Source organism: Aulonocara sp. 'chitande type north' Nkhata Bay, linkage group LG7, assembly GCF_057382095.1.
Source record: "Aulonocara sp. 'chitande type north' Nkhata Bay isolate Kocher_YH1m ecotype deep benthic linkage group LG7, A_spYH_male_GT1.1, whole genome shotgun sequence".
NCBI classification, from domain to species: Eukaryota; Metazoa; Chordata; class Actinopteri; order Cichliformes; family Cichlidae; genus Aulonocara; species Aulonocara sp. 'chitande type north' Nkhata Bay.
This window is the reverse complement of record NC_141350.1, coordinates 42,959,167-43,029,574: the sequence shown is the minus strand read 5'-3', so window position 1 is coordinate 43,029,574 and position 70,408 is coordinate 42,959,167. Positions and strand designations below refer to the sequence as shown.

The window sequence follows — 70,408 nt, the reverse complement described above, 5'->3', positions numbered from 1 at the left end:
TCAATCTATACATCTAAAAACCACAAACCAGGCGAGAAATTTGGGTGTAGTGATGGATGCAGACCTAAACTTAGAAAAACACATTAAGACAATAACAAAGTCAGCTTACTATCACCTCAAGAATATTTAAAGGATAAAAGATCTGATGTCTCAACAGGACCTGGAAAAACTAGTCCATGCATTCATCTTTAGTAGGCTTGATTACTGTAACAGCATCTTTACAGGTCTACCTAAAAAAAATCAGTCAGACAACTACAGCTCATTCAGAACTCTGCTGCTCGAGTCCTCACTAAGACCAAAAAAGTGGACCACATCAGTCCAGCTCTGAGGTCCTTACACTGGCTGCCTGTCCGTCAGAGGATAGACTTTAAAGTTCTGATGCTGGCCTATAAAGCTCTGAATGGTTTAGGACCAAAATACATCAGTGACCTCCTGACCCAGTATCATCTGGATCCGGTCTTTTATCAGTTCCCAGAGTCAGAACCAGACACGGAGAAGCTGCATTCAGCTTTTATGCTCCTTATATCTGGAACAAACTCCCAGAAAGCCTCAGATCAGCTGAAACACTCAGTTTATTTAAATCCAGGTTGAAGACTCACCTATTCTCAGCTGCATTTGAATAAAGCACCAAATCCACACTTTAAGCTTAAATTTCAAAACTTACATTAACTACTGATTTTATCTACTGTTCTGATTTTATGTGTTTTGATTTTATATACTGTTTTGTTTGTTTGTTAATTAGTTAGTTTGTTTGTTTGCTTGTTTTAATCAATTTTAAATCATGCTTTTTATTTGTTTTTGTTTCTAATGTCTCTGTAAAGCACTTTAAATAGAGAGTATTTTAAATTCAGGGAATTTAAAATAGAAAGTAGCTCGTCCGCAGAGGGACTGGTAGCTCCCCTTACGATAAGGGTTCAGAACGCGCGAACAGGTATGAATGTGAATGTGTGAGAGAATGGTCGAGTTCCGTCTCGTAAAGTTCACACCGCTTTTGGAAGTAGAGCTCTGGGTAGCTCCCCAGCTGGGTCTAGACTGGGTCTAGAGAGTATTTTAAATTCAGGGAATTTAATATAGAAAGTAGCTCGTTCGCAGAGGGACTGGTAGCTCCCCTTACGATAAGGGTTCAGATCGCGCGAACAGGTGTGAATGTGAATGTGTGTGTTTATATACTGTTTTGTTTGTTTGTTTGTTAATTAGTTAGTTTGTTTGTTTGCTTGTTTTAATCAATTTTAAATCATGCTTTTTATTTGTTTTTGTTTCTAATGTCTCTGTAAAGCACTTTGAATCACCTTGTTGTTGAATTGTGCTATACAAATAAATTTGCCTTGCCTTGCCTAATGAACACTTATAACAACAATAATAATGATAATGTGTCATCTACATTAAAGACTTCAGGGTCTTTGTATAACATTCTTTACCATTTTCTGTTTGTATGGGATAGCTACGAACCCATAAGTGATAAATTAGCCCTATTAGTGTAGATGTGCAATTCAAAACTAGACAAACATATCTGCTGGTGGGAATATCAAAAGGAAAAGATTTGGTTTTGGCAAGCTCAGACAAGCAGCAGACTGTGACTCTGGGACAGGACTGGAAAAAGCAGAAATGAACCGATCCACTCTGAGGGTGACATTTGTGAAGGGTGCAAGTATGAACACAAAGCAGGACACTAACTTGAAAACAGATGCACACAAATCATCATGATCTACACATTGGAAGAAGGAAAAGAAACAGATGTAACATGTGAGAAAGAAAAGCAGAGCAAATACATGCGGAAAATATGTGCAGCAGGTATTCCTGATGAATACAAAATATTTCATGTTAGGGTTTTTTTTTTTACATGTTTGCAAACTTTGACTTTTGGGCACTCTGTATGCTCTCATGCTTTTAAAAATGATTTGTCCAAAATTGGATATGGAGTAATGTTCCTGAATGCACTAGTAAATCCACAAAGAAAGGACTCAAGGAGAAGACCTGAGGCGCCTAACCAATGCTAAGATTTCAATTCTATTGAAATATTGCCAGGGGATTGAAAATAGGCATTTAAAAAAAGCATTGTACAGTTACAGGAATTTGGAAAGATTTCAGAAAGCTTTGACCCTCTTTGACTCCATCTTTCCAAAGAAAGTTCCTCCTGCTTAAGACAGCAATATGAACATCTGAGCCCAGTGGTGTATTTCCACAGAAGAATTTCTTTCTTTTGTGACTAAAAATGCCCCCCCACCCCTTTCCCCCCCCCCCCCCCCCATTTGTCGGTGTTTGGGTTTTTCAATTTCACATAAATAAGATCTACTTTCTTTTCTTTTTTATGGAAGTCACTATAATGCTCTGATGTCAGTAGATATTTGCATCAGTTTTTTTCCTTGAAAGAAAACAAACCCCCCTACTATAAATCCATTTTGATGGCACCAATTCCTCATTCCTAGGAAGTCCATTCTCAAAATATGTGTACCGTACATATGAGCAGCCACAGGAGATTTTTGAAACTGTGTATCAGGCACCGAACTAGACCACATGTTAGAATATGTATCCCCGCCTTCCAGAACTGCTTTACAGACTTGGATCCACATCTTACTAACACACTATAAGAGCTAGAAAAGTGACAAGAGTGAGGTTAAAGCTGAGTGTATGCTCACCCCAGTCCAGAAGCCATAGCATGATCTTCACCAGGGTGACAAACTTTTCTTCTACCTGTGCAAGTTTCCTCTTTAAGTAGAATCACAGTGGTACCTGCTGTGAAATCACTTTGGGCTGGTTTTTGACTTTGGTGTGTAGTAATACTTAAACACTAAAAGAAAGATGGTATGCGTGTCGTCATTAGGACAGGGGTTTGTGTCAGTGTGTGGGACAAAGGAAGTAACGCACAGTGATCACACTACTCAGACAATGAGCAGTGTAGTTAATTACCTCCTCCAGAGAGTAGTGGGAAAGTAGTGGGTCTAAATGGATTTGGTTGTAGTCATAGAGATTAAAAATGTTTGCAGACCTACAGTTGCTGTGGATGTCTCCTGTACTCATGGAGCTGATACAAAAATAATGCAAATAAACAAGTGCACAATTTAAACTTAGTCCGACATCATTTCAGCATCTGCAACTAGTACAATTTCAAAGTATGAAGGTAAAACCTTTTGGTGGGAAGGTTTGGGGCAATTTTATGTGTTAAAAAATAATTTAAAATCTGCTTCTTCTTTTTTTTTGCTTTTTCACTTTCACCATCTTTCACTAGTGAAAGATGTCACAGCAGAGGTCAGAGGTGATGTGCGAGTGGGTGCACTTTCACTCACCTGCAGCCGTGCATTCGTTAGCATGAATTCTTGTTGCTTTTTTAAATTGTCATCCATGGATTTGGACAGCAGGACACCCATGGCTGCGTTGGCGTTTCTGTGAATTAAACACGCAGTCATTCAAACGTGCTGCTCTGCTCTCATCACAACAGCAAACAAAATTCCAGAGTCGGGCTTAGAAAAGCCACCTGCTTCAAACTGGATTTGTTTCAGCATGTAGTGACCTCTTCAGTCCTTCAGTGTCTCTTCACTTCAGCTTTAGCTTTAAGCCTCAACTCATTTTAAGCTTTCCCGTTAAGTTAGCGAATAACAACACGACTACTGTCTACACAGAGGAAGTATTTGCAACCCACCAAAAAGGTTTTACCAGAGAAAAAGAGGGGAAAGTGTTTTTTTGTTTTTTTACTTTTACACCAATTCAGGATTTTTAATAATGTCAACTCTAAGAAGCATATTTGTTTACAAAATGGTCACAAATAACAGGAAAAGGCGTTGATTTTTGTCAGATAAGACGATGAATTCGCCTCCTTCAAAAATACTGTAAATGCTTCAGCTAGAACCACAGTTACTGCCAAATGCAATAAATACGAGCTTTATCTTATGATTGCCTATCAGGTATGCTTTTAGACTTGTGCTATGTTTGAAATGATAAATGTTACAAGGTCAACAGTAGTAACATTGCTAGCTCCAGTTTTTTTTAAATGAAAGTGACAGATGTTAATGTGTGAAAAGCTTTAACCTTCCCATTGTGATGAATTGACCTGATTTCAAGTTTTAAAATGTAAAAAGAAAATTGTTAAAAGGACCTTTCTTATACAAAATTTCTGCTTGGATTAAAAAGTGTAACCAGCATATAAAATGAAAATGGTTTGACCTGGCAGCCAAAGTGGAGGCTGAAAGGGTCTAAAACTACATCTGTCTTTGCAACTGTGAGACATATTTCCCCAACACACACACACACACACACACACACACACACTCCGTATTCTATTGACCTGACGTGTAAAGTGCAAGAACGCAGGTGTTGTGAACTGTCCTGTTCCTGTGGGCAGTAATGGAGTTGATAATAAGATATCAGCAAAGTTTACTGGAAGTTTTTGGGTTCTGACACTTCTGGATGGCTAAACAAACTGACTCAGGGATATCCTTGCTGTACCACAGAAACAACACAACAGGAGGGTTAAAAACTGAGACCACAGTGAAATTAAGCATTCTTTGGTCAACACTGCCACCTACTGGACTCTACATTAAGGCCTAAGATTTTCAACTTTGGTTTAAATCATCTAGCCACGCAATGTGAGGAAAAGTTCACTCCAAACACAGTGAGGTTCATTCAAAGGAACTTTTATGTAGATGATGGACTTGTACGTGTTATATCAGAAGCTGAAGCAATAAAACTAGTGAAAGAGGCAAGAGAATTGTGTAGCAAGGGTAAACTAAGATTAGACAAAGTTCATATCAAACTGTGAAAATCTGATAAAGTCACTGTCGGGAGAAGAGAGTGCTGAAAGTATTAAGGACTTAGATCTATTGATGGAAAGACCACTTGGTGTTCAGTGGTGCATTTCTTCTGATGAGTTTTAGTTCAGAGTAACTGTAAAAGAGCGCCCAATGACAAGAAGAGGAATTCTGTGCACAATAGCATCAGTGTACGACCCACTGGGATTTGTGGCACCCTTCATCCTAAGAGGAAAACAAATCCTGCAACAGTTATGCCAAGAGAAAGTAGAATGGGACGAGCCACTCTCAGATCAACACTGTCACTGTGGGAATCCTAGATCTTCAAAACTTGTCAAAGGTGAAAGTTCAAAGACGTGTCTTACCTGCAAACACAGGCAGTGTGAACTACACCATTTTTCAGACGCTGGTGTGACAGGCTACGGAAAATGTAGTTATTTAAGAACAGAACAGAACAAAGAAATCAAGGACTTGACTCGAGGGAAGGACATTCAACTGAAGGATAAGACACACAAGCTCTACAGCCTAAGTCCATTTGTTGATGAGCAGGGAGTACTTAGGGTGGGAGGACAAGAGCAACTCTACACCCATATATCAAACATCCTGCCATTATCCCCAAATCAAGTCATGTTGTGTTTACTTATTAAACAGTACCACGAAAAGGTGCAGCATCAAGGAAGAGGAATAACTGTCACTGAGCTGCGCTCCAATAGAGTATGCATTACAGGATGCAGCGATTCAGTTGCTTCTCACATCTACAAGTGCACAACCTGCACAAAGTACAGGAGACATAGTCAAGATCATGGGAGGTCAGATTTACCAGAGGATAGAATGGAAACAACACCCCCATTCTCCTACTGTGGCATTGACTGTTTTGGACCTTTTTATGTAAAAGAGGGTAGAAAAGAACTTAAAAGGTATGGTCTTCTTTGTACATGTATGTGTTCTAGAGCAATACATAATGAAATGTTGGATGACCTTACAACTGATCATTTTATGAATGCATCATGTTGTTTTATTTCTATTTGTGGACATGTAATCAGGTGTGACCAAGGTACTAAATTATTTTGGTGCTAAGGGAGAGCTTTTGAGGGCAGCATGGTGGCACGGTGGTTAGCACTGTTGCCTCACAGCAAGAAGGTCCTGAGTTCAATTCCAACCGTGTTTGCATGGGTTATCTCCGGGTACTCCGGCTTCCTCCCACTGTCCAAAGACATGCAGTTTGTAGGGATAGGTTAATTGAAAAATCTAAATTGCCCGTAGGTGCAAATGGTTGTCCATCCCTGTGTGTTAGACTGGCGACCTGTCCAGGGTGTACCCCACCTCTCGCCCTATGACAGCTGGGATAGGCTCCAGCGCCCCCCGCGACCCTGAAAAAAAAGGAGAAATGGATGGAGAGCTTTTAAATGCACTGAATGATTTTGACAAAGAACAGTTGAAACAATGCAGATGTAAGTTTGTTCTGAGCACCCCTCTTCAAGCCACATGAGAGGTTTTTGGGGAAGGCAAATTAGGACTATTAGATGCGTTTTAACGACTATTCTAGATCACACTTCTAAGAGACTTGACACTTCCTCACTCAGAACGTGTCTTTATGAAGTTATGGTTATTGTGAATAGCACCTAGTAGTAGTAGAGAACCTAAATGACCCAAATTTAGAGCCTCGTACACCAAATCATATTCTCATGATGAAGGCCAGCATTATTCTACCCGCTCCTGGCAAATTTGTGAGCAGGGACCTGTACTTGAGAAGGAGATGGCGCCAAGTTTAGTTTTTAGCCAATTAATTCTGGACAAGGTGGAAGAAGGAATATCTTCTCACTCTTCAACAGAGACAGATCTGGCAAAAAGATAAAAGGAGTGCAAAGGTGAAAGATATTGTTATTCTTCAAGAAGACAATTCTCCAAGGAAAAAGTGGAAACTGGCAAGAGTAACAGAGGTATATCCAAGCGTAGATGGAAGTATTAGAATGGTTAAGCTTTTTCTCTGTGATTCAATTTTGGATAGGGATGGGAAAAGGACTGTCAAACCAGCGTATCTTGATAGGCCAGTACACAAAACTGTGCTATTGCTAGAAGCAGAATAAATGCTAAAATGTAAGCATGTTCCTACTATAATGTGTTTAGGCAGAAATCACAATAGGTTTGTCATTTGGTGGGAGTTTTACTGCCATACTTTTAGTTAACATATTTTGTTTTGCACTATGCATATTTTATATGTCATTAGGACATTTATTGTGGAAATTCTCATGTAGGAACTATTGTACTGCATGTTGGTTCCACTGGTGCACCTGAGGAAGATGCATGCCCATGCTGAGGTATGACCATGGCAAGCTGAAGCTGGAGAGACAAATTTAAGTCAGAAGAAGTTCAAATGTTCTTAAAAATATCTGTAAGGTGTTTATTTCTGCCTCAAAGCATGGGCCAGTATGTTTTGCATATTATATCGATGACTTTATGTCTCTGTTTCACCCGTCTTTCTATTTCATTGAATTTACATTGTGTTTTAGTTCAACGGTTGTGAGTTTGTGATCAAGTTGATGCTGTAACAATATCAACCCCGAGACCTTACAACTCACTTTAAAGCCAACTTCATGCCATCAATAAAAATAACTCTTTGACTTAAAGAAGAGGTGGAAGTGATAAATATGTTTTCCAATAAATCTGATGGCCTACTAATAAAAGCACTCAGTGTAATTTAGACTAAATTAAGTGAAATATATGTCTACTATCAGACTAGAAGACGGAAAACACATCATAAGATGTTTACTTGAATTCTCAGCAACTTTGGTCCTCAGCCAATAAAAAAATATGAAACTTTTACTGTGACGTCATAGAAAAACTCACCAAGGTCAAATCTTATTATGTTTACACGCAAACACATATCATCATTCTCGGGTTGAGCAACGCTACGGCTTCACTACATCTGTTTGTTCTGTACAAAAAGACGTGCAGGTCACTTAAAAATATCTCACCCTGTGTTTCTCTGCCTGTGGTAGAGGTGGAACCAGATCAAGTGGAGCTGATTCTTGAACAGCCTCAAGTCAGAGCTGGATTGACCTTCTGTCACCAGGTACTGATGAGCCCGCTGTGGAGAAACATCACTGATGATGTTCATGAATCCCCAGCTGACTCTGGTAACCTTAATACAGCACAGAAAAAATGTCACAATATTCATTTATGTTGTGATTATTGTGATAATAACAGAAACAGATGCATCTATGTCATCATCTTTGAGCTTTTACACTTAACATAATTATAAAAACATGAGTATAAAAGGTGTTAAAACTCTGATGCCATCTTGGAATACTGCACTTTGTTCATGTCATTACAACATTTCTCTCTTTCTAATCATATATCTAGATGTTATGTCAACACACATTTAATCTACATTATAAGAGTGCCTTTGTGATAAATGTGTCTTTCATTCTTGAATTAACTGGTTAAATATTTAATCTAACTAAACCCTAAAGATGGAGTCAGAAGACAACAGTCACCTGAAGGGGCTGAAAATTGTAAAGACCCTACAGAACAATCAGTAAATGTGAGTAAATCTGTGATTCTGCGAGTAACACACTGGGTTCAGTTTGGAGGTTGAACTCTCACTCACCAGGATTGACAGCTGTCTGTGCCACAGTTAAACTCATGCAGTGCTAATTTAAAAACTCTCAAATATTTTGGACAATTTATATTTTTCTATCACAAAAAATACACGTCTTCATTGAAGTAAACACACAGAGCAATTAATATATATTTTTAAATATAATTTTTCTTTATTTTAATTATCAAATTACAAATAAAAAAAACAACCCACCTAACGAGCCCTGGTCAACCCCTCACTTGAATTTTTGATTTTCAGTTTAAGGCAATTAAATTCAATCCAAAGATTCAACCCCAACAATCAAGTGATTCCCTATGAGCAACGGTGGACAGGAAAAACTCCCTTTTAACAGGAAGAAACCTGTGACAGAACCAGGCTCAGTGTGGGGCAGTCTTCTGTCATGACTGGTTGGGAGGTGAGGGCAAAATAAAACTGAACATAAATGAGAGCACAGTATAGTTATTATGTTATAATTAGCCAATCAAGGTGGGCAGGTAATAAATAGCGCCCGTTATGGCAAGACCTAGACCTAGACCTAGACCTACGTTACTTGCGAAGTTGGCAAAAGCACTCTGTGGTGCTTTCTCACGCCTCACATTCTCAGTCTCTTTCTTTCGTACACTCAACTGCCTTTCAATGTTGTCCATCCTTGCATTAATCATTCTATTTTGCTCTATGAGAGCCTCTAAACGCTGAGCTATTCTCTCCATTGACTAACTTTGTAACTGCTGCAGGGACAAGTGTCAAAAGAAAAAAAATGTTCCCTGAATTATTTAAATGTAAAGGTATTACCTTTGTCAAAGACTCCTGCTTTGCAAAAACAAGTCGCTGTTACCGAAGACGCACCAAGGTAAACTGTGTTAAAGCACCTCTATTTATAAACTCATGTGGCAGAGATGGTGACGTCAACCGTCACGGGAGACTGTGACGTGCGGTCGACCGTCACGTCACAGTCTCCCCTTTGAGAAGATCAAAGGATCAAAGAATAGCTCCGTGTCATTCCGCGCATGCTCAGATCATGCGTATTGAAACGAACGGGATATTTATTTATTCATTTTAAATACCTTGCTATATAACAAAGGCGACTGCGCACTCAAAGGACGAGGAGAGTTCAAAATAGGGCTGTTCGATATAACGACACATATGGATGACGATATGAAAAAGTCTATCGCTTCATATTACGGCAATATTTTTTCATGGCTGTATCCCAATTCAGGGTCTGCAGCCTTAAAGTACGCAGCCTCAATGGTCCTCAAGGGCCGTGTACTCAAAGACCGCTAAGGCCGGAAGTGCGAGGCTTGTGAAATGGGACGGTCTAGCCTCCGTCGCGCTGCCCAGGTTGCCTAGCAACCATGATAGCTGGAAACGTGTGGTTGACAGAAATTAAGGAGAACATATTTTGTTCGTTTGTTTGTTTCTACATGAGCTTTGTGTGATTTAATAAGCATCTGAGGCTGAGACCACAGGACTGTAAAACATGATTGTTGCATGCTTGCATATTTCTGAAAACATCTTAGTGGTGTGGCAGCCATGGGTTGAGCCAGCCCTGCAAACCCTGTGGATGGACGATGCAGTGGACAGTGGGAGGAAGCATCCTAAAGCTCTCTTTGCAGACCAGCCTGTGTGATTCTCCACTCGCCGACCAGAAAAGACAAACGGCGGGTCTCAGTTGCAGCACCTCATCCATTCTGTATGCATGAAGCTGCACGCATGTATCACCTTCATTCAAAAAAAAGGAGCCAGCTATTTTATTACTGTTGACCTTGTAACATTTATCACTTTAAACATAGCACAAGTCAAAAAGCATACCTGATAGGCAATCATAAGATAAAGCTCGTAAGCACTTACCTGTGGAAGTGCTTCAGTATTTATTGCATTTGGCAGTAACTGTGGTTCTAGCTGAAGCATTTACAGTATTTTTGAAGGAGGCGAATTCATCGTCTTATCTGACAAAAATCAACGCCTTTTCCTGTTATTTGTGACCATTTTGTAAACAAATATGCTTCTTAGAGTTGACATTATTAAAAATCCTGAATTGGTGTAAAAGTTAAAAAAACAAAACACTTTCCCCTCTTTTTCTCTGGTAAAACCTTTTGGTGGGCTGCAAATACTTCCTCTGTGTAGACAGTAGTCGTGTTGTTATTCGCTAACTTAACGGGAAAGCTTAAAATGAGTTGAGGCTTAAAGCTAAAGCTGAAGTGAAGAGACACTGAAGGACTGAAGAGGTCACTACATGCTGAAACAAATCCAGTTTGAAGCAGGTGGCTTTTCTAAGCCCGACTCTGGAATTTTGTTTGCTGTTGTGATGAGAGCAGAGCAGCACGTTTGAATGACTGCGTGTTTAATTCACAGAAACGCCAACGCAGCCATGGGTGTCCTGCTGTCCAAATCCATGGATGACAATTTAAAAAAGCAACAAGAATTCATGCTAACGAATGCACGGCTGCAGGTGAGTGAAAGTGCACCCACTCGCACATCACCTCTGACCTCTGCTGTGACATCTTTCACTAGTGAAAGATGGTGAAAGTGAAAAAGCAAAAAAAAAAAAAGCAGATTTTTAATTATTTTTTAACACATAAAATTGCCCCAAACCTTCCCACCAAAAGGTTTTACCTTCATACTTTGGAATTGTACTAGTTGCAGATGCTGAAATGATGTCGGACTAAGTTTAAATTGTGCACTTGTTTATTTGCATTATTTTTGTATCAGCTCCATGAGTACAGGAGACATCCACAGCAACTGTAGGTCTGCAAACATTTTTAATCTCTATGACTACAACCAAATCCATTTAGACCCACTACTTTCCCACTACTCTCTGGAGGAGGTAATTAACTACACTGCTCATTGTCTGAGTAGTGTGATCACTGTGCGTTACTTCCTTTGTCCCACACACTGACACAAACCCCTGTCCTAATGACGACACGCATACCATCTTTCTTTTAGTGTTTAAGTATTACTACACACCAAAGTCAAAAACCAGCCCAAAGTGATTTCACAGCAGGTACCACTGTGATTCTACTTAAAGAGGAAACTTGCACAGGTAGAAAAAAAGTTTGTTACCCTGGTGAAGATCATGCTATGGCTTCTGGACTGGGGTGAGCATACACTCAGCTTTAACCTCACTCTTCCTCAATTTTTAGTCACAAAAAGAAATTCTTCTGTGGAAATACGCCACTGGGCTCAGATGTTCATATTGCTGTCTTAAGCAGGAGGAACTTTCTTTGGAAAGATGGAGTCAAAGAGGGTCAAAGCTTTCTGAAATCTTTCCAAATTACTGTAACTGTAAGATGCTTTTTTAAATGCCTATTTTCAATCCCCTGGCAATATTTCAATAGAATTGAAATCTTAGCATTGGTTAGGCACCTCAGGTCCTTGAGTCCTTTCTTTGTGGATTTACTAGTGCATTTAGGAACATTACTCCATATCCAATTTTGGACAAATCATTTTTAAAAGCATGAGAGCATACAGAGTGCCCAAAAGTCAAAGTTTGCAAACATGCAAAAAAAAAAAAACCTTAATCCACAAAAAAAACCCTAACATGAAATATTTTGTATTCATCAGGAATACCTGCTGCACATATTTTCCGCATGTATTTGCTCTGCTTTTCTTTCTCACATGTTACATCTGTTTCTTTTCCTTCTTCCAATGTGTAGATCATGATGATTTGTGTGCATCTGTTTTCAAGTTAGTGTCCCGCTTTGTGTTCATACTTGCACCCTTCACAAATGTCACCCTCAGACTGCGTTGGTTCATTTCTGCTTTTTCCAGTCCTGTCCCAGAGTCACAGTCTGCTGCTTGTCTGAGCTTGCCAAAACCAAATCTTTTCCTTTTGATATTCCCACCAGCAGATATGTTTGTCTAGTTTTGAATTGCACATCTACACTAATAGGGCTAATTTATCACTTATGGGTTCGTAGCTATCCCATACAAACAGCCTGTAGAAACAGAAAATGGTAAAGAATGTTATACAAAGACCCTGAAGTCTTTATTGTAGATGACACATTATCATTATTATTGTTGTTATAAGTGTTCATTATTATAAACACTCATGAGTCATTTGGCATCAGCACAAAAATGAGAGGGAGATGGGCAGAATATTGAAGGAGCAGAGGCAGTGAAAGTGGATGAGTTTAAATAGCATCCAACCATCCAAAGTAACAGTGGGTGGAGACGAGTGTCAGCGGTAATTTGTGATGGATAGTTACAGACTGAAAGGAAAGGTTTTTAAGATGCTATGATGTGTGGTTTGGAAAACTGGAGGTGACAGAGTTGAAGATGTTAAGATTTTTTTGTTTGGAGTGACCATGAAGGACATGATTAGGAATGAGTACATCAGAGGGCCATTTCAGGTTGAGCGCTTTGGAGACAAACTAACTAATAATGTGAAACTGGTGGCTGAGCAAAGATGTGCAGTGATCTTTACTTATGTTACGTATTTGTGTATATGGGCATATTGAACTGCTTCATTTTTATAAGATGGAGACCCTGCAGCATCTATGTACTTAGATGCTGGAGTGAGTTTCAGGATAGTTTATTCAAATTTAACATCCTCTATCTTCCATTTACTTCCTTTTTTGTGACCCAGATGAAGCCGTCATGAAAGCTGACCTTTCAGCGAACGTGTCACCCCATTTCCCGTTCCTGCAGCTCATACACATGGTGTGGAGGAGCGGGAAATGCTTTCTTTTCATAATTGCATTCTTCACTCATTCACAACATGGGCCGTTAAAGGGGGACACCCTTAAGTGTGCTCAGACTACTCACTAGTTTGTTTCAGCGGATGCTGGCTTTAAAAGAACAAACACTGTCAATTACAGAAGTCATTCCTGTAATTTCCATTGAACCTAAAGAGTGTACAGCCAAGAGTCGATGTCAGGAGTACGAAACACCCAGATTGTGGAGATGAAAAGTTTGTCACTTCCTCCTTCCCTAGAGCGTAGTGTTTGTAGTTGGCATGTTTACAGCAGTGGATTCCAGGGTTTAGTTTCATGACTTAAAAAAAATTCCAAAGAAACTTCTCAAGCATACATAGAAGTTCAGTCTGTGCTCCCAACTAATCACATCTCTGTTCACGTAATGTACACTTCCTAAAAGTTTTTAGGGGCTTTTTTTTAAAAAGTACTAAGCCTTTGGTGCTTATGGAGATCTCTTTAAACTGTCTGTACTCTCATAAAACAATTAACTGATGAATCAGATGATTATTACAGCTCTGATCAACAGTAATTGACTGAAATTGATTATAACTGAAAATGAAATCTTACCAAGCAGGGAAAATTTTATTTCATCATTTCTTCTTAATTTATTTTTGTGTGTCTGTGTGCGCGCGTGCATGTGCCCAGATGGAGCGCCAGATTCTGATGCAGAACCAGATGAGAGAGCGGCAGATGGCGATGCAGATCGCCTGGTCCAGAGAGTTTCTGAAATACTTTGGCAGTTTCTTTGCGGTGGCCACAGTGGGACTAACTGCAGGGTGAGATTCTAACACCTCACAAAGATCTGACACAAACACACACAGACTCATCTCTGTGTTGTGCTTTTATCTTTGCAGTTAAATATTGTCTTCTGTTTATCATCATTTTTCTTTAGAGCTATTAAAAGAAAGAACCCAGGCATGCTGGCTCCCATCATACCTCTCAGTTTCATATTTGCCTACCAGATGGACAGCGCCTATGGAACGCTTATTAATCGTATGAGAGGTAAAGCTACACACTTACAGGCATCATCATCTTAAGGAAACCTGTTTAACATTAAAAAGAGGGTGCACAGACGGGTAAATAAATCCTTATCAAGCATTATATAGTGATTCTTTGCTTTGGTTTTCGAGGATTATTTTACTTTGAACAGCAGAACACAGACTCACTATATCCAGAAAACACAGGCTCTAATATACAGTTAGGTCCATATATATATTTAAATACGTGAATAGTGTCTGTTTACCAAAACAATTTCCACTTTCCGCTATGATGGGCATCTATATAATGTGTAGACGCCCAGCTTTCATATGAGAAAATCCACATTCAAATCGGATGAAGGTTTTGGAGTTCCGGCCCCTTAACGTGTGCCCCCCGCTTTTTAAAGGGACAAAAAGTAATTGGACATTTGACTGAAAGGCTATTTCATGGGCAGGTGTGGGCACTTCCTTTGTTATGTCATTATCAATTAAGCAGATAGAAGCCCTGGAGTTGATTTGAGGTGTGGCGCTTGCATTAGCACGATTCAAATGAATACATTTTATTTTATTTGTCCAGTTACTTTTGATGTCCTGAAATGATGGGATTGCATTTTAGTTCTCACATTTTTGTGCAATCTTTTTGTTCAACCCACTGAATTAAGGCTGACAGTCGGCAGTTCAACTGGATCTGAGTTAATTATATTTAAAGTTGTTATATTTAAAATTAATTGTGGTAATGAACAGAACCAAAATGCTAAAAAAGAAAAAGTCTCTGTCCAAATGGACCTTACTGTTTACCAAATAATGCATCTAAATGTTTAACAAATATTGTGTTTAGTTATTCATTAATGACATTTTTAAAAAAGATTGCAGTCACTAATTATACCCATTAAATGTGTTTTTCATGATGTCTTTAGGGGAAGCTGAGAATATCATGGAGACTGAAAATGACCGTCTACAGTTACCTCAAGGGACTCCAACCTTTGAGAGCATAGAGAAGGCCCGCCGTGCTAAAAGCAGCCTCAGCGCCTTCTTGGAGAAATAATGTAATTAGTTATTGTCTAACAGCGTGGTTCCAGAGAGGAGCTGCAGCCACTGTACATTTCGTTTTCAACAAACCACAAAGACGGGGAAGTGGCTCACAAAGAAACCTCAGGTTTAGCTGTCCAAAACATACCCACTCCCTAAACGATACACAACTATACTTTATGTAGCATTAAGGTAAAAGCGGCCTCAGCTCCTTCTTGGAGAAATAATGTAATAATTTATAGAACAAACGTCCTCTATCATGGAAAATTTTAAGGCTCTGCTATTTCTCTCTGTCAGGTTGACCTTTATTGAACGAAAGGCTCCTTATTCTGTCTCATTTCAGTCTTTCAGATACACCAATCGGGCATTACATTATGACTACCTAACTAACACTGTGTTGGTCGCCCTTTTGCTGCCAAAGCGGCCCTGACCCATCACATGATATCTGGCACCAAGATGCCAGGTGTGGCCTCCGTGTTGAATAGTCTGAATCAGTGTTACTCACTTTGCTAGTGGTCATAATGTTATGCCTGATTGGTGTATGCCACATGTTGATCCATGAGTTAAGTTTTATTACAGTGTTATAAGAGCATTGTGTGACCACAGCAGATAACTTGTCTCTAAATATTGCACAATTGCAGTTATATCATCAGTGTTTTCTTTAGGTTGTTATTTTCCAGGGTTTGCTTTGATTATGTATGATGGACTTGAAGGGAAATTGATAGTAATATTAATCAGTTTATGTTATCTCTCTGGGGGGTTTTGTTGTATTTAGATGAACAAGAATACCAGCTGCTATAAGCCTGGTTCATGAATGTAATGATGATGATTGAACAAAGTGGTAAGACAATGATTGTTGACTTTGGTCAAAGCTGCAATTAGACCAGTGCAGAGCAGAAATTCTCTTAAACACTCTTCATAACAGCTCATTTTATCTGGCTCTTATGTGTAATACGTCGCCTTTAAAAAGCTCCTGAAACACTGATGATTGTTGCAGGTCACTTGCCTCTCTGTTTAGATGATAGACTGTATGCAAAAGATGGACGTAGCATCCAAACCCTCCACTTTTTCTCCTTTACATTCAGCTCCTGCTGTCCTGGAACAGCAAAGGCTTGCCCTTTCTTTCTCATTTCAGTGGCTACAATCCATCCTTTGTATTCAGTCTGTGGTTCTTTTCTATCCAGGTCATAGACGTGTTACTTTCTAAGAAGCTTTGTTTTGATGAAATGCCCTCTGCCAGGCTGGTAACTTTTGCAGTTGCCGATAACCAACAGCTGAAGTGATCAAAATGTAATGGTGCATTATTGGTAAAGATTCTCAGACATTTGTATTGACAGATAAAATGTATTATTTTCAACACTAAAATTTTAATTGTAGGTGTGAGGGAGCTTCAATACAAAGCTGTTGGACCTCCAACTTTTTTAAGCCATCACAGTAGATTCCAAGGTGCTGATATCTATACTTTGTGTTTGACATCTGGAAAAAATTTTAAATTAATAAAAAAAGAAAATTGAAAAGATTTCAGTGTCTGAATTGATCTTTGTGACAAGGACACCCCCTGAATGCAAAGCTGTAGAGCAGGGATGTCAGTGTTTCTGTTAATGTAATGAGATCTTTTAATCTCAAAGAGCAGCAACTTAAGCAGTATGTGGGGTTTGTTTGTTTTTTAACGTGATAATGAAATGCTGCATATTAAATGACATTTCTCAGGATGACTCTTTGGGCTTAAATTGTTAGAAGTTAATGTGTAAAGTTATGTCCTCTTTCATATTTTCCACAGCCATTCAGTGGACTGGAGTGGAGCATATTTCACAGTTTGAGTGTGAGAGGATTCCCCAACAGAGAAACAGTGAAACTAGCAGAGCCAGAGCTCAGCAAAGGCCAGAAATATTAAAGATCCTACTTTGTGCATCCTCAAAACACGCTGGCACTCCATCTTCTTGTGAGCCCTTGAGGGTCGGCCTCTGTTTCCTCCCAAAGTTGTGGGGGCCTGCTGCATCCTCCACATAATATCTGTGTGGCAACACTTGATGTCTACCAAGAAGAAGGAGAGGAGGCGGCACAAGCAGGACAAGCCGAAACAGTTGAAGGCACAGGTGCAGACGGGGAGCTTTCAGGAACCTGTGTCTGAGCCAGGCTTGCTGCACAAGTGTCTCCTGAACAGCTACCTGCATGATGTAGTAACGCACAGTGATCACACTACTCAGACAATGAGCAGTGTAGTTAATTACCTCCTCCAGAGAGTAGTGGGAAAGTAGTGGGTCTAAATGGATTTGGTTGTAGTCATAGAGATTAAAAATGTTTGCAGACCTACAGTTGCTGTGGATGTCTCCTGTACTCATGGAGCTGATACAAAAATAATGCAAATAAACAAGTGCACAATTTAAACTTAGTCCGACATCATTTCAGCATCTGCAACTAGTACAATTTCAAAGTATGAAGGTAAAACCTTTTGGTGGGAAGGTTTGGGGCAATTTTATGTGTTAAAAAATAATTAAAAATCTGCTTTTTTTTTTTTGCTTTTTCACTTTCACCATCTTTCACTAGTGAAAGATGTCACAGCAGAGGTCAGAGGTGATGTGCGAGTGGGTGCACTTTCACTCACCTGCAGCCGTGCATTCGTTAGCATGAATTCTTGTTGCTTTTTTAAATTGTCATCCATGGATTTGGACAGCAGGACACCCATGGCTGCGTTGGCGTTTCTGTGAATTAAACACGCAGTCATTCAAACGTGCTGCTCTGCTCTCATCACAACAGCAAACAAAATTCCAGAGTCGGGCTTAGAAAAGCCACCTGCTTCAAACTGGATTTGTTTCAGCATGTAGTGACCTCTTCAGTCCTTCAGTGTCTCTTCACTTCAGCTTTAGCTTTAAGCCTCAACTCATTTTAAGCTTTCCCGTTAAGTTAGCGAATAACAACACGACTACTGTCTACACAGAGGAAGTATTTGCAGCCCACCAAAAGGTTTTACCAGAGAAAAAGAGGGGAAAGTGTTTTTTTTTTTTTAACTTTTACACCAATTCAGGATTTTTAATAATGTCAACTCTAAGAAGCATATTTGTTTACAAAATGGTCACAAATAACAGGAAAAGGCGTTGATTTTTGTCAGATAAGACGATGAATTCGCCTCCTTCAAAAATACTGTAAATGCTTCAGCTAGAACCACAGTTACTGCCAAATGCAATAAATACTGAAGCACTTCCACAGGTAAGTGCTTACGAGCTTTATCTTATGATTGCCTATCAGGTATGCTTTTTGACTTGTGCTATGTTTAAAGTGATAAATGTTACAAGGTCAACAGTAATAAAATAGCTGGCTCCTTTTTTTTGAATGAAGGTGATACATGCGTGCAGATTCATGCATACAGAATGGATGAGGTGCTGCAACTGAGACCCGCCGTTCGTCTTTTCTGGTCGGCGAGTGGAGAATCACACAGGCTGGTCTGCAAAGAGAGCTTTAGGATGCTTCCTCCCACTGTCCACTGCATCGTCCATCCACAGGGTTTGCAGGGCTGGCTCAACCCATGGCTGCCACACCACTAAGATGTTTTCAGAAATATGCAAGCATGCAACAATCATGTTTTACAGTCCTGTGGTCTCAGCCTCAGATGCTTATTAAATCACACAAAGCTCATGTAGAAACAAAACAAACGAACAAAATATGTTCTCCTTAATTTCTGTCAACCACACGTTTCCAGCTATCATGGTTGCTAGGCAACCTGGGCAGCGCGACGGAGGCTAGACCGTCCCATTTCACAAGCCTCGCACTTCCGGCCTTAGCGGTCTTTGAGTACACGGCCCTTGAGGACCATTGAAGCTGCGTACTTTAAGGCTGCAGACCCTGAATTGGGATACAGCCATAAAAACCATGAAAAAATATTGCCGTAATATGAAGCGATAGACTTTTTCATATCGTCATCCATATGTGTCGTTATATCGAACAGCCCTATTTTGAACTCTCCTCGTCCTTTGAGTGCGCAGTCCCCTTTGTTATATAGCAAGGTATTTAAAATGAATAAATAAATATCCCGTTCATTTCAATACACATGATCTGAGCATGCGCGGAATGACACGGAGCTATTCTTTGATCTTCTCAAAGGGGAGACTGTGACGTGACGGTCGACCGCACGTCACAGTCTCCCGTGACGGTTGACGTCACCATCTCTGCCACATGAGTCTATAAATAGAGGTGCTTCAACACAGTTTACCTTTAGGACGGCCGCACGTAGAAAACAGCCTTCATTAATCTTGCGCGTGTAGTTAGCAAATATAAACAAATCACGTCTTTCAATCGTACAATACTGCAAGAATCAAGGAAAGCAATAGAGAACTCGTCATCTGTAAACATGTCAAACTCCGCTTGGGGCGCGATTTGCACTGTGGGCACTTATGCTCACAAAATTATGAGAAAAACGTTGGGATTTGATGACCAACGTTCACCCACTGCTGACCAAACTGTATGCGAGGCACCTGAAGTTCGCTGTGCTAACCAAATTTTACACGCGGAACATGAGGTACCATTGCCAGATCATCATATACCTGAACCCCGCTTCAGCAGCTGCAGAGGACAGCATAATCAGAATAGCGGTTTAAACCAAGTGTGTGAAATTCTTCACCCTGAACATATACAGCAGCAGCCTTCTGTGATTCAAAGACATCAGCTATGGGAAAATTCAAATCGAGATGCATCAGACCCTGCTGAATCCACGATCCCAGACCTAAGACCTAGTCCCTTGGAAGGGAGAGAAGAACATAATGGGATTCTTCATAGAGGGGTTTCTATCATCAGGAGAGGAACTGGATTTTTAGGACAATCCATTACCACAGTGTCCAACATGTGCAAGTCAGCAATTGTGGCTATTCGTCCCATGTTCTGGAAAATGGTCGAAGAGGTCAGACATTATGTGGCACACCTGATGTCACGTGCTGTAGGATGTATTTGCGTTTGCCTTTACATTTTATTGTTCTTGGTCAACAAAATTGGAGCTATATTAATTTATTTACTTTCATTTTTATCACAATACCTTTAATTTTCCTCTATGGAAATGGAAAAGGTGAAGACAAACCTAATGTCAGTGCCAACTTTATTTGGCTCTAACTGGACTATGACGATTTTAATAGGGAAATAACTAATAATTGGGGTATAATGGGGTTAATTAGGCTCTTACCATCTCAGTCATGCAAACAACAGTTGAGAACCCAGCCAGTCACGGCAGAAGGCTACTCCTTCCTGAGCCTGGTTCTGCTGGAGGTTTCTTCCCAACGGGGAGTTTTTCCTCCCCACAGTTGCCAAGTGCTTGCTCATAGGGGATCATCAGATTGCTGGCCTTGTCTCTAATACTGTAGGGACTACCTTACAGTTGTCTCTAATACTGTAGGGACCACCCTACAGTTGTCTCTAATACTGTAGGGACCACCCTACAGTTGTCTCTAATACTGTAGGGACCACCCTACAGCATTAGAGACAGGCCAGCAATCTGATGAACCCCCATGAGCAAGCACTTGGCAACTGTGGGGAGGAAAAACTCCCCGTTGGGAAGAAACCTCCAGCAGAACCAGGCTCAGGAAGGAGCAGCCTTCGGCCGTGACTGGCTGGGTTTTCAACTGTTGTTTGCATGACTGTATTTGCGTTTGCCTTTGCATTTTATTGTTCTTGGTCAACAAAATTCAAGCTATATTAATTTATTTACTTTCATTTTTAGCACAATACCTTTAATTTTCCTCTATGGAAATGGAAAAGGTGAAGACAACCTAATGTCAGTGCCAACTTTATTTGGCTCTAACTGGACTATGACGATCTTAATAGGGAAATAACTAATAATTGGGGTATAATGGGGTTAATTAGGCTCTTACCATCTCAGTCATGCAAACAACAGTTGAGAACCCAGCCAGTCACGGCAGAAGGCTGCTCCTTCCTGAGCCTGGTTCTGCTGGAGGTTTCTTCCCAACGGGGAGTTTTTCCTCCCCACAGTTGCCAAGTGCTTGCTCATAGGGGATCATCAGATTGCTGGCCTGTCTCTAATACTGTAGGGACTACCTTACAGTATTAGAGACAGGCAGCTGTTGTTTGCATTCAAAGCCACATAAATAAATTTGAATTCTCAATGAAATGAATGGATTTGATTTGATTCCTTTACCTTCACAGAATCCTTTTACTTCAGTTTTGTCTTCTGCTTCTTGGTAGCAATAATTAAGCTTCTTGCCCCATTCATCCTTATGCTCTCCTGTTTTTTCCTAACTGGCATGTCTGACCCGTGGGAGTGCAGACACCACACAGAGAAAGCCTCAGACTTTAAAGCCGGAAACATTTTCAGTGACGTCACAGAACAACGCACCTGCAGTCCACACAGTAGGTGACGTATCATTTAGTTAATCTTATGATTGCCGATCAGGTATGCTTTTAGACTTGTGCTATGTTTGAAATGATAAATGTTACAAGGTCAACAGTAGTAACATTGCTAGCTCCAGTTTTTTTTAAATGAAAGTGACAGATCTTAATGTGGGAAAAGCTTTAACCTTCCCATTGTGATGAATTGACCTGATTTCAAGTTTTAAAATGTAAAAAGAAAATTGTTAAAAGGACCTTTCTTATACAAAATTTCTGCTTGGATTAAAAAGTGTAACCAGCATATAAAATGAAAATGGTTTGACCTGGCAGCCAAAGTGGAGGCTGAAAGGGTCTTAAACTACATCTGTCTTTGCAACTGTGAGACATATTTCCCCAACACACACACACACACACACACACACACACACACACACACACACACACACACACACACACACACACACTCACTCCGTATTCTATTGACCTGACGTGTAAAGTGCAAGAACGCAGGTGTTGTGAACTGTCCTGTTCCTGTGGGCAGTAATGGAGTTGATAATAAGATATCAGCAAAGTTTACTGGAATTTTTTGGGTTCTGACACTTCTGGATGGCTAAACAAACTGACTCAGGGATATCCTTGCTGTACCACAGAAACAACACAACAGGAGGGTTAAAAACTGAGACCACAGTGAAATTAAGCATTCTTTGGTCAACACTGCCACCTACTGGACTCTACATTAAGGCCTAAGATTTTCAACTTTGGTTTAAATCATCTAGCCACGCAATGTGAGGAAAAGTTCACTCCAAACACAGTGAGGTTCATTCAAAGGAACTTTTATGTAGATGATGGACTTGTACGTGTTATATCAGAAGCTGAAGCAATAAAACTAGTGAAAGAGGCAAGAGAATTGTGTAGCAAGGGTAAACTAAGATTAGACAAAGTTCATACCAAACTGTGAAAATCTGATAAAGTCACTGTCGGGAGAAGAGAGTGCTGAAAGTATTAAGGACTTAGATCTATTGATGGAAAGACCACTTGGTGTTCAGTGGTGCATTTCTTCTGATGAGTTTTAGTTCAGAGTAACTGTAAAAGAGCGCCCAATGACAAGAAGAGGAATTCTGTGCACAATAGCATCAGTGTACGACCCACTGGGATTTGTGGCACCCTTCATCCTAAGAGGAAAACAAATCCTGCAACAGTTATGCCAAGAGAAAGTAGAATGGGACGAGCCACTCTCAGATCAACACTGTCACTGTGGGAATCCTAGATCTTCAAAACTTGTCAAAGGTGAAAGTTCAAAGACGTGTCTTACCTGCAAACACAGGCAGTGTGAACTACACCATTTTTCAGACGCTGGTGTGACAGGCTACGGAAAATGTAGTTATTTAAGAACAGAACAGAACAAAGAAATCAAGGACTTGACTCGAGGGAAGGACATTCAACTGAAGGATAAGACACACAAGCTCTACAGCCTAAGTCCATTTGTTGATGAGCAGGGAGTACTTAGGGTGGGAGGACAAGAGCAACTCTACACCCATATATCAAACATCCTGCCATTATCCCCAAATCAAGTCATGTTGTGTTTACTTATTAAACAGTACCACGAAAAGGTGCAGCATCAAGGAAGAGGAATAACTGTCACTGAGCTGCGCTCCAATAGAGTATGCATTACAGGATGCAGCGATTCAGTTGCTTCTCACATCTACAAGTGCACAACCTGCACAAAGTACAGGAGACATAGTCAAGATCATGGGAGGTCAGATTTACCAGAGGATAGAATGGAAACAACACCCCCATTCTCCTACTGTGGCATTGACTGTTTTGGACCTTTTTATGTAAAAGAGGGTAGAAAAGAACTTAAAAGGTATGGTCTTCTTTGTACATGTATGTGTTCTAGAGCAATACATAATGAAATGTTGGATGACCTTACAACTGATCATTTTATGAATGCATCATGTTGTTTTATTTCTATTTGTGGACATGTAATCAGGTGTGACCAAGGTACTAAATTATTTTGGTGCTAAGGGAGAGCTTTTGAGGGCAGCATGGTGGCACGGTGGTTAGCACTGTTGCCTCACAGCAAGAAGGTCCTGAGTTCAATTCCAACCGTGTTTGCATGGGTTATCTCCGGGTACTCCGGCTTCCTCCCACTGTCCAAAGACATGCAGTTTGTAGGGATAGGTTAATTGAAAAATCTAAATTTCCCGTAGGTGCGAATGGTTGTCCATCCCTGTGTGTTAGACTGGCGACCTGTCCAGGGTGTACCCCACCTCTCGCCCTATGACAGCTGGGATAGCCTCCAGCGCCCCCCGCGACCCTGAAAAAAAAGGAGAAATGGATGGAGAGCTTTTAAATGCACTGAATGATTTTGACAAAGAACAGTTGAAACAATGCAGATGTAAGTTTGTTCTGAGCACCCCTCTTCAAGCCACATGAGAGGTTTTTGGGGAAGGCAAATTAGGACTATTAGATGCGTTTTAACGACTATTCTAGATCACACTTCTAAGAGACTTGACACTTCCTCACTCAGAACGTGTCTTTATGAAGTTATGGTTATTGTGAATAGCACCTAGTAGTAGTAGAGAACCTAAATGACCCAAATTTAGAGCCTCGTACACCAAATCATATTCTCATGATGAAGGCCAGCATTATTCTACCCGCTCCTGGCAAATTTGTGAGCAGGGACCTGTACTTGAGAAGGAGATGGCGCCAAGTTTAGTTTTTAGCCAATTAATTCTGGACAAGGTGGAAGAAGGAATATCTTCTCACTCTTCAACAGAGACAGATCTGGCAAAAAGATAAAAGGAGTGCAAAGGTGAAAGATATTGTTATTCTTCAAGAAGACAATTCTCCAAGGAAAAAGTGGAAACTGGCAAGAGTAACAGAGGTATATCCAAGCGTAGATGGAAGTATTAGAATGGTTAAGCTTTTTCTCTGTGATTCAATTTTGGATAGGGATGGGAAAAGGACTGTCAAACCAGCGTATCTTGATAGGCCAGTACACAAAACTGTGCTATTGCTAGAAGCAGAATAAATGCTAAAATGTAAGCATGTTCCTACTATAATGTGTTTAGGCAGAAATCACAATAGGTTTGTCATTTGGTGGGAGTTTTACTGCCATACTTTTAGTTAACATATTTTGTTTTGCACTATGCATATTTTATATGTCATTAGGACATTTATTGTGGAAATTCTCATGTAGGAACTATTGTACTGCATGTTGGTTCCACTGGTGCACCTGAGGAAGATGCATGCCCATGCTGAGGTATGACCATGGCAAGCTGAAGCTGGAGAGACAAATTTAAGTCAGAAGAAGTTCAAATGTTCTTAAAAATATCTGTAAGGTGTTTATTTCTGCCTCAAAGCATGGGCCAGTATGTTTTGCATATTATATCGATGACTTTATGTCTCTGTTTCACCCGTCTTTCTATTTCATTGAATTTACATTGTGTTTTAGTTCAACGGTTGTGAGTTTGTGATCAAGTTGATGCTGTAACAATATCAACCCCGAGACCTTACAACTCACTTTAAAGCCAACTTCATGCCATCAATAAAAATAACTCTTTGACTTAAAGAAGAGGTGGAAGTGATAAATATGTTTTCCAATAAATCTAATGGCCTACTAATAAAAGCACTCAGTGTAATTTAGACTAAATTAAGTGAAATATATGTCTACTATCAGACTAGAAGACGGAAAACACATCATAAGATGTTTACTTGAATTCTCAGCAACTTTGGTCCTCAGCCAATAAAAAAATATGAAACTTTTACTGTGACGTCATAGAAAAACTCACCAAGGTCAAATCTTATTATGTTTACACGCAAACACATATCATCATTCTCGGGTTGAGCAACGCTACGGCTTCACTACATCTGTTTGTTCTGTACAAAAAGACGTGCAGGTCACTTAAAAATATCTCACCCTGTGTTTCTCTGCCTGTGGTAGAGGTGGAACCAGATCAAGTGGAGCTGATTCTTGAACAGCCTCAAGTCAGAGCTGGATTGACCTTCTGTCACCAGGTACTGATGAGCCCGCTGTGGAGAAACATCACTGATGATGTTCATGAATCCCCAGCTGACTCTGGTAACCTTAATACAGCACAGAAAAAATGTCACAATATTCATTTATGTTGTGATTATTGTGATAATAACAGAAACAGATGCATCTATGTCATCATCTTTGAGCTTTTACACTTAACATAATTATAAAAACATGAGTATAAAAGGTGTTAAAACTCTGATGCCATCTTGGAATACTGCACTTTGTTCATGTCATTACAACATTTCTCTCTTTCTAATCATATATCTAGATGTTATGTCAACACACATTTAATCTACATTATAAGAGTGCCTTTGTGATAAATGTGTCTTTCATTCTTGAATTAACTGGTTAAATATTTAATCTAACTAAACCCTAAAGATGGAGTCAGAAGACAACAGTCACCTGAAGGGGCTGAAAATTGTAAAGACCCTACAGAACAATCAGTAAATGTGAGTAAATCTGTGATTCTGCGAGTAACACACTGGGTTCAGTTTGGAGGTTGAACTCTCACTCACCAGGATTGACAGCTGTCTGTGCCACAGTTAAACTCATGCAGTGCTAATTTAAAAACTCTCAAATATTTTGGACAATTTATATTTTTCTATCACAAAAAATACACGTCTTCATTGAAGTAAACACACAGAGCAATTAATATATATTTTTAAATATAATTTTTCTTTATTTTAATTATCAAATTACAAATAAAAAAAACAACCCACCTAACGAGCCCTGGTCAACCCCTCACTTGAATTTTTGATTTTCAGTTTAAGGCAATTAAATTCAATCCAAAGATTCAACCCCAACAATCAAGTGATTCCCTATGAGCAACGGTGGACAGGAAAAACTCCCTTTTAACAGGAAGAAACCTGTGACAGAACCAGGCTCAGTGTGGGGCAGTCTTCTGTCATGACTGGTTGGGAGGTGAGGGCAAAATAAAACTGAACATAAATGAGAGCACAGTATAGTTATTATGTTATAATTAGCCAATCAAGGTGGGCAGGTAATAAATAGCGCCCGTTATGGCAAGACCTAGACCTAGACCTAGACCTACGTTACTTGCGAAGTTGGCAAAAGCACTCTGTGGTGCTTTCTCACGCCTCACATTCTCAGTCTCTTTCTTTCGTACACTCAACTGCCTTTCAATGTTGTCCATCCTTGCATTAATCATTCTATTTTGCTCTATGAGAGCCTCTAAACGCTGAGCTATTCTCTCCATTGACTAACTTTGTAACTGCTGCAGGGACAAGTGTCAAAAGAAAAAAAATGTTCCCTGAATTATTTAAATGTAAAGGTATTACCTTTGTCAAAGACTCCTGCTTTGCAAAAACAAGTCGCTGTTACCGAAGACGCACCAAGGTAAACTGTGTTAAAGCACCTCTATTTAAGGACTCATGTGGCAGAGATGGTGACGTCAACCGTCACGGGAGACTGTGACGTGCGGTCGACCGTCACGTCACAGTCTCCCCTTTGAGAAGATCAAAGGATCAAAGAATAGCTCCGTGTCATTCCGCGCATGCTCAGATCATGTGTATTGAAATGAACGGGATATTTATTTATTCATTTTAAATACCTTGCTATATAACAAAGGCGACTGCGCACTCAAAGGACGAGGAGAGTTCAAAATAGGGCTGTTCGATATAACGACACATATGGATGACGATATGAAAAAGTCTATCGCTTCATATTACGGCAATATTTTTTCATGGCTGTATCCCAATTCAGGGTCTGCAGCCTTAAAGTACGCAGCCTCAATGGTCCTCAAGGGCCATGTACTCAAAGACCGCTAAGGCCGGAAGTGCGAGGCTTGTGAAATGGGACGGTCTAGCCTCCGTCGCGCTGCCCAGGTTGCCTAGCAACCATGATAGCTGGAAACGTGTGGTTGACAGAAATTAAGGAGAACATATTTTGTTCGTTTGTTTGTTTCTACATGAGCTTTGTGTGATTTAATAAGCATCTGAGGCTGAGACCACAGGACTGTAAAACATGATTGTTGCATGCTTGCATATTTCTGAAAACATCTTAGTGGTGTGGCAGCCATGGGTTGAGCCAGCCCTGCAAACCCTGTGGATGGACGATGCAGTGGACAGTGGGAGGAAGCATCCTAAAGCTCTCTTTGCAGACCAGCCTGTGTGATTCTCCACTCGCCGACCAGAAAAGACAAACGGCGGGTCTCAGTTGCAGCACCTCATCCATTCTGTATGCATGAAGCTGCACGCATGTATCACCTTCATTCAAAAAAAAGGAGCCAGCTATTTTATTACTGTTGACCTTGTAACATTTATCACTTTAAACATAGCACAAGTCAAAAAGCATACCTGATAGGCAATCATAAGATAAAGCTCGTAAGCACTTACCTGTGGAAGTGCTTCAGTATTTATTGCATTTGGCAGTAACTGTGGTTCTAGCTGAAGCATTTACAGTATTTTTGAAGGAGGCGAATTCATCGTCTTATCTGACAAAAATCAACGCCTTTTCCTGTTATTTGTGACCATTTTGTAAACAAATATGCTTCTTAGAGTTGACATTATTAAAAATCCTGAATTGGTGTAAAAGTAAAAAAAAAAAAAAACACTTTCCCCTCTTTTTCTCTGGTAAAACCTTTTGGTGGGCTGCAAATACTTCCTCTGTGTAGACAGTAGTCGTGTTGTTATTCGCTAACTTAACGGGAAAGCTTAAAATGAGTTGAGGCTTAAAGCTAAAGCTGAAGTGAAGAGACACTGAAGGACTGAAGAGGTCACTACATGCTGAAACAAATCCAGTTTGAAGCAGGTGGCTTTTCTAAGCCCGACTCTGGAATTTTGTTTGCTGTTGTGATGAGAGCAGAGCAGCACGTTTGAATGACTGCGTGTTTAATTCACAGAAACGCCAACGCAGCCATGGGTGTCCTGCTGTCCAAATCCATGGATGACAATTTAAAAAAGCAACAAGAATTCATGCTAACGAATGCACGGCTGCAGGTGAGTGAAAGTGCACCCACTCGCACATCACCTCTGACCTCTGCTGTGACATCTTTCACTAGTGAAACATGGTGAAAGTGAAAAAGCAAAAAAAAAAAAAGCAGATTTTTAATTATTTTTTAACACATAAAATTGCCCCAAACCTTCCCACCAAAAGGTTTTACCTTCATACTTTGAAATTGTACTAGTTGCAGATGCTGAAATGATGTCGGACTAAGTTTAAATTGTGCACTTGTTTATTTGCATTATTTTTGTATCAGCTCCATGAGTACAGGAGACATCCACAGCAACTGTAGGTCTGCAAACATTTTTAATCTCTATGACTACAACCAAATCCATTTAGACCCACTACTTTCCCACTACTCTCTGGAGGAGGTAATTAACTACACTGCTCATTGTCTGAGTAGTGTGATCACTGTGCGTTACTTCCTTTGTCCCACACACTGACACAAACCCCTGTCCTAATGACGACACGCATACCATCTTTCTTTTAGTGTTTAAGTATTACTACACACCAAAGTCAAAAACCAGCCCAAAGTGATTTCACAGCAGGTACCACTGTGATTCTACTTAAAGAGGAAACTTGCACAGGTAGAAAAAAAGTTTGTTACCCTGGTGAAGATCATGCTATGGCTTCTGGACTGGGGTGAGCATACACTCAGCTTTAACCTCACTCTTCCTCAATTTTTAGTCACAAAAAGAAATTCTTCTGTGGAAATACGCCACTGGGCTCAGATGTTCATATTGCTGTCTTAAGCAGGAGGAACTTTCTTTGGAAAGATGGAGTCAAAGAGGGTCAAAGCTTTCTGAAATCTTTCCAAATTACTGTAACTGTAAGATGCTTTTTTAAATGCCTATTTTCAATCCCCTGGCAATATTTCAATAGAATTGAAATCTTAGCATTGGTTAGGCACCTCAGGTCCTTGAGTCCTTTCTTTGTGGATTTACTAGTGCATTTAGGAACATTACTCCATATCCAATTTTGGACAAATCATTTTTAAAAGCATGAGAGCATACAGAGTGCCCAAAAGTCAAAGTTTGCAAACATGCAAAAAAAAAAAACCTTAATCCACAAAAAAACCCTAACATGAAATATTTTGTATTCATCAGGAATACCTGCTGCACATATTTTCCGCATGTATTTGCTCTGCTTTTCTTTCTCACATGTTACATCTGTTTCTTTTCCTTCTTCCAATGTGTAGATCATGATGATTTGTGTGCATCTGTTTTCAAGTTAGTGTCCCGCTTTGTGTTCATACTTGCACCCTTCACAAATGTCACCCTCAGACTGCGTTGGTTCATTTCTGCTTTTTCCAGTCCTGTCCCAGAGTCACAGTCTGCTGCTTGTCTGAGCTTGCCAAAACCAAATCTTTTCCTTTTGATATTCCCACCAGCAGATATGTTTGTCTAGTTTTGAATTGCACATCTACACTAATAGGGCTAATTTATCACTTATGGGTTCGTAGCTATCCCATACAAACAGCCTGTAGAAACAGAAAATGGTAAAGAATGTTATACAAAGACCCTGAAGTCTTTATTGTAGATGACACATTATCATTATTATTGTTGTTATAAGTGTTCATTATTATAAACACTCATGAGTCATTTGGCATCAGCACAAAAATGAGAGGGAGATGGGCAGAATATTGAAGGAGCAGAGGCAGTGAAAGTGGATGAGTTTAAATAGCATCCAACCATCCAAAGTAACAGTGGGTGGAGACGAGTGTCAGCGGTAATTTGTGATGGATAGTTACAGACTGAAAGGAAAGGTTTTTAAGATGCTATGATGTGTGGTTTGGAAAACTGGAGGTGACAGAGTTGAAGATGTTAAGATTTTTTTGTTTGGAGTGACCATGAAGGACATGATTAGGAATGAGTACATCAGAGGGCCATTTCAGGTTGAGCGCTTTGGAGACAAACTAACTAATAATGTGAAACTGGTGGCTGAGCAAAGATGTGCAGTGATCTTTACTTATGTTACGTATTTGTGTATATGGGCATATTGAACTGCTTCATTTTTATAAGATGGAGACCCTGCAGCATCTATGTACTTAGATGCTGGAGTGAGTTTCAGGATAGTTTATTCAAATTTAACATCCTCTATCTTCCATTTACTTCCTTTTTTGTGACCCAGATGAAGCCGTCATGAAAGCTGACCTTTCAGCGAACGTGTCACCCCATTTCCCGTTCCTGCAGCTCATACACATGGTGTGGAGGAGCGGGAAATGCTTTCTTTTCATAATTGCATTCTTCACTCATTCACAACATGGGCCGTTAAAGGGGGACACCCTTAAGTGTGCTCAGACTACTCACTAGTTTGTTTCAGCGGATGCTGGCTTTAAAAGAACAAACACTGTCAATTACAGAAGTCATTCCTGTAATTTCCATTGAACCTAAAGAGTGTACAGCCAAGAGTCGATGTCAGGAGTACGAAACACCCAGATTGTGGAGATGAAAAGTTTGTCACTTCCTCCTTCCCTAGAGCGTAGTGTTTGTAGTTGGCATGTTTACAGCAGTGGATTCCAGGGTTTAGTTTCATGACTTAAAAAAAATTCCAAAGAAACTTCTCAAGCATACATAGAAGTTCAGTCTGTGCTCCCAACTAATCACATCTCTGTTCACGTAATGTACACTTCCTACAAGTTTTTAGGGGCTTTTTTTTAAAAAGTACTAAGCCTTTGGTGCTTATGGAGATCTCTTTAAACTGTCTGTACTCTCATAAAACAATTAACTGATGAATCAGATGATTATTACAGCTCTGATCAACAGTAATTGACTGAAATTGATTATAACTGAAAATGAAATCTTACCAAGCAGGGAAAATTTTATTTCATCATTTCTTCTTAATTTATTTTTGTGTGTCTGTGTGCGCGCGTGCATGTGCCCAGATGGAGCGCCAGATTCTGATGCAGAACCAGATGAGAGAGCGGCAGATGGCGATGCAGATCGCCTGGTCCAGAGAGTTTCTGAAATACTTTGGCAGTTTCTTTGCGGTGGCCACAGTGGGACTAACTGCAGGGTGAGATTCTAACACCTCACAAAGATCTGACACAAACACACACAGACTCATCTCTGTGTTGTGCTTTTATCTTTGCAGTTAAATATTGTCTTCTGTTTATCATCATTTTTCTTTAGAGCTATTAAAAGAAAGAACCCAGGCATGCTGGCTCCCATCATACCTCTCAGTTTCATATTTGCCTACCAGATGGACAGCGCCTATGGAACGCTTATTAATCGTATGAGAGGTAAAGCTACACACTTACAGGCATCATCATCTTAAGGAAACCTGTTTAACATTAAAAAGAGGGTGCACAGACGGGTAAATAAATCCTTATCAAGCATTATATAGTGATTCTTTGCTTTGGTTTTCGAGGATTATTTTACTTTGAACAGCAGAACACAGACTCACTATATCCAGAAAACACAGGCTCTAATATACAGTTAGGTCCATATATATATTTAAATACGTGAATAGTGTCTGTTTACCAAAACAATTTCCACTTTCCGCTATGATGGGCATCTATATAATGTGTAGACGCCCAGCTTTCATATGAGAAAATCCACATTCAAATCGGATGAAGGTTTTGGAGTTCCGGCCCCTTAACGTGTGCCCCCCGCTTTTTAAAGGGACAAAAAGTAATTGGACATTTGACTGAAAGGCTATTTCATGGGCAGGTGTGGGCACTTCCTTTGTTATGTCATTATCAATTAAGCAGATAGAAGCCCTGGAGTTGATTTGAGGTGTGGCGCTTGCATTAGCACGATTCAAATGAATACATTTTATTTTATTTGTCCAGTTACTTTTGATGTCCTGAAATGATGGGATTGCATTTTAGTTCTCACATTTTTGTGCAATCTTTTTGTTCAACCCACTGAATTAAGGCTGACAGTCGGCAGTTCAACTGGATCTGAGTTAATTATATTTAAAGTTGTTATATTTAAAATTAATTGTGGTAATGAACAGAACCAAAATGCTAAAAAAGAAAAAGTCTCTGTCCAAATGGACCTTACTGTTTACCAAATAATGCATCTAAATGTTTAACAAATATTGTGTTTAGTTATTCATTAATGACATTTTTAAAAAAGATTGCAGTCACTAATTATACCCATTAAATGTGTTTTTCATGATGTCTTTAGGGGAAGCTGAGAATATCATGGAGACTGAAAATGACCGTCTACAGTTACCTCAAGGGACTCCAACCTTTGAGAGCATAGAGAAGGCCCGCCGTGCTAAAAGCAGCCTCAGCGCCTTCTTGGAGAAATAATGTAATTAGTTATTGTCTAACAGCGTGGTTCCAGAGAGGAGCTGCAGCCACTGTACATTTCGTTTTCAACAAACCACAAAGACGGGGAAGTGGCTCACAAAGAAACCTCAGGTTTAGCTGTCCAAAACATACCCACTCCCTAAACGATACACAACTATACTTTATGTAGCATTAAGGTAAAAGCGGCCTCAGCTCCTTCTTGGAGAAATAATGTAATAATTTATAGAACAAACGTCCTCTATCATGGAAAATTTTAAGGCTCTGCTATTTCTCTCTGTCAGGTTGACCTTTATTGAACGAAAGGCTCCTTATTCTGTCTCATTTCAGTCTTTCAGATACACCAATTGGGCATTACATTATGACTACCTAACTAACACTGTGTTGGTCGCCCTTTTGCTGCCAAAGCGGCCCTGACCCATCACATGATATCTGGCACCAAGATGCCAGGTGTGGCCTCCGTGTTGAATAGTCTGAATCAGTGTTACTCACTTTGCTAGTGGTCATAATGTTATGCCTGATTGGTGTATGCCACATGTTGATCCATGAGTTAAGTTTTATTACAGTGTTATAAGAGCATTGTGTGACCACAGCAGATAACTTGTCTCTAAATATTGCACAATTGCAGTTATATCATCAGTGTTTTCTTTAGGTTGTTATTTTCCAGGGTTTGCTTTGATTATGTATGATGGACTTGAAGGGAAATTGATAGTAATATTAATCAGTTTATGTTATCTCTCTGGGGGGTTTTGTTGTATTTAGATGAACAAGAATACCAGCTGCTATAAGCCTGGTTCATGAATGTAATGATGATGATTGAACAAAGTGGTAAGACAATGATTGTTGACTTTGGTCAAAGCTGCAATTAGACCAGTGCAGAGCAGAAATTCTCTTAAACACTCTTCATAACAGCTCATTTTATCTGGCTCTTATGTGTAATACGTCGCCTTTAAAAAGCTCCTGAAACACTGATGACTGTTGCAGGTCACTTGCCTCTCTGTTTAGATGATAGACTGTATGCAAAAGATGGACGTAGCATCCAAACCCTCCACTTTTTCTCCTTTACATTCAGCTCCTGCTGTCCTGGAACAGCAAAGGCTTGCCCTTTCTTTCTCATTTCAGTGGCTACAATCCATCCTTTGTATTCAGTCTGTGGTTCTTTTCTATCCAGGTCATAGACGTGTTACTTTCTAAGAAGCTTTGTTTTGATGAAATGCCCTCTGCCAGGCTGGTAACTTTTGCAGTTGCCGATAACCAACAGCTGAAGTGATCAAAATGTAATGGTGCATTATTGGTAAAGATTCTCAGACATTTGTATTGACAGATAAAATGTATTATTTTCAACACTAAAATTTTAATTGTAGGTGTGAGGGAGCTTCAATACAAAGCTGTTGGACCTCCAACTTTTTTAAGCCATCACAGTAGATTCCAAGGTGCTGATATCTATACTTTGTGTTTGACATCTGGAAAAAATTTTAAATTAATAAAAAAAGAAAATTGAAAAGATTTCAGTGTCTGAATTGATCTTTGTGACAAGGACACCCCCTGAATGCAAAGCTGTAGAGCAGGGATGTCAGTGTTTCTGTTAATGTAATGAGATCTTTTAATCTCAAAGAGCAGCAACTTAAGCAGTATGTGGGGTTTGTTTGTTTTTTAACGTGATAATGAAATGCTGCATATTAAATGACATTTCTCAGGATGACTCTTTGGGCTTAAATTGTTAGAAGTTAATGTGTAAAGTTATGTCCTCTTTCATATTTTCCACAGCCATTCAGTGGACTGGAGTGGAGCATATTTCACAGTTTGAGTGTGAGAGGATTCCCCAACAGAGAAACAGTGAAACTAGCAGAGCCAGAGCTCAGCAAAGGCCAGAAATATTAAAGATCCTACTTTGTGCATCCTCAAAACACGCTGGCACTCCATCTTCTTGTGAGCCCTTGAGGGTCGGCCTCTGTTTCCTCCCAAAGTTGTGGGGGCCTGCTGCATCCTCCACATAATATCTGTGTGGCAACACTTGATGTCTACCAAGAAGAAGGAGAGGAGGCGGCACAAGCAGGACAAGCCGAAACAGTTGAAGGCACAGGTGCAGACGGGGAGCTTTCAGGAACCTGTGTCTGAGCCAGGCTTGCTGCACAAGTGTCTCCTGAACAGCTACCTGCACGATGTAGTGCTGCAACTGAGACCCGCCGTTTGTCTTTTCTGGTCGGCGAGTGGAGAATCACACAGGCTGGTCTGCAAAGAGAGCTTTAGGATGCTTCCTCCCACTGTCCACTGCATCGTCCATCCACAGGGTTTGCAGGGCTGGCTCAACCCATGGCTGCCACACCACTAAGATGTTTTCAGAAATATGCAAGCATGCAACAATCATGTTTTACAGTCCTGTGGTCTCAGCCTCAGATACTTATTAAATCACACAAAGCTCATGTAGAAACAAACGAACAAAATATGTTCTCCTTAATTTCTGTCAACCACACGTTTCCAGCTATCATGGTTGCTAGGCAACCTGGGCAGCGCGACGGAGGCTAGACCGTCCCATTTCACAAGCCTCGCACTTCCGGCCTTAGCGGTCTTTGAGTACACGGCCCTTGAGGACCATTGAGGCTGCGTACTTTAAGGCTGCAGACCCTGAATTGGGATACAGCCATAAAAACCATGAAAAAAATATTGCCGTAATATGAAGCGATAGACTTTTTCATATCGTCATCCATATGTGTCGTTATATCGAACAGCCCTATTTTGAACTCTCCTCGTCCTTTGAGTGCGCGCTTTGTTATATAGCAAGGTATTTAAAATGAATAAATAAATATCCCGTTCATTTCAATACGCATGATCTGAGCATGCGCGAAATGACACGGAGCTATTCTTTGATCTTCTCAAAGGGGAGACTGTGACGTGACGGTCGACCGCACGTCACAGTCTCCCGTGACGGTTGACGTCACCATCTCTGCCACATGAGTCCTTAAATAGAGGTGCTTTAACACAGTTTACCTTTAGGACGGCCGCACCTAGAAAATAGTTTTCATTAATCTTGCGCTTGTAGTTAGCAAATATAAATAAATCACGTCTTTCAATCGTACAATACTGCAAGAATTAAGGAAAGCAATAGAGAACTCGTCATCTGTAAACATGTCAAACTCCGTTTGGGGAGCGATTTGCACTGTGGGCACTTATGCTCACAAAATTATGAGAAAAACGTTGGGATTTGATGACCAACGTTCACCCACTGCTGACCAAATTGTATGCGAGGCACCTGAAGTTCGCTGTGCTAACCAAATTTTACACGCGGAACATGAGGTACCATTGCCAGATCAGCATATACCTGAACCCCGCTTCAGCAGCTGCAGAGGACAGCATAATCAGAATAGCGGTTTAAACCAAGTGTGTGAAATTCTTCACCCTGAACATATACAGCAGCAGCCTTCTGTGATTCAAAGACATCAGCTATGGGAAAATTCAAATCGAGATGCAGCAGACCCTGCTGAATCCAGGATCTCAGACCTAAGACCTAGTCAAAGAGTCTCAGAACACCATGATGAAATTCTTGGTAGCAATAATAGTTTTGTCAATTAAGCTTTCTTTCCCCACCTGCAGCATGCACCTATTTTCCACTTTTCTGGATTTGACAGCACTAATTAGAGCATCTGAGTGCTCACCCATCATTTGGTTCAGTCCAAGCCATAGCTAATTGTTTGCTGGTGGTTTGAGTTGGTTGTCAGTCCACGCAGGAGTCTGATTGCTCCGTAAGGTGAGAAACATCATTTCATTTTATTTTAAAATTTCATCAAAATACTAAATTCATTAGTTCACTTTGGCAGCCCCCAGTTTTATCCAAACCACAGAAGCCACAGGTGTGCTTAGTCATTGCATTAAGCCTGTACATAATTCAGGCAGTTTTAGAATATTGGACCTCCTTTTTAATCATAAATTTAAAAACAAATCCTTCAAAATCTGTCTCATCATAATAAATATACATTCAAGTGAACATTAAATTCTCTTACTTTAGGCTTAATTACGCAGAACGTTTGATCAGGAGGACATCAGGTGTTTTAGGAAAGTGATTTGGAGGTATTCATGCCATTTAGGGTCCAGTAGGTGGCAGCATTGACCAAAAATTCTCGTCGCAGTCTCACAATTTTTAATCTCCTTTTCACACATTTTTCACACATATCCTGTTAGTCAGACAGCATCTCTGTATGCATGAAGCTGCACGCATGTATCACCTTCATTTAAAAAAAAAAAAGGAGCCAGCTATTTTATTACTGTTGACCTTGTAACATTTATCATTTCAAACATAGCACAAGTCTAAAAGCATACCTGATCGGCAATCATAAGATTAACTAAATGATACGTCACCTACTGTGTGGACTGCAGGTGCGTTGTTCTGTGACGTCACTGAAAATGTTTCCAGCTTTAAAGTCTGAGGCTTTCTCTGTGTGGTGTCTGCACTCCCACGGGTCAGACATGCCAGTTAGGAGAAAACAGGAGAGCATAGGGATGAATGGGGCAAGAAGCTTAATTATTGCTACCAAGAAGCAGAAGACAAAACTGAAGTAAAAGGATTCTGTGAAGTTAAAGGAATCAAATGAAATCCATTCATTTCATTGAGAATTCAAGTTTATTTATGTGGCTTTGAATGCAAACAACAGCTGCCTGTCTCTAATACTGTAACATGTAACATGACAGAAATTCCTCCAATTAGTAGTAATACTTTAACATAACACAAATGTTATGATTTGGCACAAAAATCATGATTTGGCAAAAATACTATGATTTAGCAGAAATACTATGATTGAGCAGAAGTACTAAGATGTAGTAAAAGTACTTTGATTTAACAGAAATACAATTATGGAGGAGTAATACTTTAAAATGGGAGAAATATTGATACACACACACACATACACAGAGCCTAAAGGGAAGAGTATTTGTGCCATGGAGTGTTAACAAGAATGTGAGGTCCATATTAGAAAAGCTGGTAAAATCATAAAAGTTTGCAGAATTGTAATAAATGATGAATATGAATTACTGGTCTGTGACAGTGTATTAATTTGTAGGGAAAAAAACATGTTGACCAAGGTGGAATCGAACCCACGATCTTTGGCTTGCAGACCTGTGTCATTACCAACTGCGCCACTGGGAAAGAGAAGAGCCGCTTTGAAAAACAGGGTGATGAGGAGTCAGAATTAGATCGCGGTGAGAGGCGAAAAACGCCGTTTTTTGGAGTTACAAAATGTTGTGTAACTCAAAAACTAGGTGGACTAGAAGCTTAATTTTTGTACTGGCTGAATCAGCTTTGGTGTACTTTGACTGCGATTTTCATTGCTCTTTGTACAACCGTCACTGAGATATGACGAAAGAGGAAACGGAAGACCTCAGATATGATTGGCTGGCTGGGGACCTGGCAGAAATATATAGAAATAGTATGATTAAGCATAAATACTACATTTACCAGAAATACTATATTAAGCACAAATCCTATAAAAAGCAGAAATACTATATTAAGCACAAATCTTATGAAATAGCAGAAATAGTATGATTTAGCACAATAGTAATAAGTTAAACAGAAAAATTGGAAAAGCAAAATGGACAGCTGAAAAAATGCTGAACATGCTGAGGGTCCCTCAAATATACTTGTTAAATGAAAAAAAAAGTTTATTTATGTGGCTTTGAATGCAAACAACAGCTGCCTGTCTCTAATACTGTAAGGTAGTCCCTACAGTATTAGAGACAAGGCCAGCAATCTGATGAAAACTCCCCGTTGGGAAGAAACCTCCAGCAGAACCAGGCTCAGGAAGGAGCAGCCTTCTGCCGTGACTGGCTGGGTTCTCAACTGTTGTTTGCATGACTGAGATGGTAAGAGCCTAATTAACCCCATTATACCCCAATTATTAGTTATTTCCCTATTAAAATCGTCATAGTCCAGTTAGAGCCAAATAAAGTTGGCACTGACATTAGGTTTGTCTTCACCTTTTCCATTTCCATAGAGGAAAATTAAAGGTATTGTGCTAAAAATGAAAGTAAATAAATTAATATAGCTCGAATTTTGTTGACCAAGAACAATAAAATGCAAAGGCAAACGCAAGTACATCCTACAGCATGTGACATCAGGTGTGCCACATAATGTCTGACCTCTTCGACCATTTTCCAGAACATGTGATGAATAGCCACAATTGCTAACTTGCACATGTTAGACACTGTGGTAATGGATTGTCCTAAAAATCCAGTTCCTCTCCTGATGATAGAAACCCCTCTATGAAGAATCCCATTATGTTCTTCTCTCCCTTCCAAAGGAGGCCTGTCTCTGTTCACAATTTCATCATGGTGTTCTGAGACTCTTTGACTAGGTCTTAGGTCTGAGATCCTGGATTCAGCAGGGTCTGATGCATCTCGATTTGAATTTTCCCATAGCTGATGTCTTTGAATCACAGAAGGCTGCTGCTGTATATGTTCAGGGTGAAGAATTTCACACACTTGGTTTAAACCGCTATTCTGATTATGCTGTCCTCTGCAGCTGCTGAAGCGGGGTTCAGGTATATGCTGATCTGGCAAAGGTACCTCATGTTCCGCGTGTAAAATTTGGTTACCACAGCGAACTTCAGGTGCCTCGCATACAGTTTGGTCAGCAGTGGGTGAACGTTGGTCATCAAATCCCAACGTTTTTCTCATAATTTTGTGAGCATAAGTGCCCACAGTGCAAATCGCGCCCCAAACGGAGTTTGACATGTTTACAGATGACGAGTTCTCTATTGCTTTCCTTAATTCTTGCAGTATTGTACGATTGAAAGACGTGATTTGTTTATATTTGCTAACTACACGCGCAAGATTAATGAAAACTGTTTTCTACGTGCGGCCGTCCTAAAGGTAAACTGTGTTAAAGCACCTCTATTTATAGACTCATGTGGCAGAGATGGTGACGTCAACCGTCACGGGAGACTGTGACGTGCGGTCGACCGTCACGTCACAGTCTCCCCTTTGAGAAGATCAAAGGATCAAAGAATAGCTCCGTGTCATTCCGCGCATGCTCAGATCATGCGCATTGAAATGAACGGGATATTTATTTATTCATTCTAGATACCTTGCTATATAACAAAGGCGACTGCGCACTCAAAGGACGAGGAGAGTTCAAAATAGGGCTGTTCGATATAACGACACATATGGATGACGATATGAAAAAGTCTATCGCTTCATATTACGGCAATATTTTTTTCATGGTTTTTATGGCTGTATCCCAATTCAGGGTCTGCAGCCTTAAAGTACGCAGCCTCAATGGTCCTCAAGGGCCGTGTACTCAAAGACCGCTAAGGCCGGAAGTGCGAGGCTTGTGAAATGGGACGGTCTAGCCTCCGTTGCGCTGCCCAGGTTGCCTAGCAACCATGATAGCTGGAAACGTGTGGTTGACAGAAATTAAGGAGAACATATTTTGTTCGTTTGTTTGTTTCTACATGAGCTTTGTGTGATTTAATAAGTATCTGAGGCTGAGACCACAGGACTGTAAAACATGATTATTGCAAGAACATTTTGAAGAACAGCAGTGAAGTTTTCGCTAAAGCGGCGACAGATGTTGTCTTGGCAGGGATGCATTAAATCAACCTCATCACACAACTGGAAATGAAAAGAGCAGAATAGACAAAAGAATGACATTTTACATTGAGGATTTAAACTTTTGACATGTTTAAAGACACAGACTGGAGATAAATGTAAAGTGCTTTAACCCTTGAACAAAAATTCTAAAGATAATGAACAGATTGATTAATCAGTTAGTACAGAAAATAATAATCAGATTTAGAGACAAAAAAATCATTAGCTGTTTCCCCAATCATCTTAACAATTCTTACCCCTGCAGATGTCCCCAGGAATGGATCTCTCTTTAATAGGTCCACAGTACACATTCCTTCAGCTACCTCTCGACGTCTCCATGCAAAGTTTTTTGTCATGCGGTCTTTCACCAGTGCTGTGTCAGGATGTAGCTTCTTGTGCTGATCATTTAGCACCTTGATATGAGCATCAACGGAGGCTGCATCTTCCCCCACAAAGCACGAATCCTTTGTCAAAGCAGATATCAGTATTATCATAAGTAAAATCTGATAAGTTAATGTTACTCGAAATGCGGTAATTTGTACACCAAATGCTTTGAAAAAAATGCAAAAATGTTGAATAGGAATTGCAAGTTGAGCTGACTTTTGTTAAATCAACTGTGAAGTTCCTTTTTCTATGTTAATGTTATCTGTTAACATGTTTCTTTCAATTAATGTTTACTTTTAGCTTTACAGTGAACATAATAAGACTATATGTTACCTTAGCTCTTAGAGGCTGAGGGTGTGAGGACTTACGAGAGAGGGCTTCAGTCTCTTCAGACAGGAGCTGCTCGATTCCTCTGTGGTCCGATGTTTCTGCGTGCATACAAACTTTTCTTTAACCCGGTTCACTTCTTCGTTGCTGATTAGGGGAGCCCGTTCTGCTTTGAACTTTCTCTTGAGTTGGCTGTGCCAGGTGTCCTAGTTGTTTCAAATGTATATAAGTAGTTAATTATGCTTACTTTATATTAATATAATCTATAAAAGAAACAAAAAAGGAGAGGTACTCACATAACCATTTCCGTGTACATCTCTTAAGAAAGGATACTTCACAATCAGGGCTTTGATGACCTGGATGTAGTCTGAGTGGGTTGGGTACCTGTTTCAAACATAAGAAAAACAACCGACAGTACACTGATTACTCTTATCCTTTCCTGGGGGCTTTTCTGTTCTTCAATTCTTCTAATCATATTGTTATTACCGTAAATAGTATGTTGTAGACCAATGTCAAATCAATGTAGCTAAAGTTGATTTTAATTTTTTAAAAATGGGCGTGGACAAACAGCCACACCTCTCCCAAACTTCATTAATTAATTGACTGCAGTCCTGAATTATTAATTTACTCTTGAGCAAATTCGAAAATGAACACTTTGGATATCATAGTCCAGACAAGGTCTGGAGACACAGGATGTATGGTTTTACCACTATTGCCAGTTCATTGGAACCGTGTGTCACGCCAGACTCGAACGCTGGTCTCCAGATTGGGAGGCAGATGGGCTAAGCATTTGTTCTCTGCCTCTCTTACAACAGCAATATTAATATTAAGAAATTAATGTAATTATTCAGAAAGGAACCCTTACATTGTGTACTATGACAGCATTTCATAAAGAGTCCCAATTATTTTGTTTCAGTACTTCTGTTCTTTCTAGACTGGTTCTTTGAGATCCAAGCGACTCTGGACATCTTGTGGGAATTTTGGAATGGAAATAACTGCAGGCAGTCTACGGCAAGAAGGTATAGAACTGCAATACAGTAGGAAAACAGCATTAACTAGCCATTTTGCAAGCACTTAAATGCATATGCAAATTTAGACATTTATCGCAACTTACCTCTGGTTTGCTTGGGACACTGGACCTTCAACTGTACCTTCAAATGGGTCGACCGGTTGTAAAGTGATGATGACTTCCTTGTAGCGGTTTGTGAAGTCTCTGAACTTCAGCTGCTTTTTGAAAGACTTGTCAAAAAGATATGCAACCATGGTCTCAGTGAGTCCACAGTCTACCGTCAATCCATCTACATCGTTATCTGAAATATAAAGTACAGTATGAAATAAAAATAAAACCATTTTCAAATTTAGTTTTAAAGTGACATTATGGTCAATAATAATAATAATAATAAGCTATCATTGTGAATCTGTCTATATTCCCCAAAAGGAAGTTACAATTAATTCTCTTGATTAATTGTTAATATAAATTAACTGGTAATATAAAAATGTAAGTAAGTGTCCCTGCGCAGAGCTTACAGCTCTCATATTCGAAAATCCCACTAAGTAGGTGGAATGGTACAAATGTGTGCCTTCCATTGTTTAAAATCCCTTTGAGCGGGAAACAAGTTAGATGCTATAAATTTTGCTTAGAAAACGATTTTGTTAATAGCTATATTTACATACTAGCATGTTTTGAGAAATTATTGATTTTTTTACATTGTTGTACAGGGTTCGTCACTATTTATTGATAAAACACTCGAATACGGCGGGCAGACAGACGTTGAACATTCCACCAACAGTCTAAATAGTCCACATTTGTACCTTTCTTTGTTTAAAACTTCGCTAACTGCTAGCTTTCGCCCATGTTAAATCTACCTCTTCGGACTTTTGCTAACTCTACTGTAAATCTTTGCGCCTCGTCGTCTGACACGTCAATGCCTTCTTCCATCAACCTTTTAAGGAGCTCCTCCGTGGATAACCCCCTGAGAGTCATTTTCTGCGTCAACGCTAGTCAGCGCGGAGGCGGAGCACTCATCGCTGCTGCCTTTTCGGCCTTTGGGATTAATGCGCGTTGCGAACTTGACACATGAAAATACAACATTGTGGTATTAATGCGCAGTTGTTTAGAAACCGTTATGCTGTCTTGGCGAACTATATTTGTAACTTACAAAATGTAGTCACCGTAACATAAAAATCTGCTTGACATTTTAACTTCCAAAGAACCTCGGTTTAACTTGATGTTGCAAATTCCATAAAAACCTCACAATTAATGAACAATTCTAGGATGTAGTAAAAGCACAAAAGTAAATGGCCAAACATAACAGTAAAATGATTTCACGTTTTTGAAAGATTTAAAACATTAAAAAATTATAACTGGAACTTAATAAAATGGAAATGGACCAGTTTTTTTTTAACATCATTTGGTTGTGCCTGCATGTCATTGTGTGTGTGTGTTTTTTAATATAATTTAACATAACTTACACAAAGGTAGGTTACAGATATTCTTTGCATCATAGGATAATTTACGTACAGAGGAGAGGACCAACAGATTTGATTATAACATGTAGCTTTTATGAGCACACTCACATCTCATATGAATTTTACAATTAACCAGGCCCATCCAGATTTTCCCATGCTGACCCATTACCACATTCTGCCCCTGTCACTGCAGTACAGGTCAAAATGGTACAGATTTGTACTTTATTTCAAATTGAACCTTTAAAGGGGCATTTCTGGACTTTTAAAGACCAGTATTGTACTTTTAAGGGAACATTTTAAAAAAAATTTACCTATAGGTACAAAAATATTCTTCTCTCGTACCTCTATTGGGACAAATAGCCACAATTGCTGACTTGCACATGTTAGACACTGTGGTAATGGATTGTCCTAAAAATCCAGTTCCTCTCCTGATGATAGAAACCCCTCTATGAAGAATCCCATTATGTTCTTCTCTCCCTTCCAAAGGAGGCCTGTCTCTGTTCACAATTTCATCATGGTGTTCTGAGACTCTTTGACTAGGTCTTAGGTCTGAGATCCTGGATTCAGCAGGGTCTGCTGCATCTCGATTTGAATTTTCCCATAGCTGATGTCTTTGAATCACAGAAGGCTGCTGCTGTATATGTTCAGGGTGAAGAATTTCACACACTTGGTTTAAACCGCTATTCTGATTATGCTGTCCTCTGCAGCTGCTGAAGCGGGGTTCAGGTATATGCTGATCTGGCAAAGGTACCTCATGTTTCGCGTGTAAAATTTGGTTACCACAGCGAACTTCAGGTGCCTCGCATACAGTTTGGTCAGCAGTGGGTGAACGTTGGTCATCAAATCCCAACGTTTTTCTCATAATTTTGTGAGCATAAGTGCCCACAGTGCAAATCGCGCCCCAAACAGAGTTTGACATGTTTACAGATGACGAGTTCTCTATTGCTTTCCTTAATTCTTGCAGTATTGTACGATTGAAAGACGTGATTTGTTTATATTTGCTAACTACAAGCGCAAGATTAATGAAAACTGTTTTCTACGTGCGGCCGTCCTAAAGGTAAACTGTGTTAAAGCACCTCTATTTATAGACTCATGTGGCAGAGATGGTGACGTCAACCGTCACGGGAGACTGTGACGTGCGGTCGACCGTCACGTCACAGTCTCCCCTTTGAGAAGATCAAAGGATCAAAGAATAGCTCCGTGTCATTCCGCGCATGCTCAGATCATGTGTATTGAAATGAACGGGATATTTATTTATTCATTTTAAATACCTTGCTATATAACAAAGGCGACTGCGCACTCAAAGGACGAGGAGAGTTCAAAATAGGGCTGTTCGATATAACGACACATATGGATGACGATATGAAAAAGTCTATCGCTTCATATTACGGCAATATTTTTTCATGGTTTTTATGGCTGTATCCCAATTCAGGGTCTGCAGCCTTAAAGTACGCAGCCTCAATGGTCCTCAAGGGCCGTGTACTCAAAGACCGCTAAGGCCGGAAGTGCGAGGCTTGTGAAATGGGACGGTCTAGCCTCCGTCGCGCTGCCCAGGTTGCCTAGCAACCATGATAGCTGGAAACGTGTGGTTGACAGAAATTAAGGAGAACATATTTTGTTCGTTTGTTTGTTTCTACATGAGCTTTGTGTGATTTAATAAGCATCTGAGGCTGAGACCACAGGACTGTAAAACATGATTGTTGCATGCTTGCATAGTGGTGTGGCAGCCATGGGTTGAGCCAGCCCTGCAAACCCTGTGGATGGACGATGCAGTGGACAGTGGGAGGAAGCATCCTAAAGCTCTCTTTGCAGACCAGCCTGTGTGATTCTCCACTCGCCGACCAGAAAAGACAAACGGCGGGTCTCAGTTGCAGCACTACATCGTGCAGGTAGCTGTTCAGGAGACACTTGTGCAGCAAGTTTGGCTCAGACACAGGTTCCTGAAAGCTCCCCGTCTGCACCTGTGCCTTCAACTGTTTCGGCTTGTCCTGCTTGTGCCGCCTCCTCTCCTCCTTCTTGGTAGACATCAAGTGTTGCCACACAGATATTATGTGGAGGATGCAGCAGGCCCCCACAACTTTGGGAGGAAACAGAGGCCGACCCTCAAGGGCTCACAAGAAGATGGAGTGCCAGCGTGTTTTGAGGATGCACAAAGTAGGATCTTTAATATTTCTGGCCTTTGCTGAGCTCTGGCTCTGCTAGTTTCACTGTTTCTCTGTTGGGGAATCCTCTCACACTCAAACTGTGAAATATGCTCCACTCCAGTCCACTGAATGGCTGTGGAAAATATGAAAGAGGACATAACTTTACACATTAACTTCTAACAATTTAAGCCCAAAGAGTCAGGAGCCTTTCGTTCAATAAGGTCAACCTGACAGAGAGAAATAGCAGAGCCTTAAAATTTTCCATGATAGAGGACGTTTGTTCTATAAATTATTACATTATTTCTCCAAGAAGGAGCTGAGGCCGCTTTTACCTTAATGCTACATAAAGTATAGTTGTGTATCGTTTAGGGAGTGGGTATGTTTTGGACAGCTAAACCTGAGGTTTCTTTGTGAGCCACTTCCCCGTCTTTGTGGTTTGTTGAAAACGAAATGTACAGTGGCTGCAGCTCCTCTCTGGAACCACGCTGTTAGACAATAACTAATTACATTATTTCTCCAAGAAGGCGCTGAGGCTGCTTTTAGCACGGCGGGCCTTCTCTATGCTCTCAAAGGTTGGAGTCCCTTGAGGTAACTGTAGACGGTCATTTTCAGTCTCCATGATATTCTCAGCTTCCCCTAAAGACATCATGAAAAACACATTTAATGGGTATAATTAGTGACTGCAATCTTTTTTAAAAATGTCATTAATGAATAACTAAACACAATATTTGTTAAACATTTAGATGCATTATTTGGTAAACAGTAAGGTCCATTTGGACAGAGACTTTTTCTTTTTTAGCATTTTGGTTCTGTTCATTACCACAATTAATTTTAAATATAACAACTTTAAATATAATTAACTCAGATCCAGTTGAACTGCCGACTGTCAGCCTTAATTCAGTGGGTTGAACAAAAAGATTGCACAAAAATGTGAGAACTAAAATGCAATCCCATCATTTCAGGACATCAAAAGTAACTGGACAAATAAAATAAAATGTATTCATTTGAATCGTGCTAATGCAAGCGCCACACCTCAAATCAACTCCAGGGCTTCTATCTGCTTAATTGATAATGACATAACAAAGGAAGTGCCCACACCTGCCCATGAAATAGCCTTTCAGTCAAATGTCCAATTACTTTTTGTCCCTTTAAAAGGCGGGGGGCACACGTTAAGGGGCCGGAACTCCAAAACCTTCATCCGATTTGAATGTGGATTTTCTCATATGAAAGCTGGGCGTCTACACATTATATAGATGCCCATCATAGCGGAAAGTGGAAATTGTTTTGGTAAACAGACACTATTCACGTATTTAAATATATATATGGACCTAACTGTATATTAGAGCCTGTGTTTTCTGGATATAGTGAGTCTGTGTTCTGCTGTTCAAAGTAAAATAATCCTCTAAACCCAAAGCAAAGAATCACTATATAATGCTTGATAAGGATTTATTTACCCGTCTGTGCACCCTCTTTTTAAATGTTAAACAGGTTTCCTTAAGATGATGATGCCTGTAAGTGTGTAGCTTTACCTCTCATACGATTAATAAGCGTTCCATAGGCGCTGTCCATCTGGTAGGCAAATATGAAACTGAGAGGTATGATGGGAGCCAGCATGCCTGGGTTCTTTCTTTTAATAGCTCTAAAGAAAAATGATGATAAACAGAAGACAATATTTAACTGCAAAGATAAAAGCACAACACAGAGATGAGTCTGTGTGTGTTTGTGTCAGATCTTTGTGAGGTGTTAGAATCTCACCCTGCAGTTAGTCCCACTGTGGCCACCGCAAAGAAACTGCCAAAGTATTTCAGAAACTCTCTGGACCAGGCGATCTGCATCGCCATCTGCCGCTCTCTCATCTGGTTCTGCATCAGAATCTGGCGCTCCATCTGGGCACATGCACGCGCGCACACAGACGCACAAAAATAAATTAAGAAGAAATGATGAAATAAAATTTTCCCTGCTTGGTAAGATTTCATTTTCAGTTATAATCAATTTCAGTCAATTACTGTTGATCAGAGCTGTAATAATCATCTGATTCATCAGTTAATTGTTTTATGAGAGTACAGACAGTTTAAAGAGATCTCCATAAGCACCAAAGGCTTAGTACTTTTTAAAAAAGCCCCTAAAAACTTGTAGGAAGTGTACATTACGTGAACAGAGATGTGATTAGTTGGGAGCACAGACTGAACTTCTATGTATGCTTGAGAAGTTTCTTTGGAATTTTTTTTAAGTCATGAAACTAAACCCTGGAATCCACTGCTGTAAACATGCCAACTACAAACACTACGCTCTAGGGAAGGAGGAAGTGACAAACTTTTCATCTCCACAATCTGGGTGTTTCGTACTCCTGACATCGACTCTTGGCTGTACACTCTTTAGGTTCAATGGAAATTACAGGAATGACTTCTGTAATTGACAGTGTTCTGCTCCTTCAATATTCTGCCCATCTCCCTCTCATTTTTGTGCTGATGCCAAATGAATCATGAGTGTTCCCCATCTTTCACTAGATGGTGAAAGATGTCACAGCAGAGGTCAGAGGTGATGTGCGAGTGGGTGCACTTTCACTCACCTGCAGCCGTGCATTCGTTAGCATGAATTCTTGTTGCTTTTTTAAATTGTCATCCATGGATTTGGACAGCAGGACACCCATGGCTGCGTTGGCGTTTCTGTGAATTAAACACGCAGTCATTCAAACGTGCTGCTCTGCTCTCATCACAACAGCAAACAAAATTCCAGAGTCGGGCTTAGAAAAGCCACCTGCTTCAAACTGGATTTGTTTCAGCATGTAGTGACCTCTTCAGTCCTTCAGTGTCTCTTCACTTCAGCTTTAGCTTTAAGCCTCAACTCATTTTAAGCTTTCCCGTTAAGTTAGCGAATAACAACACGACTACTGTCTACACAGAGGAAGTATTTGCAGCCCACCAAAAGGTTTTACCAGAGAAAAAGAGGGGAAAGTGTTGTTGTTTTTTTACTTTTACACCAATTCAGGATTTTTCTTTTCTTTTCTTTATTCAAATCAAGCAACAAAGTATATATCTCATTTACATTGACAGTTTTTTTTCCTTTTTTCCCCTTTTCCCTTTCCCTCCCCTCTTTTTCCCCTTCCCTTCCTTCCTCTCCCCATCCTTTTTTACATAAAATATAATTACCATTATATAAACAATCATATCTATGTCTATATCAATTGTAGATGTGAGAAGCAACTGAATCGCTGCATCCTGTAATGCATACTCTATTGGAGCGCAGCTCAGTGACAGTTATTCCTCTTCCTTGATGCTGCACCTTTTCGTGGTACTGTTTAATAAGTAAACACAACATGACTTGATTTGGGGATAATGGCAGGATGTTTGATATATGGGTGTAGAGTTGCTCTTGTCCTCCCACCCTAAGTACTCCCTGCTCATCAACAAATGGACTTAGGCTGTAGAGCTTGTGTGTCTTATCCTTCAGTTGAATGTCCTTCCCTCGAGTCAAGTCCTTGATTTCTTTGTTCTGTTCTGTTCTTAAATAACTACATTTTCCGTAGCCTGTCACACCAGCGTCTGAAAAATGGTGTAGTTCACACTGCCTGTGTTTGCAGGTAAGACACGTCTTTGAACTTTCACCTTTGACAAGTTTTGAAGATCTAGGATTCCCACAGTGACAGTGTTGATCTGAGAGTGGCTCGTCCCATTCTACTTTCTCTTGGCATAACTGTTGCAGGATTTGTTTTCCTCTTAGGATGAAGGGTGCCACAAATCCCAGTGGGTCGTACACTGATGCTATTGTGCACAGAATTCCTCTTCTTGTCATTGGGCGCTCTTTTACAGTTACTCTGAACTAAAACTCATCAGAAGAAATGCACCACTGAACACCAAGTGGTCTTTCCATCAATAGATCTAAGTCCTTAATACTTTCAGCACTCTCTTCTCCCGACAGTGACTTTATCAGATTTTCACAGTTTGATATGAACTTTGTCTAATCTTAGTTTACCCTTGCTACACAATTCTCTTGCCTCTTTCACTAGTTTTATTGCTTCAGCTTCTGATATAACACGTACAAGTCCATCATCTACATAAAAGTTCCTTTGAATGAACCTCACTGTGTTTGGAGTGAACTTTTCCTCACATTGCGTCGCTAGATGATTTAAACCAAAGTTGAAAATCTTAGGCCTTAATGTAGAGTCCAGTAGGTGGCAGTGTTGACCAAAGAATGCTTAATTTCACTGTGGTCTCAGTTTTTAACCCTCCTGTTGTGTTGTTTCTGTGGTACAGCAAGGATATCCCTGAGTCAGTTTGTTTAGCCATCCAGAAGTGTCAGAACCCAAAAACTTCCAGTAAACTTTGCTGATATCTTATTATCAACTCCATTACTGCCCACAGGAACAGGACAGTTCACAACACCTGCGTTCTTGCACTTTACACGTCAGGTCAATAGAATACGGTGTGTGTGTGTGTGTGTGTGTGTGTGTGTGTGTGTGTGTGTGTGTGTGTGTGTGTGTGTGTGTGTGTGTGTTGGGGAAATATCTCTTACAGTTGCAAAGACAGATGTAGTTTTAGACCCTTTCAGCCTCCACTTTGGCTGCCAGGTCAAACCATTTTCATTTTATATGCTGGTTACACTTTTTAATCCAAGCAGAAATTTTGTATAAGAAAGGTCCTTTTAACAATTTTCTTTTTACATTTTAAAACTTGAAATCAGGTCAATTCATCACAATGGGAAGGTTAAAGCTTTTCACACATTAACATCTGTCACTTTCATTTAAAAAAAAACTGGAGCTAGCAATGTTACTACTGTTGACCTTGTAACATTTATCATTTCAAACATAGCACAAGTCTAAAAGCATACCTGATCGGCAATCATAAGATTAACTAAATGATACGTCACCTACTGTGTGGACTGCAGGTGCGTTGTTCTGTGACGTCACTGAAAATGTTTCCGGCTTTAAAGTCTGAGGCTTTCTCTGTGTGGTGTCTGCACTCCCACGGGTCAGACATGCCAGTTAGGAAAAAACAGGAGAGCATAAGGATGAATGGGGCAAGAAGCTTAATTATTGCTACCAAGAAGCAGAAGACAAAACTGAAGTAAAAGGATTCTGTGAAGGTAAAGGAATCAAATCAAATCCATTCATTTCATTGAGAATTCAAATTTATTTATGTGGCTTTGAATGCAAACAACAGCTGCCTGTCTCTAATACTGTAAGGTAGTCCCTACAGTATTAGAGACAGGCCAGCAATCTGATGATCCCCTATGAGCAAGCACTTGGCAACTGTGGGGAGGAAAAACTCCCCGTTGGGAAGAAACCTCCAGCAGAACCAGGCTCAGGAAGGAGCAGCCTTCTGCCGTGACTGGCTGGGTTCTCAACTGTTGTTTGCATGACTGAGATGGTAAGAGCCTAATTAACCCCATTATACCCCAATTATTAGTTATTTCCCTATTAAAATCGTCATAGTCCAGTTAGAGCCAAATAAAGTTGGCACTGACATTAGGTTGTCTTCACCTTTTCCATTTCCATAGAGGAAAATTAAAGGTATTGTGCTAAAAATGAAAGTAAATAAATTAATATAGCTTGAATTTTGTTGACCAAGAACAATAAAATGCAAAGGCAAACGCAAATACAGTCATGCAAACAACAGTTGAAAACCCAGCCAGTCATGGCAGAAGGCTGCTCCTTCCTGAGCCTGGTTCTGCTGGAGGTTTCTTCCCAACGGGGAGTTTTTCCTCCCCACAGTTGCCAAGTGCTTGCTCATGGGGGATCATCAGATTGCTGGCCTGTCTCTAATGCTGTAGGGTGGTCCCTACAGTATTAGAGACAACTGTAGGGTGGTCCCTACAGTATTGGAGACAACTGTAGGGTGGTCCCTACAGTATTAGAGACAACTGTAGGGTGGTCCCTACAGTATTAGAGACAACTGTAAGGTGGTCCCTACAGTATTAGAGACAAGGCCAGCAATCTGATGATCCCCTATGAGCAAGCACTTGGCAACTGTGGGGAGGAAAAACTCCCCGTTGGGAAGAAACCTCCAGCAGAACCAGGCTCAGGAAGGAGCAGCCTTCTGCCGTGACTCAACTGTTGGGTTCTCAACTGTTGTTTGCATGACTGAGATGGTAAGAGCCTAATTAACCCCATTATACCCCAATTATTAGTTATTTCCCTATTAAAATCGTCATAGTCCAGTTAGAGCCAAATAAAGTTGTCACTGACATTAGGTTTGTCTTCACCTTTTCCATTTCCATAGAGGAAAATTAAAGGTATTGTGCTAAAAATGAAAGTAAATAAATTAATATAGCTCGAATTTTGTTGACCAAGAACAATAAAATGCAAAGGCAAACGCAAATACATCCTACAGCACGTGACATCAGGTGTGCCACATAATGTCTGACCTCTTGGACCATTTTCCCGAACATGTGATGAATAGCCACAATTGCTAACTTGCACATGTTAGACACTGTGGTAATGGATTGTCCTAAAAATCCAGTTCCTCTCCTGATGATGGAAACCCCTCTATGAAGAATCCCATTGTGTTCTTCTCTCCCTTCCAAGGGACTACGTCTTAGGTCTGGGATCGTGGATTCAGCAGGGTCTGATGCATCTCGATTTGAATTTTCCCATAGCTGATGTCTTTGAATCACAGAGGGCTGCTGCTGTATATGTTCAGGGTGAAGAATTTCACACACTTGGTTTAAACCGCTATTCTGATTATGCTGTCCTCTGCAGCTGCTGAAGCGGGGTTCAGGTATATGATGATCTGGCAATGGTACCTCATGTTCGGCGTGTAAAATTTGGTTACCACAGCGAACTTCAGGTGCCTCGCATACAGTTTGGTCAGCAGTGGGTGAACGTTGGTCATCAAATCCCAACGTTTTTCTCATAATTTTGTGAGCATAAGTGCCCACAGTGCAAATCGCGCCCCAAACGGAGTTTGACATGTTTACAGATATATTTGCTAACTACACGCGCAAGATTAATGAAAACTGTTTTCTACGTGCGACCGTCCTAAAGGTAAACTGTGTTGAAGCACCTCTATTTATAGACTCATGTGGCAGAGATGGTGACGTCAACCGTCACGGGAGACTGTGACGTGCGGTCGACCGTCACGTCACAGTCTCCCCTTTGAGAAGATCAAAGAATAGCTCCGTGTCATTCTGCGCATGCTCAGATCATGCGCATTGAAATGAACGGGATATTTATTTATTCATTTTAAATACCTTGCTATATAACAAAGGCGACTGCGCACTCAAAGGACGAGGAGAGTTCAAAATAGGGCTGTTCGATATAACGACACATATGGATGACGATATGAAAAAGTCTATCGCTTCATATTACGGCAATATTTTTTCATGGTTTTATGGCTGTATCCCAATTCAGGGTCTGCAGCCTTAAAGTACGCAGCCTCAATGGTCCTCAAGGGCCGTGTACTCAAAGACCGCTAAGGCCGGAAGTGCGAGGCTTGTGAAATGGGACGGTCTAGCCTCCGTCGCGCTGCCCAGGTTGCCTAGCAACCATGATAGCTGGAAACGTGTGGTTGACAGAAATTAAGGAGAACATATTTTGTTCGTTTGTTTGTTTCTACATGAGCTTTGTGTAATTTAATAAGTATCTGAGGCTGAGACCACAGGACTGTAAAACATGATTGTTGCATGCTTGCATATTTCTGAAAACATCTTAGTGGTGTGGCAGCCATGGGTTGAGCCAGCCCTGCAAACCCTGTGGATGGACGATGCAGTGGACAGTGGGAGGAAGCATCCTAAAGCTCTCTTTGCAGACCAGCCTGTGTGATTCTCCACTCGCCGACCAGAAAAGACAAACGGCGGGTCTCAGTTGCAGCACTACATCGTGCAGGTAGCTGTTCAGGAGACACTTGTGCAGCAAGCCTGGCTCAGACACAGGTTCCTGAAAGCTCCCCGTCTGCACCTGTGCCTTCAACTGTTTCGGCTTGTACTGCTTGTGCCGCCTCCTCTCCTTCTTCTTGGTAGACATCAAGTGTTGCCACACAGATATTATGTGGAGGATGCAGCAGGCCCCCACAACTTTGGGAGGAAACAGAGGCCGAGCCTCAAGGGCTCACAAGAAGATGGAGTGCCAGCGTGTTTTGAGGATGCACAAAGTAGGATCTTTAATATTTCTGGCCTTTGCTGAGCTCTGGCTCTGCTAGTTTCACTGTTTCTCTGTTGGGGAATCCTCTCACACTCAAACTGTGAAATATGCTCCACTCCAGTCCACTGAATGGCTGTGGAAAATATGAAAGAGGACATAACTTTACACATTAACTTCCAACAATTTAAGCCCAAAGAGTCATCCTGAGAAATGTCATTTAATATGCAGCATTTCATTATCACGTTAAAAAACAAACAAACCCCACATACTGCTTAAGTTGCTGCTCTTTGAGATTAAAAGATCTCATTACATTAACAGAAACACTGACATCCCTGCTCTACAGCTTTGCATTCAGGGGGTGTCCTTGTCACAAAGATCAATTCAGACACTGAAATCTTTTCAATTTTCTTTTTTTTATTAATTTAAAATTTTTTCCAGATGTCAAACACAAAGTATAGATATCAGCACCTTGGAATCTACTGTGATGGCTTAAAAAAGTTGGAGGTCCAACAGCTTTGTATTGAAGCTCCCTCACACCTACAATTAAAATTTTAGTGTTGAAAATAATACATTTTATCTGTCAATACAAATGTCTGAGAATCTTTACCAATAATGCACCATTACATTTTGATCACTTCAGCTGTTGGTTATCGGCAACTGCAAAAGTTACCAGCCTGGCAGAGGGCATTTCATCAAAACAAAGCTTCTTAGAAAGTAACACGTCTATGACCTGGATAGAAAAGAACCACAGACTGAATACAAAGGATGGATTGTAGCCACTGAAATGAGAAAGAAAGGGCAAGCCTTTGCTGTTCCAGGACAGCAGGAGCTGAATGTAAAGGAGAAAAAGTGGAGGGTTTGGATGCTACGTCCATCTTTTGCATACAGTCGATCATCTAAACAGAGAGGCAAGTGACCTGCAACAGTCATCAGTGTTTCAGGAGCTTTTTAAAGGCGACGCTTTTAGCACGGCGGGCCTTCTCTATCCTCTCAAAGGTTGGAGTCCCTTGAGGTAACTGTAGACGGTCATTTTCAGTCTCCATGATATTCTCAGCTTCCCCTAAAGACATCATGAAAAACACATTTAATGGGTATAATTAGTGACTGCAATCTTTTTTAAAAATGTCATTAATGAATAACTAAACACAATATTTGTTAAACATTTAGATGCATTATTTGGTAAACAGTAAGGTCCATTTGGACAGAGACTTTTTCTTTTTTAGCATTTTGGTTCTGTTCATTACCACAATTAATTTTAAATATAACAACTTTAAATATAATTAACTCAGATCCAGTTGAACTGCCGACTGTCAGCCTTAATTCAGTGGGTTGAACAAAAAGATTGCACAAAAATGTGAGAACTAAAATGCAATCCCATCATTTCAGGACATCAAAAGTAACTGGACAAATAAAATAAAATGTATTCATTTGAATCGTGCTAATGCAAGCGCCACACCTCAAATCAACTCCAGGGCTTCTATCTGCTTAATTGATAATGACATAACAAAGGAAGTGCCCACACCTGCCCATGAAATAGCCTTTCAGTCAAATGTCCAATTACTTTTTGTCCCTTTAAAAAGCGGGGGGCACACGTTAAGGGGCCGGAACTCCAAAACCTTCATCCGATTTGAATGTGGATTTTCTCATATGAAAGCTGGGCGTCTACACATTATATAGATGCCCATCATAGCGGAAAGTGGAAATTGTTTTGGTAAACAGACACTATTCATGTATTCAAATATATATATGGACCTAACTGTATATTAGAGCCTGTGTTTTCTGGATATAGTGAGTCTGTGTTCTGCTGTTCAAAGTAAAATAATCCTCTAAAACCAAAGCAAAGAATCACTATATAATGCTTGATAAGGATTTATTTACCCGTCTGTGCACCCTCTTTTTAAATGTTAAACAGGTTTCCTTAAGATGATGATGCCTGTAAGTGTGTAGCTTTACCTCTCATACGATTAATAAGCGTTCCATAGGCGCTGTCCATCTGGTAGGCAAATATGAAACTGAGAGGTATGATGGGAGCCAGCATGCCTGGGTTCTTTCTTTTAATAGCTCTAAAGAAAAATGATGATAAACAGAAGACAATATTTAACTGCAAAGATAAAAGCACAACACAGAGATGAGTCTGTGTGTGTTTGTGTCAGATCTTTGTGAGGTGTTAGAATCTCACCCTGCAGTTAGTCCCACTGTGGCCACCGCAAAGAAACTGCCAAAGTATTTCAGAAACTCTCTGGACCAGGCGATCTGCATCGCCATCTGCCGCTCTCTCATCTGGTTCTGCATCAGAATCTGGCGCTCCATCTGGGCACATGCACGCGCGCACACAGACACACAAAAATAAATTAAGAAGAAATGATGAAATAAAATTTTCCCTGCTTGGTAAGATTTCATTTTCAGTTATAATCAATTTCAGTCAATTACTGTTGATCAGAGCTGTAATAATCATCTGATTCATCAGTTAATTGTTTTATGAGAGTACAGACAGTTTAAAGAGATCTCCATAAGCACCAAAGGCTTAGTACTTTTTAAAAAAAAGCCCCTAAAAACTTGTAGGAAGTGTACATTACGTGAACAGAGATGTGATTAGTTGGGAGCACAGACTGAACTTCTATGTATGCTTGAGAAGTTTCTTTGGAATTTTTTTTAAGTCATGAAACTAAACCCTGGAATCCACTGCTGTAAACATGCCAACTACAAACACTACGCTCTAGGGAAGGAGGAAGTGACAAACTTTTCATCTCCACAATCTGGGTGTTTCGTACTCCTGACATCGACTCTTGGCTGTACACTCTTTAGGTTCAATGGAAATTACAGGAATGACTTCTGTAATTGACAGTGTTTGTTCTTTTAAAGCCAGCATCCGCTGAAACAAACTAGTGAGTAGTCTGAGCACACTTAAGGGTGTCCCCCTTTAACGGCCCATGTTGTGAATGAGTGAAGAATGCATTTATGAAAAGAAAGCATTTCCCGCTCCTCCACACCATGTGTATGAGCTGCAGGAACGGGAAATGGGGTGACACGTTCGCTGAAAGGTCAGCTTTCATGACAGCTTCATCTGGGTCACAAAAAAGGAAGTAAATGGAAGATAGAGGATGTTAAATTTGAATAAACTATCCTGAAACTCACTCCAGCATCTAAGTACATAGATGCTGCAGGGTCTCCATCTTATAAAAATGAAGCAGTTCAATATGCCCATATACACAAATACGTAACATAAGTAAAGATCACTGCACATCTTTGCTCAGCCACCAGTTTCACATTATTAGTTAGTTTGTCTCCAAAGCGCTCAACCTGAAATGGCCCTCTGATGTACTCATTCCTAATCATGTCCTTCATGGTCACTCCAAACAAAAAAATCTTAACATCTTCAACTCTGTCACCTCCAGTTTTCCAAACCACACATCATAGCATCTTGAAAACCTTTCCTTTCAGTCTGTAACTATCCATCACAAATTACCGCTGACACTCGTCTCCACCCACTGTTACTTTGGATGGTTGGATGCTATTTAAACTCATCCACTTTCACTGCCTCTGCTCCTTCAATATTCTGCCCATCTCCCTCTCATTTTTGTGCTGATGCCAAATGACTCGTGAGTGTTTGTTCACTATGACATCTATAAAGAGAAACTTCACATTTATAATTTACAACTGAGGAGTGCAAGGAGGTCCTACTTCTCTGACATCATCACTAAAAACAGCCATAATGCTCGAGTCTTATTTTCTACAGTTGACAGGCTAACGAACCCTCCTGTGTCAGTGGCAGCTGAACTTCATTCGACCATGGCCTGCAATGACTTTGCCAAATTCTTCACAGAAAAAATCCAAAAAATTAGAAAAGCAATTGGTACATCAACAGCAGATCCAGGATATGTACTGTGTCCACCAAAAAACTGTTTAAACACCATGAAACAGTTTCACCCGATTAACAGCAAAGACCTGGAGGACATCTTAGGTAAACTGAACTCCTCCTCCTGCTGTTTAGATGTCCTGCCAACAAGTTTTTTCAAAAAAGTCTCAAAGACTTTAGAGTCAGACCTGTTACAGATCGTCAACTTTTCTTTATTATCAGGTGTGTTTCCAGAACCACTAAAAACTGCTGTAATTAAACCTATACTGAAAAAGGACAATCTTGACAAGACACAAATGAACAACTACAGGCCGATCTCAAATCTCCCATTTTTAAGTAAGATCATTGAAAAAGCAGTTTCTCAACAGCTCAATTACTTCTTAAAACAGAATAACTGCTACGATGCCTTCCAGTCAGGTTTTAGACAGAACCACAGCACTGAAACCGCTCTGACCAAAGTGTTTAATGACATATGTCTGAATACAGACAGTGGAAAAATGTCAGTCTTAGTTTTACTGGATCTCAGTGCAGCATTTGATACAGTTGACCACAACATATTACTCAAACGACTGGAGAACTGGACAGGTCTTTCAGGAACTGTATTAAACTGGTTCAAGACATACTTAGAAAACAGGAAATACTTTGTATCAATAGGTAACTTCACATCTGAGCAGACAAGTATCACATGTGGAGTTCCCCAAGGTTCCATCTTGGGACCCCTTCTGTTTAACATCTACATGCTCCCACTGGCACAGATTATAAACAACAACAAAATAAACTATCATAGCTATGCAGATGACACACAAATATATATCACAATGTCACCAGGAGACCAAGGCCCTGTACAGGCTCTTGGTAAATGCATTGAGGAAATTAATGACTGGTTGTGCCACAATTTTCTCCAGCTAAACAAAAACAAAACTGAGGTAATAGTCTTTGGCGCCAAAGAAAAACGATTACAGGTCACCAGAGAACTTCAATCTATACATCTAAAAACCACAAACCAGGCGAGAAATTTGGGTGTAGTGATGGATGCAGACCTAAACTTAGAAAAACACATTAAGACAATAACAAAGTCAGCTTACTATCACCTCAAGAATATTTAAAGGATAAAAGATCTGATGTCTCAACAGGACCTGGAAAAACTAGTCCATGCATTCATCTTTAGTAGGCTTGATTACTGTAACAGCATCTTTACAGGTCTACCTAAAAAAAATCAGTCAGACAACTACAGCTCATTCAGAACTCTGCTGCTCGAGTCCTCACTAAGACCAAAAAAGTGGACCACATCAGTCCAGCTCTGAGGTCCTTACACTGGCTGCCTGTCCGTCAGAGGATAGACTTTAAAGTTCTGATGCTGGCCTATAAAGCTCTGAATGGTTTAGGACCAAAATACATCAGTGACCTCCTGACCCAGTATCATCTGGATCCGGTCTTTTATCAGTTCCCAGAGTCAGAACCAGACACGGAGAAGCTGCATTCAGCTTTTATGCTCCTTATATCTGGAACAAACTCCCAGAAAGCCTCAGATCAGCTGAAACACTCAGTTTATTTAAATCCAGGTTGAAGACTCACCTATTCTCAGCTGCATTTGAATAAAGCACCAAATCCACACTTTAAGCTTAAATTTCAAAACTTACATTAACTACTGATTTTATCTACTGTTCTGATTTTATGTGTTTTGATTTTATATACTGTTTTGTTTGTTTGTTAATTAGTTAGTTTGTTTGTTTGCTTGTTTTAATCAATTTTAAATCATGCTTTTTATTTGTTTTTGTTTCTAATGTCTCTGTAAAGCACTTTAAATAGAGAGTATTTTAAATTCAGGGAATTTAAAATAGAAAGTAGCTCGTCCGCAGAGGGACTGGTAGCTCCCCTTACGATAAGGGTTCAGAACGCGCGAACAGGTATGAATGTGAATGTGTGAGAGAATGGTCGAGTTCCGTCTCGTAAAGTTCACACCGCTTTTGGAAGTAGAGCTCTGGGTAGCTCCCCAGCTGGGTCTAGACTGGGTCTAGAGAGTATTTTAAATTCAGGGAATTTAATATAGAAAGTAGCTCGTTCGCAGAGGGACTGGTAGCTCCCCTTACGATAAGGGTTCAGATCGCGCGAACAGGTGTGAATGTGAATGTGTGTGTTTATATACTGTTTTGTTTGTTTGTTTGTTAATTAGTTAGTTTGTTTGTTTGCTTGTTTTAATCAATTTTAAATCATGCTTTTTATTTGTTTTTGTTTCTAATGTCTCTGTAAAGCACTTTGAATCACCTTGTTGTTGAATTGTGCTATACAAATAAATTTGCCTTGCCTTGCCTAATGAACACTTATAACAACAATAATAATGATAATGTGTCATCTACATTAAAGACTTCAGGGTCTTTGTATAACATTCTTTACCATTTTCTGTTTGTATGGGATAGCTACGAACCCATAAGTGATAAATTAGCCCTATTAGTGTAGATGTGCAATTCAAAACTAGACAAACATATCTGCTGGTGGGAATATCAAAAGGAAAAGATTTGGTTTTGGCAAGCTCAGACAAGCAGCAGACTGTGACTCTGGGACAGGACTGGAAAAAGCAGAAATGAACCGATCCACTCTGAGGGTGACATTTGTGAAGGGTGCAAGTATGAACACAAAGCAGGACACTAACTTGAAAACAGATGCACACAAATCATCATGATCTACACATTGGAAGAAGGAAAAGAAACAGATGTAACATGTGAGAAAGAAAAGCAGAGCAAATACATGCGGAAAATATGTGCAGCAGGTATTCCTGATGAATACAAAATATTTCATGTTAGGGTTTTTTTTTTTACATGTTTGCAAACTTTGACTTTTGGGCACTCTGTATGCTCTCATGCTTTTAAAAATGATTTGTCCAAAATTGGATATGGAGTAATGTTCCTGAATGCACTAGTAAATCCACAAAGAAAGGACTCAAGGAGAAGACCTGAGGCGCCTAACCAATGCTAAGATTTCAATTCTATTGAAATATTGCCAGGGGATTGAAAATAGGCATTTAAAAAAAGCATTGTACAGTTACAGGAATTTGGAAAGATTTCAGAAAGCTTTGACCCTCTTTGACTCCATCTTTCCAAAGAAAGTTCCTCCTGCTTAAGACAGCAATATGAACATCTGAGCCCAGTGGTGTATTTCCACAGAAGAATTTCTTTCTTTTGTGACTAAAAATGCCCCCCCACCCCTTTTCCCCCCCCCCCCCATTTGTCGGTGTTTGGGTTTTTCAATTTCACATAAATAAGATCTACTTTCTTTTCTTTTTTATGGAAGTCACTATAATGCTCTGATGTCAGTAGATATTTGCATCAGTTTTTTTCCTTGAAAGAAAACAAACCCCCCTACTATAAATCCATTTTGATGGCACCAATTCCTCATTCCTAGGAAGTCCATTCTCAAAATATGTGTACCGTACATATGAGCAGCCACAGGAGATTTTTGAAACTGTGTATCAGGCACCGAACTAGACCACATGTTAGAATATGTATCCCCGCCTTCCAGAACTGCTTTACAGACTTGGATCCACATCTTACTAACACACTATAAGAGCTAGAAAAGTGACAAGAGTGAGGTTAAAGCTGAGTGTATGCTCACCCCAGTCCAGAAGCCATAGCATGATCTTCACCAGGGTGACAAACTTTTCTTCTACCTGTGCAAGTTTCCTCTTTAAGTAGAATCACAGTGGTACCTGCTGTGAAATCACTTTGGGCTGGTTTTTGACTTTGGTGTGTAGTAATACTTAAACACTAAAAGAAAGATGGTATGCGTGTCGTCATTAGGATAGGGATTTGTGTCAGTGTGTGGGACATGAAAGGAAGTAACACACAGTGATCCCACTACTCAGACAATGAGCAGTGTAGTTAATTACCTCCTCCAGAGAGTAACTAAGTAGTGGGTCCAAATGGATTTGGTTGTAGTCATAGAGATTAAAAATGTTTGCAGACCTACAGTTGCTGTGGATGTCTCCTGTACTCATGGAGCTGATACAAAAATAATGCAAATAAACAAGTGCACAATTTAAACTTAGTCCGACATCATTTCAGCATCTGCAACTAGTACAATTTCAAAGTATGAAGGTAAAACCTTTTGGTGGGAAGGTTTGGGGCAATTTTATGTGTTAAAAAATAATTAAAAATCTGCTTCTTCTTTTTTTTTGCTTTTTCACTTTCACCATCTTTCACTAGTGAAAGATGTCACAGCAGAGGTCAGAGGTGATGTGCGAGTGGGTGCACTTTCACTCACCTGCAGCCGTGCATTCGTTAGCATGAATTCTTGTTGCTTTTTTAAATTGTCATCCATGGATTTGGACAGCAGGACACCCATGGCTGCGTTGGCGTTTCTGTGAATTAAACACGCAGTCATTCAAACGTGCTGCTCTGCTCTCATCACAACAGCAAACAAAATTCCAGAGTCGGGCTTAGAAAAGCCACCTGCTTCAAACTGGATTTGTTTCAGCATGTAGTGACCTCTTCAGTCCTTCAGTGTCTCTTCACTTCAGCTTTAGCTTTAAGCCTCAACTCATTTTAAGCTTTCCCGTTAAGTTAGCGAATAACAACACGACTACTGTCTACACAGAGGAAGTATTTGCAACCCACCAAAAAGGTTTTACCAGAGAAAAAGAGGGGAAAGTGTTTTTTTGTTTTTTTACTTTTACACCAATTCAGGATTTTTAATAATGTCAACTCTAAGAAGCATATTTGTTTACAAAATGGTCACAAATAACAGGAAAAGGCGTTGATTTTTGTCAGATAAGACGATGAATTCGCCTCCTTCAAAAATACTGTAAATGCTTCAGCTAGAACCACAGTTACTGCCAAATGCAATAAATACGAGCTTTATCTTATGATTGCCTATCAGGTATGCTTTTAGACTTGTGCTATGTTTGAAATGATAAATGTTACAAGGTCAACAGTAGTAACATTGCTAGCTCCAGTTTTTTTTAAATGAAAGTGACAGATGTTAATGTGTGAAAAGCTTTAACCTTCCCATTGTGATGAATTGACCTGATTTCAAGTTTTAAAATGTAAAAAGAAAATTGTTAAAAGGACCTTTCTTATACAAAATTTCTGCTTGGATTAAAAAGTGTAACCAGCATATAAAATGAAAATGGTTTGACCTGGCAGCCAAAGTGGAGGCTGAAAGGGTCTAAAACTACATCTGTCTTTGCAACTGTGAGACATATTTCCCCAACACACACACACACACACACACACACACACACTCCGTATTCTATTGACCTGACGTGTAAAGTGCAAGAACGCAGGTGTTGTGAACTGTCCTGTTCCTGTGGGCAGTAATGGAGTTGATAATAAGATATCAGCAAAGTTTACTGGAAGTTTTTGGGTTCTGACACTTCTGGATGGCTAAACAAACTGACTCAGGGATATCCTTGCTGTACCACAGAAACAACACAACAGGAGGGTTAAAAACTGAGACCACAGTGAAATTAAGCATTCTTTGGTCAACACTGCCACCTACTGGACTCTACATTAAGGCCTAAGATTTTCAACTTTGGTTTAAATCATCTAGCCACGCAATGTGAGGAAAAGTTCACTCCAAACACAGTGAGGTTCATTCAAAGGAACTTTTATGTAGATGATGGACTTGTACGTGTTATATCAGAAGCTGAAGCAATAAAACTAGTGAAAGAGGCAAGAGAATTGTGTAGCAAGGGTAAACTAAGATTAGACAAAGTTCATATCAAACTGTGAAAATCTGATAAAGTCACTGTCGGGAGAAGAGAGTGCTGAAAGTATTAGGGACTTAGATCTATTGATGGAAAGACCACTTGGTGTTCAGTGGTGCATTTCTTCTGATGAGTTTTAGTTCAGAGTAACTGTAAAAGAGCGCTCAATGACAAGAAGAGGAATTCTGTGCACAATAGCATCAGTGTACGACCCACTGGGATTTGTGGCACCCTTCATCCTAAGAGGAAAACAAATCCTGCAACAGTTATGCCAAGAGAAAGTAGAATGGGACGAGCCACTCTCAGATCAACACTGTCACTGTGGGAATCCTAGATCTTCAAAACTTGTCAAAGGTGAAAGTTCAAAGACGTGTCTTACCTGCAAACACAGGCAGTGTGAACTACACCATTTTTCAGACGCTGGTGTGACAGGCTACGGAAAATGTAGTTATTTAAGAACAGAACAGAACAAAGAAATCAAGGACTTGACTCGAGGGAAGGACATTCAACTGAAGGATAAGACACACAAGCTCTACAGCCTAAGTCCATTTGTTGATGAGCAGGGAGTACTTAGGGTGGGAGGACAAGAGCAACTCTACACCCATATATCAAACATCCTGCCATTATCCCCAAATCAAGTCATGTTGTGTTTACTTATTAAACAGTACCACGAAAAGGTGCAGCACCAAGGAAGAGGAATAACTGTCACTGAGCTGCGCTCCAATAGAGTATGCATTACAGGATGCAGCGATTCAGTTGCTTCTCACATCTACAAGTGCACAACCTGCACAAAGTACAGGAGACATAGTCAAGATCATGGGAGGTCAGATTTACCAGAGGATAGAATGGAAACAACACCCCCATTCTCCTACTGTGGCATTGACTGTTTTGGACCTTTTTATGTAAAAGAGGGTAGAAAAGAACTTAAAAGGTATGGTCTTCTTTGTACATGTATGTGTTCTAGAGCAATACATAATGAAATGTTGGATGACCTTACAACTGATCATTTTATGAATGCATCATGTTGTTTTATTTCTATTTGTGGACATGTAATCAGGTGTGACCAAGGTACTAAATTATTTTGGTGCTAAGGGAGAGCTTTTGAGGGCAGCATGGTGGCACGGTGGTTAGCACTTTTGCCTCACAGCAAGAAGGTCCTGAGTTCAATTCCAACCGTGTTTGCATGGGTTATCTCCGGGTACTCCGGCTTCCTCCCACTGTCCAAAGACATGCAGTTTGTAGGGATAGGTTAATTGAAAAATCTAAATTGCCCGTAGGTGCGAATGGTTGTCCATCCCTGTGTGTTAGACTGGCGACCTGTCCAGGGTGTACCCCACCTCTCGCCCTATGACAGCTGGGATAGGCTCCAGCGCCCCCCGCGACCCTGAAAAAAAAGGAGAAATGGATGGAGAGCTTTTAAATGCACTGAATGGTTTTGACAAAGAACAGTTGAAACAATGCAGATGTAAGTTTGTTCTGAGCACCCCTCTTCAAGCCACATGAGAGGTTTTTGGGGAAGGCAAATTAGGACTATTAGATGCGTTTTAACGACTATTCTAGATCACACTTCTAAGAGACTTGACACTTCCTCACTCAGAACGTGTCTTTATGAAGTTATGGTTATTGTGAATAGCACCTAGTAGTAGTAGAGAACCTAAATGACCCAAATTTAGAGCCTCGTACACCAAATCATATTCTCATGATGAAGGCCAGCATTATTCTACCCGCTCCTGGCAAATTTGTGAGCAGGGACCTGTACTTGAGAAGGAGATTGTTACAGGAAAAATGATTCTATGTTTCTTTACCTTCTTTTAAATGTGCAAGCATGCCCTTTTGTCTATGGTTAGATTAGTTTAGAATTATCTTTTTAGACTTTCCCAGCAAACACATCTTGTTTCTGGGACATATTGTTTTAGATTGTTTTATCTTCCCTAGCTCTCTGCTGACGAGACTAGCACCATATATGGAGTTGTTTTATTTTATCTGTTTATTATTTGTTATCCTGTTCTCACTGTCTCTGTGCTCTGTGCCTATAAAAATTACCAAGCCACTGTGCATGGTGTGAGTTGTTCTTAGCAGCTCACCCGTGTACACGTTTGATAAAGAAAGTAACTTTGTCTCATTGTGTCTTTATTTCTCCTGGGTCTTTTACAGAGTTTTCCCCCAACATTTCTTGGTCCTTCGAGCCGGATCGCCTCCATCGTGTCCCATCTCCGTGACCAGTCCACGTTGTTCGTCTGTCGACAGCCCACACACTAGGTGTGTGGTCAAAGACCAAGGGCGTTAAATTCGAGTCTTGGCCAACGTTCTTAGAAAGCGACCCACGGTGGTGGGGCCCGATCGAGGTGGACCAGACCCGGCGACACTGACCAGGTAGATACAGACACACTGACACAATCTTGCGTAAAAACGTATTTTAAATTCAGGGAATTTAAAATAGCGAAAGTAGCTCGTCGCGACTGGAAGCTCCCCACTTCTGTGGGTTTAAAGTAGCTCGTCGGCTGGTAGCTTGGAGCTCGTCGACTGGAAGCTCCCCACTCTTGTGGGTTAGGTTTGGAGCTCTGGGTAGCTCCCCCAGCTGGGTCAAGGGAATAAGTAGCTCGTCTACAGAAAGACTGGCAGCTCCCCTTTATTATAAGGGTTCCGATCGCGCGAATAAGTGTGAATGTGAATGTATGCGTGTGTATTGTTGTAACTAACAGAGCAAGCTGAATTTTCACGGTCCGATAAGAGACTGAGCTGCTCCTACTGTGTTTTTCTTTTACTGCTATTCACTGACGTGCTGGTGAGTTGAGAGAACGGTCGAGTTCCGTCTCGTAAAGTTCACACCGCTTTTGGAAATAGTCCGAAAGTAGAAGGGCGTGTGAGCAACCACTCTCGTCTCTAATACCAGCGAAGGTGATAGCAGCTGTATTGTGTATATATTACTTAAACAAAAATAAGTAAATACATAAATAAGATGGGTAATCAAGCAAGTGAAATTAAAACTCACTCCTGCTGACGAGCAGTGGTGAGAAAAGAAAAGTCCAGACGCCGGACAAAAACAGTGTCTGTAAACTGAGAGATTTAAGAAAACAAAATATAAACAGTCGGGAGAACAGAATCCAACTGCCAGTTTAGTAAAACCAGAAGACGAGACACTGTGCAGTTCCCACAATCCTTTTAGTAAACCATCACTCATTCCTGCAGCCGCATCTGCAGCAACACCCATATCAGGAAGAACATAATAATCACTTATTAAGTGAAAACTGGAGATCACAGTAGTTTGAAGTAGTTTAAAAGGGTTGAAAACAGACCCCACTGAGTAGATATAAATATAAAAAGTACGAAATAAAGATGAACAAAGGGAAAGTTGCAGTAGAAATTATCTTTAGAGTATTTGAAATTAATAATAGCAAGGATAACAACCTGTAAAGTGATATTAACAATGAAACACAGTTGGCATGATGACCATGCCCAGCATGTATAAAATGAATATAAAGCAAATAATTCACACGAAAATATTTTAATAAAATAAATAAGGTATATTAAGGCTGTGTCATTGTTCAGCCAAGGACAGTGTGTGAAAAGGTAACTGTCTCCACCCTGGGAAAAGGATGATTCTGCAGGTCATCTGAAGCCCTTGATGGATACAAAATAAAATATAAATAATATATTATAATAGAACTGCCTGGTCCGCCATGCAACAGAGAGAACAAATGTGACCGCAGATTGGATGAATTCTAAATTATCTGTTTGCTGAATAAGATGATCCTAACTAACAAATTGGCTCAGTAGTAGTATAATGGTACACACTGATAAAATATTATAATATGCTATTGCTGTTATATAAGACAAAGAGGATAATATTAACAATGACATAATATTAATATGAAGAGGCACCTAAATCGGTTATGATGTGAGGTGGATAATTGTTAAGCAGTAGTCTGCATCAAGCTTAAGGTTTGCTGAAACTCAGTGTAATGACATGTGAGATGAAGACAATATAGAGAATAACTAAACTAATGAAGTGCATAGAGGCACTTGACCAGCTTGAAACTTATCATTCTAGAATGACACATTGCTGAGATATAGAGCACACCTATAATAACAACCAATAAGCAAAACCCTGTAGACAACAGCTAAAACTACAGGATTGAGAAGCTGAATTAAATATGTAGACACTGCTGATGAGCATGTTCCACATTTTCTTTTCTTTTTATTTATTTGTTTCTTTTAGAGCAGAAGCTGCTGTAACACACCCGAAGAAAGACTCTAGGTCTGACCAACCGTTTCAGTCATGGGCAAAAAGATGTCAGTCAATAAAATTCTAAAAGATAATTTATTGACGAAAAATATATCAAGAGATAAAAGATAAAACAGTCCAGTGTCCCATTTATGAATTGTATAAAAACACACAGTCCCAAGGCCAGAGCCAGCTATGCCACACAGCCAAGTTGCACTCCACATGTTGCCTTTAACAGGGTTAGAAGTTGTCCTTGGAGACCCACCACCCTGCAAGCATATAGTCAGTGGTCACTCAAGCCTCTGCAACCCAGCTGCCTTTAGGCTGTGGCATATAATAGGCCCTGGACTGCACAGAGAGACAAAACGACACACTTAATATAAAATTCATAGCGCAAAACCCATCCATCCCAATCATATCTGATTTCATCACATTACATACCTGCACAGAGAGACAAAACGACACAGCAGTGTTTGTAGTGTGGGCTATAAGAAGACCAGTGTATCAGTGCAATCAAGTACACCTGCCTCTAATTAGTCCAACCTCATTCCAGCCATTGGCTCACCAAAAATGTGACACACACAAAACCACTCCCAACCCAGTGCAACTTCACACAATAATATGGAGCTGAATTAACGCAGGCACATTAGTCTACTATGTTACAAGCTGCATGCTATTAAAAGCCAACATATGCAGACTTCTGCCTTGTTCGGGTGGCAGCATTTTTTCTTTTTCTTTTGTGTCCTGACACGTTTATGTTTTTTGTTTGATTATTTTGTTGGTTTTGGAAACGAATTTAAACGAACTTGTGACAATACTTGAGAATCACAGTGACACATAGTGATTAGGCATATGATTGAAAAATGCCTAGGTTTAGAGCTGTGAGCTATGAGCTGTGAGCAATGCAAAGTTAAATATATATATATATATGTATAAATGGGAAACAACCCTAACTTGAAAGTCTGAAATGTGTGAGATCCATGAATTGTTTGAAAAACTAGAAATTATTTAAAATTGCCTTAAGTGAAAATGTAGTGTTGCATCTATTCTCCCAAACCAAAAAAAAAAAAGAAGAAGCATTCTGTAACTTAAAAATAAGGCTGACTGTTGACAACAGACTAAAACACTAATTCGCAGGTGGCTATCAGGAACAGAGAGGCGAGCAAAGTCACAAACACCAAGGCCGCAGACAGCCATGCAGAAACAGCAGATAACATAGAGACAACGCCTGCTAGAACCGTGGAGAGGAAGGTCACTTCACACGAGATTGTTGCGCATGTGAAATACACAAAGATAAACAAATAACCATTTATATAGACAGCCAGTATGTTTTCTCTGCTGTGCATCATTTTGCAAAAAATCTGGAAAACCAGAGGAATGATTACACCAACTGGCAAACCAGCATGCCAACCTCTTACAACGCCTACTGACTCTTTCATTACTACAGGCAACAATTTTGCTGACAGAGCAGCAAAATAGGCGGCACAACAGGCAAACATCACATTGATGGCAGTAAACACACATCAGATTCCACTGGATGTGTTGAAAAATGAACAAAAAGCAGCAAGCACAGCAGAGCAGGCAAAATGGCTAAAACACGGTGCAGTTCTGACAAACGACTTAATGATGTGTTATGGCAAGCCAGTGTTGCCAAAATTCCTCCACAAAATGGCGGCATTAGTGACTCATGGCTGTACGCATTTGTCAACGGGGGGGACTGACCAGTATTGTCAACTCTCATTTCTACACTGTAAATTCTACACTGTAAATTTTGAAACCTCAGCAAAACAATTTGTCAGAACATGCATGACGTGTCAAAAATATAATGCTCAGGGAAACCTGAGACCACACAATCCATATGGACTTTATTGAGCTAAATGAATGCCAAGGGTAAAAATACACCCTAGTGGTTATAGATGTATTCTCAAAGTGGCCAGAAATCTACCCAGTGAAAAAGGCAGATACAATTTCAGTAGCAAAATGTATGTCTAAGTTGTAGGAAAATAAAGAGATGATTGTAAATGACGAAGAATGTAATGATGTCTATCAAGTGTCTTGCAGATCACAGCCCGGTGACTGGGTTCTGATCAAGGTGCTCCAAAGGAAAAACTGGAGCACACCCAGGTGGGAGGGGCCATACCAAGTCCTCCTCACTACACCGACCGCTTGCAAAATTGCGGAACGACCATCCTGGATCCATCAGAGTCACTGCAGGCGAGTAAGTGAAGCCATCTAAACACAGCTGACAGCAGGCTTGCCCACTTGTTGTGATCTCGCCCGGTGGAGGGGTCAGCTTTCCTGGCCGGGGGGTCTACTCGCGACAGGAGGGTGTGTCCCGTCGTCATGAGGTGGTGGCTCTTAACAACTGCAGCGGCCCTGACCATGGCCGGGCTCCTCACCTTTGCTTCCGTGAGGGACAACAAGTCACGTTATATGGAGAAAAGGCAGACACTGTATGACAAAGGAAAGTACACCAAGTTTCCCCATGGCTATGCCACTAATTTCTGGTGGCAGTTTATGAACACTACAGCTTACTTGAATAATAAAACTGACTGCTATGCAAATACATATACACTTTCTGCCCACCAAGGAACGAGAGGAAGTGTATGGACTGTTCACTCAACGAAACCTGTGCCAGTAACGCGACACTGATGAGCCTCAACTGTCGCTCCAACTACAGCTACCGAATGATACTACAAACAAAGACTCATTACCAGACAGGATGTGCACGGACGGCACCAAGCAGTAAAGGAACCAGAGTTTCGCATCTGAGGAGGAGTGAAATTCTTACAGAGCTTGATCCCCGGCATTGGAGTTGCCGAGGTGCGGGATCATGTGGAAATCAACCGATATGCTCTGCTACGACACATCAACTTGACTAAGACCCTGGGAACCGCCTTAGCAGGAGAACAGCAGGCCATCAGAACGATGGTGCTGCAGAACAGACTGACACTAGACCTGCTAACAGCATCACAAGGAGGAGTTTGCAAGCTGATCGGGGAAACATGTTGCACTTTTA

General features: G+C 40.3%; 6 protein-coding genes across 10 annotated transcripts in view; 2 read left to right on the top strand and 4 right to left on the bottom strand.

The window, feature by feature from the left end:
• Positions 1–3,653, bottom strand: part of LOC147325811 (plasminogen receptor (KT)-like) — an 8,108-nt gene extending 4,455 nt beyond the window's left edge. The window contains exons 1-2 of one of the 2 annotated variants that reach the window (XM_086300521.1): positions 3,473–3,653; positions 3,285–3,381 (exon numbers count right to left, since the gene is read on the bottom strand). In XM_086300521.1, coding sequence (XP_086156647.1) covers positions 3,285–3,365 — 81 coding nt within the window. In that variant the 5' untranslated portion in view covers positions 3,366–3,381; positions 3,473–3,653. Of the gene's footprint in view, positions 1–3,284 lie in introns of both variants that reach the window. The other variant, XM_086300520.1, reaches the window with a different exon arrangement.
• A 6,765-nt stretch (positions 3,654–10,418) lies between these two features.
• On the top strand, positions 10,419–16,553 carry LOC147325810 (plasminogen receptor (KT)-like). Its single transcript, XM_086300519.1, has 4 exons — positions 10,419–10,792; positions 13,683–13,813; positions 13,930–14,039; positions 14,932–16,553. The coding sequence occupies exons 1-4, from the start codon at positions 10,673–10,675 to the stop codon at positions 15,057–15,059; spliced, it is 489 nt and encodes a 162-aa protein (XP_086156645.1). The 5' UTR covers positions 10,419–10,672; the 3' UTR covers positions 15,060–16,553.
• Positions 16,554–27,339: 10,786 nt separating this feature from the next.
• LOC147325809 (plasminogen receptor (KT)-like) lies at positions 27,340–34,130 on the top strand. The gene is made up of 4 exons (XM_086300518.1): positions 27,340–28,369; positions 31,258–31,388; positions 31,505–31,614; positions 32,507–34,130. The coding sequence occupies exons 1-4, from the start codon at positions 28,250–28,252 to the stop codon at positions 32,632–32,634; spliced, it is 489 nt and encodes a 162-aa protein (XP_086156644.1). The 5' UTR covers positions 27,340–28,249; the 3' UTR covers positions 32,635–34,130.
• A 2,633-nt stretch (positions 34,131–36,763) lies between these two features.
• LOC147325808 (sterile alpha motif domain-containing protein 3-like) lies at positions 36,764–43,129 on the bottom strand. 2 transcript variants are annotated; one of them, XR_015130380.1, is made up of 7 exons: positions 42,784–43,129; positions 42,032–42,227; positions 41,783–41,944; positions 41,214–41,301; positions 40,959–41,123; positions 40,464–40,670; positions 36,764–40,230 (listed from the first exon to the last, which is right to left on the bottom strand). XR_015130380.1 is itself a non-coding variant. In XM_086300517.1 (7 exons), coding segments are annotated over exons 3-7 (606 nt in total). In that variant the 5' UTR covers positions 41,785–41,944; positions 42,032–42,227; positions 42,730–43,125; the 3' UTR covers positions 36,764–40,086. The 2 variants fall into 2 exon arrangements, 1 of the variants encoding a protein (XP_086156643.1); XM_086300517.1 differs by having other exon boundaries at positions 42,730–43,125.
• A 2,337-nt stretch (positions 43,130–45,466) lies between these two features.
• LOC147325807 (plasminogen receptor (KT)-like) lies at positions 45,467–49,933 on the bottom strand. Of its 2 annotated transcripts, none has more exons than XM_086300514.1 (5): positions 48,100–49,933; positions 47,286–47,416; positions 47,060–47,169; positions 46,038–46,166; positions 45,467–45,663 (listed from the first exon to the last, which is right to left on the bottom strand). In XM_086300514.1, exons 1-4 carry the CDS (start codon positions 48,217–48,219, stop codon positions 46,039–46,041), a joined length of 489 nt encoding a protein of 162 aa, XP_086156640.1. In that variant the 5' UTR covers positions 48,220–49,933; the 3' UTR covers positions 45,467–45,663; position 46,038. The 2 variants fall into 2 exon arrangements, with proteins under 2 accessions (XP_086156640.1, XP_086156641.1); XM_086300515.1 differs by lacking the exon at positions 45,467–45,663 and having other exon boundaries at positions 45,737–46,166; positions 48,100–48,196; positions 48,288–49,929.
• A 4,052-nt stretch (positions 49,934–53,985) lies between these two features.
• On the bottom strand, positions 53,986–62,068 carry LOC147325806 (plasminogen receptor (KT)-like). Of its 2 annotated transcripts, XM_086300513.1 has the most exons (5): positions 61,909–62,068; positions 61,721–61,817; positions 55,787–55,917; positions 55,561–55,670; positions 53,986–54,667 (listed from the first exon to the last, which is right to left on the bottom strand). In XM_086300513.1, exons 2-5 carry the CDS (start codon positions 61,799–61,801, stop codon positions 54,537–54,539), a joined length of 453 nt encoding a protein of 150 aa, XP_086156639.1. In that variant the 5' UTR covers positions 61,802–61,817; positions 61,909–62,068; the 3' UTR covers positions 53,986–54,536. The 2 variants fall into 2 exon arrangements, with proteins under 2 accessions (XP_086156639.1, XP_086156638.1); XM_086300512.1 differs by having other exon boundaries at positions 61,721–62,068.
• Between the last annotated feature and the right edge of the window lie 8,340 nt (positions 62,069–70,408).

Coding starts and splice junctions, on each gene's coding strand:
- LOC147325806 (XM_086300512.1), bottom strand. CDS start 61,840: ATGACTGCGTGTTTAATTCACAGAAACGCCAACGCAGCCATGGGTGTC. Junction 55,671..55,786: donor ACAGTGGGACTAACTGCAGG/GTGAGATTCTAA, acceptor ATTTTTCTTTAG/AGCTATTAAAAGAAAGAACC. Junction 54,668..55,560: donor GCTTATTAATCGTATGAGAG/GTAAAGCTACAC, acceptor TGATGTCTTTAG/GGGAAGCTGAGAATATCATG.
- LOC147325808 (XM_086300517.1), bottom strand. Junction 41,124..41,213: donor ATGTACACGGAAATGGTTAT/GTGAGTACCTCT, acceptor TGAAACAACTAG/GACACCTGGCACAGCCAACT. Junction 40,671..40,958: donor AGAGACTGAAGCCCTCTCTC/GTAAGTCCTCAC, acceptor GCTTTGACAAAG/GATTCGTGCTTTGTGGGGGA.
- LOC147325807 (XM_086300514.1), bottom strand. CDS start 48,219: ATGACTGCGTGTTTAATTCACAGAAACGCCAACGCAGCCATGGGTGTC. Junction 47,170..47,285: donor ACAGTGGGACTAACTGCAGG/GTGAGATTCTAA, acceptor ATTTTTCTTTAG/AGCTATTAAAAGAAAGAACC. Junction 46,167..47,059: donor GCTTATTAATCGTATGAGAG/GTAAAGCTACAC, acceptor TGATGTCTTTAG/GGGAAGCTGAGAATATCATG.
- LOC147325809 (XM_086300518.1), top strand. CDS start 28,250: ATGACTGCGTGTTTAATTCACAGAAACGCCAACGCAGCCATGGGTGTC. Junction 31,389..31,504: donor ACAGTGGGACTAACTGCAGG/GTGAGATTCTAA, acceptor ATTTTTCTTTAG/AGCTATTAAAAGAAAGAACC. Junction 31,615..32,506: donor GCTTATTAATCGTATGAGAG/GTAAAGCTACAC, acceptor TGATGTCTTTAG/GGGAAGCTGAGAATATCATG.
- LOC147325810 (XM_086300519.1), top strand. CDS start 10,673: ATGACTGCGTGTTTAATTCACAGAAACGCCAACGCAGCCATGGGTGTC. Junction 13,814..13,929: donor ACAGTGGGACTAACTGCAGG/GTGAGATTCTAA, acceptor ATTTTTCTTTAG/AGCTATTAAAAGAAAGAACC. Junction 14,040..14,931: donor GCTTATTAATCGTATGAGAG/GTAAAGCTACAC, acceptor TGATGTCTTTAG/GGGAAGCTGAGAATATCATG.